Raw genomic sequence first — 72,089 nt, 5'->3', positions numbered from 1 at the left:
GGGCTTCTTTAAGGAATACTTAAAAGTCTTTAGTTCTTATTATTTCTGTGCTATGGTCACTCCCCTTAGTGCTCAGTAACACTACAACAACAGGGTCTCTGCTAAAAGTGTACTGAGACACTAGCCCTGACTTAAAGGCTCATGATCTTCTGGTGTTCCCTCCTAGCAGATTGGGAATCATCAACTTGACTCTCAATCCATGACAGCACCTCCACAAAGGTGAGAAAGGTGTTAGGTAACTTTTTGAACACATTCAACTAGTAGAAAAGAAAGCATAATAAATAAATAAATAAATATAAAATATTTAAAAAGAAAAAAAGAGGAGGATGAAGTTGTTAGAACCCCCTTAAGTATAACAGCAAAGAAGCCACCAGAGACATAAAAGGAAAAGGAAAAGTCAAATTAAAATATGAAGAACTCAAAGTCAGATGCTAAATCAGTGCAGAACCTTCATGCTACGATGGAAAGAAAGTTGATGAGAGAGTCTGGAAAACTAAAATTAGTCACAGATTAAAAATGACAACAGTGTAAAGGTGATAAACTGCTGACTGATCCTGGCTCACTGGATTCACCTAGCCCTGGTGTTGTGCTTTATAAAAAATAAAGGGAGAGCAGGAATATGTTTGTTAGAGGTACGGTATGGTGCAGAGGGAGGGGTGCCTCTAAGGGACCATGCAGAGGCATCCCTTCCCCCTGAGGTACCAGCCACACAAAGGGTACAGTATAGAGTTTATTTAGAGGAAGGGGAGAAGAGTTGAGGAGGTAGTAGAGGCAGAGACAGAGAGAAGTAGAGGCCGGCCATCCCCTTTTATAGTGAGTTGGGCATGCCTGGCTGTTGCCAGGTAACTGTGGAGCAGAGCCTAGAAGAATTGTTAACACCTGGGATAGAGAATGCCATACAATTACCACTGAGTAACTTGCAACTGCATCATTTCCTGTTGATTCCAAGAAGAATAAAGGCGATTGTTCAAATTAACAACTTTAAGTATGGAAAAGGAGATTCTAAAATTCAGAATTCTTTAGGGTGAAATGAAAATCTTAGTGTTAATGGAGGAGGCTGGAGTGAAAAGTCTGTAAAACTCAGGTGAGGGAAAGTGGAACTCTGTCCCACCTGCTTCATCTGCTTGGACTCAAGTCACCAGTGACGGCAATATAAATGGGATAAACTGGGGAAGGAATTGCATTGATCCCTCAATATTTTCTGGCATTGTGTCTACTGCTGAGCCAGTTTTTCAAACTACCACTTCTGGTTATCAGTGGGATGTTAGCTGTAATCAACCCTATATCATTGATGAATGGTCTGGGTTAAGTGGTTTGTCTTCTGCTGATCCCAGCTTGAACTGGAATGCACCAGCAGAGGAGTGGGAGAAATGAGTAGATGTAGAAAAATCTTCACTTCTGAAGTCCTGGGAACCAATTTCTAATGATCAAAAGTTTTCACATGATGATAAAGAAAAAAGAGAGGAAGCTCTACCAACTGGACAATCTAAAAAGAAAAAAAAATAGGAGAAGAAAAGGAAGAAGCAAGATAAAGACAATTCTCTCACATAGGACACACAAGAACCAAAAAAGGACATTAGAGAAGAGCTTCTAGTGAATTCCTCCAAAGCAGGAGAAGCCATCCCATAATCAGCCACCAAACACAGACACCATTGCATACGCCAGCAAGATTTTGCTGAAAGGACCCTGATATAGCTGTCATCTGTGAGGCTATGCCAGTGCCTGGCAAACACAGAAGTGGATGCTCACAGTCAGCTATTAGATGAAACACAGGGCCCCCAATGGAGAAGCTAGAGAAAGTACCCAAGGAGCTAAAGGGATCTGCAACCCTATAGGTGGAACAACATTATGAACTAACCAGTACCCTGGAGCTCGTGTCTCTAGTTGCATATGTAGCAGAAGATGCCTAGTCGGCCATCTTTGGGAAGAGAGACCCCTTGCAAACATTTTATGCCCCAGTACAGGGGAACGCCAGGGCCAAGAAGTGGGAGTGGGTGGGTAGGGGAGCAGTGGGGGGGGGGGTTATAGGGGACTTTTGGGATAGCATTTGAAATTTAAATGAAGAAAATACCTAATAAAAAACGGGAAAGAAAAAAAAAAAGACCACGAGCACTGGTGATCCAGCTGAAGTACTGATCCAAAATAGCCAGCCTCTCAAGACTCTTCCACCTGAGAACTCTGACCGGCCATTTGTTACCTTATCTAAAGATGCCTCTGATAAGAGCTCTTCCCAAGTGTCACAACTACTACAAGGAACAGACAGATGTGCCCATGTCAAATGCTAAGCAAACAAGAGTCTTGAGGACTATGCTGTTAATGCAATCATTTTAAAAGATGGACACAGCTTTATATAAATTTAAACCAATTTTAAAACAAAACTGAACACAAAACACCATAAAATGAAATCCAAAGAAAGTTAATTTATGAAATTAAGACATCAACAAAATGCATGCTATACAGGAAGACACTTCGGTTGAATGAGAATGATCTTAGTTTCATACTATGATCCTGTTTTTAACGACAGTTCTCTGTTTACAACACATTGTGCCCTGTCTCATCTGCAGGGGAAGAATAACGGATTCTGATTAGAGAGAGGACTGCCTAGAGACCAGTAGGCAAGTCCTTGGGTCTTATGCATGAACTAAGAAAATTTGGATCTGTTTTAGGCTTAAATCAAAATGCTTTGATCAAATGCATAATCTGCCATATCTTACATATCTGTTGTATCGATTTGTATTAAAAGAATCAGAAGTGCAAATAAAAAGTCATTTATCATCTGTTTAACTAAACTGCCTTGGTTTAGTTTACAGTTCTTTAAAAGCTCTTAATTAAAACATTGAAAAGTGCAATTAACAGACCCTTGTATGGCTTACAAAGTTATTTTTGATAGTCTTATATTACTTAAATTATTTAAAGTAACAGTATATTTTAAATTTTAAATGGTAAACTATATTATTTATTTGATCTATATAAGCCTGACTTGAAGACTTTTCAGGCAAAATCCAACTTAAAATTTTTCCCTTTTCCTACCAATTTTCTAGTGTCGACTCTTAGTTGCTAGTAAATTTTTTTACCTTAAGAATGAAGTAATTCACAACTTGTGAGCACCTGAGAGGGAGTGGAAACGTAGTCAGACAGTTTTAATTGATATTGTCTCAAGTCCTCCAGTTATCAGGAATACATTTTTTTTTACTGCTTTAAACTGTGGTGCTTAGAATATGCATCAATCTCTTAAACATCTCCAAACATGCTTCTTGCAGTACTGTACTTACTGGTCACACTGGAATGGAGACTCAGCACATCTTTGAAAGCATCCTGGCTGTCTCAGAAATGCTTTCAAAAAAATTGCCAGAGAAATGGCACTGTGTGAAACTCTTGTTCTTATCTTTTCCTGGTTTGTCAAGTCTCAGGACAAAAACATCATATTCCTCCATATTTGAAGAAAAATGAACTAAAAAAATAGGAAGAATGAAAAAGAAAAGTTGAAGAGGAAGAAATATTAAGGAAAAAGTCCAAGAAAGCTGCATCTCTTTTTAACTCAAGGTGGTTTAGGGTGTAAAACCAGCAGTGTTCTAGGGAAGGAAGGGCACACCTCCACAGAAGAAAAAGGCCAGTTACATAAACATACAACCAAACGTGACAGATGAGTGTAAAGGAACAGTTCCACAGCTGGTACCGATAGGAGAAACTCCAGGTGATGCAAGAAAATAGCACAAGAAAAAAAACCTCCAAAAATGAGATCTGATCCAAGTACACTTTAGGGCAAGACCTCAGGAGCCTGAGGACTTTGGGGAAGAAACAAACAAACAAATAAACAAAAATATGTACAAGAACTCAGAAATCCAGAAGAAATCTCTACTCCCAGGAAATCCACAAGGAAAGCTTCCAACACACCCAAAGACAACAAACTACAGGCAGCCCACTCGTGCTCCGATTACTATGCTGGCCTGAAGGACAGCTGAGTTAACCTAAGATCTTTTCAAGAATAATTAGCCAGGATAAAGTGGCATACCCTGTGAGATGCAAGATAGGCAGATGTGAGTGAGTTTGAGACTAGCCTAGTTGTCTACTAAGGTTGTTGGGATCACAAAACTACTTAGTGAGAGCTTGTCTCAGCAGACAGACAAATGTGGCCAGAATTGAGTGTGCATACCTTCATTTCTCATGCTCAGGAAACCAAGGTCAGAGAGTTGGGAGTTTGAGGAGAGCACCTGGAATGAAGCAAGATTTTGTATTTAAGGCCAAATTTATGTCCTGGGCTTGGTGGTAGAACACTGCCTGGGTTCAGTACCTGAAATTATCAAAAAACAAAACAAAAAGACCCCACACAAGCTGGAGAGATGGCTTAGTAGATAATAGCACTGAGTGCTCTTCCAGAGGCCCAGAGTTCAATTCCCAGAAAACACATGGTGGCTCACAACCATCTGTAATGGAATCCAATGCCCTCTTCTGGTGTTTCTGAAGAGAGGAACTGTGTACTCACATACATAAAATAAGTAAATTAAAATAACAATAACAAAAATAAATAAATAAGTAAATACACACACACACACACACACACACACACACACACACACACACAAATCCCAAAAGATACTCTGGTACATGACTACATAACAGCCCTTTTCAACAGTGAGTTCTGGACTTTTTTTTTTTTTGAAGTGTCCCTAGGTGACTCAGAATTTAATATTTCTGTTTGTAAAATTTAGGTGCTTGGGGCAAAAAAATTTTTTAATTGTTCAGAGCATTTGCTGATAAATGCTTCTGTGTGCTTGTGGCCTTTTAATTAATATATGACATCTGCTTCAAGGTAAAAATGTTGTCTCAGCATTCTACAACAGACAAAAAGATTATGCATATCTAGAAGTAAAGAGACAGCAAGGGCTCATACCACACTTAGAGGTAAACTATCTTTTACCACAGCTTGGTAAAACCAGGCTCGTACCAGAATTCATGTTGGTGATGAGAACAAAGGAGCAAAATATCAGAAAGCATATTTATAGAAATGTAAATACACTTACTCCTTGTAGCATTAGATATTTGGGGTAGGTCATAAAATATACCACTGACATACAAGAGCTCTTTGAAACAGGAAGTGCAAATATATACACTCAAGCACACACACACATAAGATAACATTTTGGAAGGACAGAACCAATGGCAGAGACATTTGCCATATCAGCTTCCTAGGAGATGAGGGGAAAGAATATAAGAGGATTTGTATGTGCTTCAGAGTCACCTTGCCTGGAAAACAAAACGCTAAACAAGAAAGACTCTGTCTCAAATAAGTTGGAAGATAAGGTGCACACGGCACTTGCACCCCACACACTGGATTCACAAACACACTGGATATACAAAGGAGAAACACAGAATCATCAACATGTATTTACGACTGGGAAATCAGATAATAGCCAATATTTAGGCGCTTGGAAAACTGCCAAGGGCCATGCAGGAGGAACTACAAATGGCTTTAGAACTCATGGAATGCTACCCATCGGTTATCACGGCCACATGGGTGAGCCTCCGCATGGCATGACCCCATGGACTTCATCCTGTTATGGAGTTTTGCTGTGCTTGCTACCTCACATCCCTCTTAATCTAAGAATTGCATGAAGTCTTTAAGGGGGCTCTCAGTCCCTCACTGATCAGTCTCTCTGGCACTCACAATTAATAATGCTTGATCTCTTTCAGGCCTTGCTGCTGGAGCAGATTAATGACTCAGTCAGCACCCCCTTAGAAAACATTTGGAAAAATAAAGTTGTTAGTAAAGCTAGGTTAAGATGTTTTTATTACTGGCTCTGATGTAAAAAAAAAATCTTAGGGAACAATCTGAAGTTGAGAAAGGCATACTTTTATTAGTTAAGCTAGGATCTTTTATAATCAGGGAGTAAGACAAATGGCAGCACTGGCTGGAGTGACTCTCTGAGGCTGGGCTAGTGATGATTGATTTCTTATACCCACTTTCACCCTTGGGTTCCTGATGTGATTTATTAAGAATTGCAAATGAGTAGATACCTATCCTGAGAATTTAAGGTAGATATGACTGATTTCTATAAGAAGGTTAGTTTTATAAATCCTTTAATATTCTTACAAGATTGCTTTTAAAGGTAATAAAATAATTGCTACTTTCTTTGTAACCATAAATTGCTGTCTGCCAGTAAGAGAAAATGGCTGAGAAAACTACTTTGCTTGCTTACACTTTGTTAGTCTATGTCAAGTTGCTTAGCTACAAATGTACATGGGTCTTTTGGGAATAGTTTGTTTTCTTTACCTGTGCTACATAATGTTATTTCTTGTAAACATATTGGATAACACACTGTTTTTTTCACAATTATTTACTAAAAGAAAAGTAAAGTGTAATCACATTGTAATTTTATACTGCTTGAAAGGTTTTGCTGGGATATATAAGTTATGGAAGAAAAAATAAAGTGTGGAGGATTAGAACATTGTTCCTTTCATCCATCAGCTATGTGCATGCTAGCATATGTGTAAGGTTTGTGTGAGTGGGCCTTGGAATAGTTCCTTCCACCCATCAAGCATGTATGTATACATGCAAAGCTTTTCTGTGTTTGTGTTGGAGCTTGCTCCATTGACCAATAGTGTGTGTGTGTGTGTGTGTGTGTGTGTGTGTATGTATGTATGTATGTATGTATGTATATGTATGTGTGAAATGCTTGAAGCCTGATTGCTGGAGCTTTGCTCTAAACATTCAGTGTGTGAATCTGTCTGTCTGTCTGTCTGTCTGTCTGTATGTATGCATGCATGTATATACTTGTGAGTATAAAGTTCTTGGATTCTGCCTTTAGTTTTATCCACTCAGTGTGTGTGTGTGTGTGTGTGTGTGTGTGTGTGTGTTTTCTCATTCTCCTTCTCTCTCTCCTGAGTCCCAAGGAGTTTAGAGAGTTCATAGTTTTCTGCTGGCCACAGGAAGTGCCAGCCCCAGTAAATTAAACTTTGTTCCCACAGAAAAACGTCTTCTGAGTAACTTCTCATTTTTTTGGTCTGTTTTTAATTGGATAGTTTCATTATTTACATTTCAAATGCTATCCCCTTTCCCAGTTTCCCCCATGAAGCCCCTCCCCATCCATTCCCTTTCCCCTGCTTCTATGAGGGTGCTCCTCAACCCATACACCCACCTCCATACCATGGCATTACCCTACACGAGGGCATTGAGCCTTCATAGGACCAAGGGCCTTTCTGCCCATTGATGCCCAAGAAGGCCATCCTCTGCTACATATGCATGGAGTCATGTGTCTCTCCATGTGTACTCTTTGGTTGGTGGTTTAGTCCCTGGGAGCTCTGGAGGATCTGGTTGGTTGATATTTTTGTTCTTTCTATGGGGTTGTAAACCCTTTCTGCTCCTTCAGTCCTTTCTCTAACTCCTCCATTGGGGACCCCGTGCTCAGTCCAATGGTTGGCTGAGAGCATCCACCTCTGTATTTGTCAGACTCTGGCAGATCGTCTTGGGAGACAGCTCTATCAGGCTGCTGACAGCATGTACTTCTTGGCATCCACAGTAGTGTCTGGAATTGGTGACTATATATAAGATGGATACCCAGGTGGGGCAATTTCTGGATAGCCTTTCCTTCCATCTCTGCCCCACACTTTGTCTCTTTATTTCCTCCCATGAGTATTTTGTTCCCCCTTCTAAGAAGGACTGAAACATCCACACTTTGGTCTTACTTCTTCTTGAGTTTCTTATGGTCTGTGAATTTTATCTTGGGTATTCTGAGGTTTTTGGCTAATATCCACTTATCAGTAAGTGCATACCATGTGTGTTCTTTTGCGACTGGGTTACCTTCCTCAGGGTGATATTTTCTAGTTCCATCCATTTACCTAAGAATTTCATGAAGTCATTCTTTTTAATAGCTGAGTAGTACTCCATTGTGTAAATGTACCACATTTTCTGTATCCATTCCTCTGTTGAAGGATGTCTGGGTTCTTTCCAGCTCCTGGCTATTATAAATAAGGCTGTTATGAACATGGTGGAGCATGTGTCATTATTACATGTTGGAGCATCTTCTGGGCATATGTCCAGGAGTGGTATATCTGGGTCCTTAGGTAGTACGATGCACAATTTTCTGAGAAACCACCAGACTGATTTCCAGAGTGGTTGGACCAGCTTGCAATCCCACCAGCAATGGAGGAGTGTTCCTCTTTCTCTACATCCTTGCCAGCATCTGCTGTCACGTGAGATTTTGATCTTCGCCATTCTGACTGGTGTGAGATTAGTAACTTCTCTAATCACTGGCTGTCATAGGCAGCAGCCCCATAGGTATCTTGTTTCATCTCCATCAGTGACTCTAAGCACTGACCTCTAATGGCTGCCTGCCCCAGTTTACCTGCCACATGAATGCTAAAGTTGGTAACTGGCAGAAAGAAAACTTTAGTGAACAAACTGACAAAAACCTCTTTTTACCCTCACATACCAATGGCATGGGGCAGCACATGGAAGGAAACAATCTGAATGTTAAGTGAAACAACTTCACTGGCTAACTCCTATTGAGAAGCTACACGCTTCTTCATGTGCAGATGAGACACTGAGGCTGAATCAAGCCCTGCTTTTCTCTGGGGAGGAGATTGTTCAGTCAGAGTTGTGGTCATTCTTCAGATGATGGTGGTATGTGGATGATTGACAGAAGCTACTGTTGCACAGGGAGGAGGTGCTGGGCTTCTGTCCTGTGTGAAGTCTCTCATAAGTCTGCAGGTCAATCTTGTATCTGCAGGGATTTCCACATGTACTGCATGGGAAAGGCTTCTTTGACTTGTGTACTCACAAGTTCAAAAACCATGGGAATACAATTTTTCAATTTCCCGGGAAGCATAATGACCCCCTCAGGAGGAGCTATTGACAAGGGGCCTTTTATTAATAATGGTCCTGGCTTAGGGAGGATAAGTCTGGACCTGACTCAGCTCCTGGTACAGGAGACTGGAGGAGATAACAAAGTCAGAACAGAGCTGGTCACTGAAACCCTTCAAGGTCTCACCAAATATAGTGAAACTAACATAGTAGCCAATCAAAATTGTACTAATGTCACTCATTTGCCCCTATAAACTTTATGAGATGTTACCCAGTTCTTCTGTAAAATTCCCAAAGCCCTGCGTAAAATGAGGCAAATGAGCCCCTCAAACTGTCACCTTTTTGACAAATGAATGACCTACTGCATGCTGCTCGTTTCTGCAGGATACGTGCACTTGATAATAAGAGAGATTATAATTTACACCTGAGTTCTTGGCCAGCCAGGGCTACACTATGAAACCATACCTCAAATGGGAAAACAAAACAAAAACAAACAAACAAAACAAGGACCCACAAACAAACTGAAATCAAAAACCAAAATATATAAAACAGGAGGAACTGATTTTTATAACAATGACCTCTTACAATGTGAGTAAGGGTGTTTGAGCAATGTCTCCAGTTTGGTGATTTCTGCCAATGACTGAGAAATATAGAAATCTAAACCCAAAAAGAAGATCCGACGTATTTACATTTACATTAAGTCTTTCAAGGTTTGAAAATTTGCACTGAAGCATCAATATTCATCAAGGCATCTCATTTGAGTGTGTAACTATTGCATATGCAAACAAACAAAATATTGGAAAGATACAAAATATTGGAAAGAGTTTTGGATCCCAGATGCTTCAGTGAACAGGGTCAAGCCTTTGGCAGTGGAATGGGACAAAGGGCCAGAGACCCTCCCGAATGTGTCAGAATCACAACAGGAAAAAAATAAAATAATAAATAAAATAAAAGACACTGTTGCTGAACAGGGCTCATCTCTGTAAGCAGAGAGGGGTTTACAGATTATTTGTAGAAAATATGTAATGTTTGGTAAACATTGTGTGAAAACTGTGGTCTGGATGGAATTAAAGTGCTGTGACCAAAAAACCAACTACTTGTTTTCTCTTTTTTTTCTTTCCTTTTCCATTTATGTGTGTGTGTGTGTGTGTGTGTGTGTGTGTGTTTGCTTGTTTTCTCAAAAGTATGTCTTTTAGTCTTTCTGCTCACAAGCTCACTAAGCAGTTGAAAATGACCTTGTACTCCAATCTTATGCCTTTTACCTCTCTAGTTCTGGGATTCCCTCACAAGAATCATTTTCTTATAGTTTTTGTTTTTCTGAGCAAGTATCTCACTAGAACTGGCTGTCCTGGAACACCCCATGTAGATTAGGATGGTGTGGGACTCACAGACATCTGCCTGTTTCTATCTCCTCTATGCTGGAATCTAAGGCCTGGGCCAATCTCTCCAAGCATTGTAATTGTTAGGTTGAAATGTGTGTCCTGAAATTCAGGAGTTGAGGGATTAACCTCAGAGACCTTAGACTGTGGCTTTATTTCAAATGAGTTCTGAACCTCTTCACAAAAGTCAGAACCCGAAATGTCATCAGCCCAAAGAAGGCTGGAAGTTCAGGATGAAAAAGAAAAAAGAAAAGAGAAAAAAAAAAAAAGTCACCTGATAGAATTAAGAAATCCAATTTCTGGGAGTCAGCCACAAGATATACCAACATTTGAGTTCAGTGGAAGAAATTTTCGTCATTTGGGTGCATTGACATCCTTTCCTGTTGATGAAATACTGGATTTTAATAAGTCATAGAAACATTGATCAGAAGCATCCTATAAAAATAGTTGTTTTCATGAGATTAAAAAACACTTAAGCTGAGAGCCAGGAAATGTTGACTTTAGTCAGTGAATGGATGTGGTATTGTGGATTTTGTGTATGCGCTCTTGTGCGCGCGCGCGCACGTGTGTGTGTGTGTGTGTGTGTGTGTGTGTGTGTGTATACACGCACACATGCGCAGGCATGCCTTTTTGGATGTGCCAGCATGTGTTACACGTAGGGGTCAGGGGGCGGAGCACGTCTTGTGGTGAGGGAGCACGCATTTATTGTGCACATGCCTGTGTGTGAGTGTGTGTATGTGTGAGTGTATGTGTGTGAGAGAGAGTGTGAGTTCGCTTGTATATGTGTGTGGTGTGTGTGTGTACACGCACGCATGCGCGGGTGTGCCTGTTGTGTTACACGTCGGGGGCAGGGGACAGCGCACGTCTTGTGGGGAGCACGCATTTATTGTGCACATGCCGGTGTGTGTGTGTGTGTGTGTGTGTGTGTGTGTGTGTGTGTGTTGGACAGTTTAGTGTGTTACCCACAACAGAAAACACTCGTACACTAAAATGGAAACAAAAGATCAAAACATGGCTCAGAAGCGTGGGTGTAGTGGTCCTAAAATTAGCCAGCTGCACAAGAGTGACCATTTCATCTGCCTGTCTAGAAACCAGACCATCAGGACCCCTCGTATGGAGCAAAAGGAGGCAAGGAGGGATGCCATATTCAGACCAGTCAGGAAAAGCAACAGGCAGCTACAATCCTTATACGTCACGTAGCCGTAGCCCAACAAGACCCCGAAGTTTCTGGAAAACGCCTCCCTCGTAAGGCTTTTTCACACGTACCTGCAACTCTCCTCCGTAAGACTCCGAAGTTTCTGGAAAACGCCCAGAAAAGTTTCTTCATATGCATCTCCAGCAGCGTCTCACGCTAAGACCCCAAAGTTTCTGGAAAACATCCTACACGGCTTCTTCAGGTACAGGTACGGAACAGGGACCGGTTTCTCTAGACGGTATGTAACAGCCCCAAATGGACAAAGGGCTGAGGGTGCTCCAAAGCACTTCCAGTGAGGTACTTCGTCTTGATGTCACCCCGTGAATTTCCCCAGAACCCACCCTAAGTTCAGGTGTGGGCAAGAGTAGAAGTCCAGAGTTAAGTAAAAGTGAGCTTATGCTGCTCTGGGATGAACATCCGCCACCCCCGTGGGGTTTTTATACGAACTTCCTTGGTCTTCGGGTTCTGGGTATTTGCTTGTGCGTACAGGGCATCTGCCAACAGCTTCAGTGTTCGCCACAGTGTTTGGTCAGAGTTCTTAGACGTGAGACATTGTGTGGCAAGTGCCAGATGCAGGCTGAACTCAGCCCACCGTCAATGCTGGGTACGGCCATGGTGGTTTAGATTCTTTTGCTCCAGTTCCTTTGGTTTATATTCTTTTCTCCGGCTTAATGTTCATTTCTAATTGTGTAAGAGAAGTAGAGATTCTTGGAATCCCTCTGGGCCTGTACTGTGTGTCCGTTTTAGCAACTGATTCTGTAGCGCTCCTGCCCTCCAACACCACCCCAATCTCCCGTGCTAAGTGTGTTGTGTCCTTATCCATAAATATTTCACCAGTAAACATCAGTCAGAGAGAAAAAGCTGGATTCCCAAGTGAGCAGTTTTCAGCTTGGGAAAACGGTGCATTAATCTGTGGATGGTGTTTTTGTTTGTTGGTTTGTTTGTTTTTATTCACGTGAGAACTTTAAAAATGAAATACCCTTTCTGTTAAATTGATCAAACAAAAATATGACCGTAAGAGTTTAAGGAAAATGCAAGAAAAAATAATAGAAAATCTCCCATTCAAACAGATAGCACAGACATAGGTAGCCAATATGGCTTCATAATCCTTTCCAATATGTTTTGGGATTAACTGGCTTTGTACACCTCCCTACCGGATGGGTCAGCATTTTTACCTTAGAGTATGGCTCTGCTGAGCTAATTAATTCACACTGTTTTTTTTTTTTTTTTTTTTTTTTTTTACATCATTCTGCTCTTTAAAAAATTCTGACAAAGCAGAGACTGTAGGTCCTTTGTAAGGTGTTTGCCTAATATTCTAGAATCCCTGGGTTTCATCACATACCATATCATCCCTGGGTGGATACCCAAGTATCAGAAGTTAGAGGTCATTTTTAACTGCATATCAAGTTCTTATGTCCCAAGGGAGCTTGGGATATAAGAGATGTGACTAAAAGACTCCTTTTCTCAAGGGTTAGAAGTCTGTATACACAAATGTTAATTTTTTTCAATTCCTATCTTACTAGTGTCATGATTTTATGTTGCTTCCAGTAGGTGAAAATCAGTTCTAAGCACTAATGTAAACAAAACATCAGTTAGCGGGAACTAAATGGTTACAGTCAGTGGCATATGGTGCTTTCCCCTATCTGTCTGTCTGTCTGTCTGTCTGTCTGTCTATTTATTTATTTTACATCCTGATGGATGCTCCCCACTTTCCCCTCTCCTTCCCCCAGTCCCCCCTCCCATCTGCGTCTCTTCTCTGAGAGGGTAGCGGTTCTCCCTTGAGCATGTTTTTTTTTTTTTTTTTTTAAATCCTCGTGAAAACAACTATTTTCATATGGATGCTTCTTCTGATCAAGGTTGCTTTAACATATTAAAATCCAGAATTTCATCAGCAGGAACTATCAGTTCAGCCAAATGATGAATTTTTACATTGAATTCAAACATTGGTATTCTGCTCTTTAAAAAATTCTGACAGAGCAGAGACTGTAGGTCCTTTGTAAGGTGTTTGCCTAATATTCTAGAATCCCTGGGTTTCATCACATACCATATCATCCCTGGGTGGATACCCAAGTATCAGAAGTTAGAGGTCATTTTTAACTGCATATCAAGTTCTTATGTCCCAAGGGAGCTTGGGATATAAGAGATGTGACTAAAAGACTCCTTTTCTCAAGGGTTAGAAGTCTGTATACACAAATGTTAATTTTTTTCAATTCCTATCTTACTAGTGTCATGATTTTATGTTGCTTCCAGTAGGTGAAAATCAGTTCTAAGCACTAATGTAAACAAAACATCAGTTAGCGGGAACTAAATGGTTACAGTCAGTGGCATATGGTGCTTTCCCCTATCTGTCTGTCTGTCTGTCTGTCTGTCTGTCTATTTATTTATTTTACATCCTGATGGATGCTCCCCACTTTCCCCTCTCCTTCCCCCAGTCCCCCCTCCCATCTGCGTCTCTTCTCTGAGAGGGTAGCGGTTCTCCCTTGAGCATGTTTTTTTTTTTTTTTTTTAAATCCTCGTGAAAACAACTATTTTCATATGGATGCTTCTTCTGATCAAGGTTGCTTTAACATATTAAAATCCAGAATTTCATCAGCAGGAACTATCAGTTCAGCCAAATGATGAATTTTTACATTGAATTCAAACATTGGTATTCTGCTCTTTAAAAAATTCTGACAAAGCAGAGACTGTAGGTCCTTTGTAAGGTGTTTGCCTAATATTCTAGAATCCCTGGGTTTCATCACATACCATATCATCCCTGGGTGGATACCCAAGTATCAGAAGTTAGAGGTCATTTTTAACTGCATATCAAGTTCTTATGTCCCAAGGGAGCTTGGGATATAAGAGATGTGACTAAAAGACTCCTTTTCTCAAGGGTTAGAAGTCTGTATACACAAATGTTAATTTTTTTCAATTCCTATCTTACTAGTGTCATGATTTTATGTTGCTTCCAGTAGGTGAAAATCAGTTCTAAGCACTAATGTAAACAAAACATCAGTTAGCGGGAACTAAATGGTTACAGTCAGTGGCATATGGTGCTTTCCCCTATCTGTCTGTCTGTCTGTCTGTCTATTTATTTATTTTACATCCTGATGGATGCTCCCCACTTTCCCCTCTCCTTCCCCCAGTCCCCCCTCCCATCTGCGTCTCTTCTCTGAGAGGGTAGCGGTTCTCCCTTGAGCATGTTTTTTTTTTTTTTTTTAAATCCTCGTGAAAACAACTATTTTCATATGGATGCTTCTTCTGATCAAGGTTGCTTTAACATATTAAGATCCAGAATTTCATCAGCAGGAACTATCAGTTCAGCCAAATGATGAATTTTTACATTGAATTCAAACATTGGTATACCTTGTGGCTAACTGATTCCCAGAATTTGTCTTTCTAACCCAAACAGGTGACTTTTTATTTTCTTCTCTCGTGAAAACTGTAGCTTGTGGTTTCAACATTCGGATTTTTTTCACTGTTGTAATCTAAGGGACTTTAGACTTCAGAATTTTTCATCCCTGAGCTACTATTTTTCTTTGGGCTGATGGTATTTAGAATTCTAACTTTGTACAGAGGTTTAGCACTCTTTGAAATAAGGCTACAGTGTGGAGTATTAAGGGTTAGTCCCTCAACTCTTGAATTTCAGGGCACACAATTCAGCCTAACTATTAGAATGCTTGGAGAAAGCCAGTAGTGATTGTATACCCCTTTAGTCCCAGCATACAGGAGACAGAAGCAGGCAGATCTCTGTGAGTTCCAGTCCACCCTGGTCTACATGGGGAGTTCCAGGATAGCCAGCACTAGAGGAACAGTTTCTCAGAAAACCAAAACCAAAACCAAAACCAAAAACCAAAAGAAAATGATTCTTGTGAGAGAACTCCAGCACTGGGGAGGAAAAGCCATAAAATTGGAGTATAAGGCCATTTCCAACTGCTTAGTAAGTTTATGAGCAGACACCCTTTTGCAAAAACAAGCAAACACACATACATACAGAACAAACAAACAAACAGAAAAGGAAAGAACAAAGAGTCATTTTGGGGCCACAACATTTTAATTCCTCTCAGACTATAGTAGTCACATGATGTCTGACAACCATCATATATTCCCAACAAATAAACTACAAGTCTATCGCTACTTACAGAGATGAGCCCAGTTTAGCCTCCATCTTTCCTTTGTTGTTGTTGAGAGACATTCAGGAGGGCTTCTTGCGTTTGTCTCATTCCACTTCCACGTGTTTGGCCTTGTTCACTGAAGCATCTGGGATCCAAAACTCTCCAGAAATGATAAAAAGTTAACAATTTTAGAATGAGCACAGGATTGGAAGTCGTGGGAGATAAATGCCAATCTCGATATTCCCTTCCAGTGTGGTACTGTCCCCTTTGACCACAGTGACATGCTTGCTTGCTTATAATGAGTTCTCCTCACAGGGAAGCATCAAGCATTGTATTAGAGATACAGACCTGAGACTGAGTTAGGATTCCAGTTGTGATTCAATGAGCAGGGAAAGTGTCTTTTGATTTTTTTTTTCTGATATAGTATTGGAACTGGCAGGTAACTAGTTAACCAACTGTCAGAAATCTCAGCTAAGTTTTTACTTTACTTATGTGTCTCTTTTTACTTTATAGTTTTACACATTCACCAATTGTTGAAGTAGGGCCTCAAGTAAGAAGACAAATATCAAATTGCCATAGTTGAATTTTTCTGAGAATTCTCATCACAATGGCATCACAGTTCAGAGAAACCTTTATGCCCAAGTCATCATCAAATGACTTTGAATTAGATGATGCACAGTTTATTCCAACCCGGGCTTCTGCTCTGCAGTGGGGAGAAGACATCTTTCACTCACCAAGTGTTCAGTTCAATGTTTTCCCAAATAACAATGGCTCCCTGGCAAAGCAGGAGCTGCAAACACTCTGGGAGATGTTTACCTCCTGGTTGCAGCCAGAAAAGCAGACTAAGGAGCAGATGATTTCTCAACTGGTCTTGGAGCAGTTTCTCATCACTGGGCACTGCAAGGACAAGTATGCTTTGACAGAGAAGTGGAAAGCCAGTGGCAGAAACATGGAGAGATTCATGGAGAGTCTGACTGATGAGTGCTTGAAGCCTCCTGTCATGGTGAGTTCCTGGGGTAAGAAATGACTATGTGGGGAGGAAAGACAGACGTTTGTAATGGGAGAAAGTACTAAGAAGTTGTAGTTTTTATTATTAGGGAGACTGTTTTCTCCCCCAAAACCATTACATGCTAGAATTTGCAGTACTCTAAATTAGCATGAATAAATCAGAAAGGATCCCACCAAATGATTGATGGTTGTAATTAAATATAATATATTTACATGGTTTCAGAGAGACTGGGGAGTTGACATATGGACAAGAATTTAAGGGTTTTAGAGGAAATGCCCTTTGTCTGGAGGATGGCTCAATCATATTGTAATTATGAGAACTGTGTTGGAACTTCAGCTCACATCTAAAATTTTGACTCTCAGCACTAGTCTCCGATCCTCTTGTGCCATGAGAAGTTTGTGAACCCCAAAAGAACACAAGAGAGCTGAATCCAATGCAGTTGCATTTTAGTCTCTTTATTCAAGCTTGATCTTGGGATACAGCAGGAAGATAGGGCCCTGAGCCTAGTTTTAGGCAAGCATTTATAGAGGCAAGAAAGGGGTATCTAGCCTGGAATACATCTGACTAGGGAGTTATTATGGCCTTTAATATAGTTCGCTGGTGCTGAGAACTAAACCATAAACTTAACTTCTGTTTTCCTCCTGATTAATAGATATTAGGAAGTGAAGTGTCAGGGCTTGTAACCTGGGGTTGCAGATTTGTTGGGTAATAACTTGGAAACTGGTGCTAGATGCAGTTTTTCTTGCGGGGTAGCCTGGAAACCGGTGCTAGGTACCAGCCTGTTTGTTAAGTTGAGTACAAATTTAGGTTAGCTTCTCTAAGATGGAGTCTGAATCCAGAAGATTTGGTCTCTCAATCCTTGTACATAAAAGGCAGAATCTGGGGATTGAAGTGACTACCTGGCTTTCCAAATTGGCTAATACATGCCAATAAGATACTCTGTCCAGAAAACCAAGGTTGCACAATAGTAGAGTAAGGATTTTGGTGTTGAAATTTTGCTGTCACATCCATACACAACAGTGACGGTTTCGTAAGAAATGCCTTGATGAATACTTCAATGCAGATTTTCAGATCCTGAAAGACTTCATGCAGTTTGTTTGTAGGTTTTTGTTTCTGCTTTTCCCATTTGAAATATTCTTGGCCAAGAACTCAGTTCTAAAACATAATCCCTCTTATAGGTGTGGGAACCATCCCCTCCCCACTGTTTGTTTGAGTTCTCATTCCACACTTGGGCTTTATTTTAAATTACGAATTTCATGATGGAAACTAAATTCCAAGCAAACTGCTGCCATAATATCCAGTCATGTTCCTAAGAGCAGAGGCAGTGAGCATCCTATTCAGAAAATGTAGGTATTGGACTTGATTCAGACAGGTGCGAGTTTAGTTAAGGGTTTAATAATAATAATAATAATAATAATAATAATAATAATAATAAACCTCCCCTTTCCCCAAATTACAGGTTTCTTATTAAGGACATCTTTGGTCAAGGATCATTGTATAGGGCAATGGTGTCATGGGAGGGACAAAAAATTTTAAGTATTAGAAATTAAGCCCACTCTCACAGAAAAGTGAGGGGCCACCTCTAATGGCTAGAAGTGGGAGATGGGAAAGCCTCAGCTACTTTAGAATGAATATGGAGCATCACAAAGTTCCAGGACAGAAACTAACAGTTTCCTGTCTGAGGCCAAGACCTTAAAGGGGGCATCCACTGCACAGTTAATGGGGAGATCCTGAGGATTCTAGACAGAAAATAATAATCACCTATAGTTAAACCCACTGAATGAATGATAGTAAAGACCATCACCCAAATTGCTATTTTCTCTCACACATGACCAGTTCCTCTTAAGTGGGCTTTTATATATAGCTGTGAAGAAAGAGGCATGAGGTTTCTATAGCTTAAAATGCTGAAAGACCAGAGGGTTTCCAAAATTTGGGTGCTTTGTGTTTATGTAGAAATTCGATTGAACCTTTCAAAATTTATCTTATCAGGGTGGAAGTTAGAATAGACTTGAGAGTGAAAGTGGAAGGCCATGGAATTCAAAGACAGAAAGTAACAATTATCTGTCTGAGGCCAAGACACCAAAGTGGTATCTTCTACAGAGTATATATAGAGAGCCTGAGGATTCCAGACTGAAAATTACAATGACCTATTTCTAAGTTCATGATAGTATGAGAGTAAAGACAATCATACATTTTTTTTTTGCTCAAATTAAGCAAGCCCTGTTTTATTTCAGACAAGGATATTTCTCAAAAGTTGGCTTTGAGAAAATAGCAGTGAACCCACAGTGGGGTTTATATAGCTTTAAAAACTGCAGGACTAGGGGGAATCCAAGATTTGGGGGCTTTTTTGTTTATATAGGAATTTGGCTGAACATTTCAAAACTTATCAGGGTGGAGATGAGGATGTAGTCAGAGTATAGGCTTCAGAACATGTCAGATTTCAGAAAATGGGGTCAAGACATGGTCCAATACAAGCTTTACAAAAAAAAAAAAAAAAAAAAAAAAAGCAGTGATTTCATTTTGACCTTGTAATAAGGTTTCTAACCTTAAGATGGAGTCAAACTGGTCCATCACTGACCAGAGGCTAGATGTTAAAGTAGAGGCTTACAGTGGTCACCTGGCTTTGTTTACAGATCCATGTTGCCATGCATGGGCAGGAAGCCCTTTTTTCTGAGAACATGCCCTTAAAAGAAGTCATCACACTTTTGGAACAACAGAAAGTAGCAACAACTCCAACTCAAGAGAATGCAAGGGCACTCTTGGAGATCCCCAAAGATAGGTTCTTGACAACAGGTGAGTCAGAAGGCTGGACATAAGAGGGATGTTGTGTGGATCCCTACTTGTGCACAGTTTCACCAATTGTCTTATTTTCACAGGGCATGAAAATACAGACGATGGCTGCCAAAGTCCCTGGAAGGCTAGCGTTGGAAATGGCAGTGTTAATAGTATTGGAAGTATGAGGGATTCCCTTCTAACTTTCCAGAGAGTACAGTATCCGGAGCTTGAAGAGGGGGATGTTTTTTACACAGTTCCACAGGTTGTCAGAAGAGCAAGTCAAGGTACTTCCAGGCCCCAGGAAATATCCCTGAGGGCACCTTCTTCTGAAGGTATCCTTAAGGAGGTACAACCAGTGCTTCTCTCCCTAACAGAGCAGCCTGAGGATACTGGGAATAGCCACAACAATATTGATATAAGTGGTGGTGGTGTTAGTCTCACACATGAGGGAGATTCTGTTTTCATTATCCAGAGAGAGCAGTATTCTGAACCTGATGTGGAAAGTGTTTCTTATGGAGTGCCTCGGGATTTAAGAGTAGCAATGTGTGGTCCCTCCAGGTCCCTGGAGGAGTCCCTGTGGGCAGTTTCTTCTGATGTTGTCCCTGTGGAGGTACCAGGTTTCCTCTCTAGGCCAGAGCAGCCTACCCCGAAGCCTGTCCCTCTTTTCCAGAATCATGAGGCAAATTCCACCTTTGAGGGTTACCAAGAGAGACTCCAGAGAGATCCCAAACCGTACAAATGTGAGGAATGTCCCAGAACCTTCAAATATCCCTGCAACCTCTCCATCCACCAGAAAACACACAGGAAGGAGAGGCCATTTTTCTGTAAGGAGTGCCAGATAGGCTTTTACCAAAAGTCAGAACTTCACGATCATGAGGTCATACACAAGGCAGAGAAGCCTTTCGCATGCAGTACGTGTGGAAGGGCCTTCAGATACAAGACCAACCTGCAGGCTCATGAGAGAATTCACACAGGAGAGAAGCCTTATTCTTGCTCCCTGTGTAATAGTAGCTTCCGCCAGTCATCCACATTCCACCGTCACTTGAGGAAGTTCCACAAATCAGAATGAACTGTGGACCTTCCTCACCAGAGGCAAGCGTGCTTTCAGCCTCAGCATGTCATCTGCACATGAAGCAGCATGTAGCTATTCAGTAAGAGTTAGCCGGGGAAGTTGTTTCATTTAACATTCAGATTGCTTCTTTCCATGTGTTGTCACATGCCATTGGCATGTGAGGGTAAAAAATGAGGCTTTTGTCAGTTTGTTCACCAAAGTTTTTCAAGTGCCTAAATGCTGACTGTTATCTGATATCCCAGCAGTAAATAAATGTTGATGGTTCAGTTTCTCCTGTGTGTTATGTTTCTTGTGTGTTTGTGTATCTTGTGTGTTAATGGGTGCCAGTGGGTGGGGCTATTGGGTCTTACCGTCTACCTTATTTGAGATGGTCTTTCTTGTTTAACAAGTTGTTCTCCAGGAAAGGTGACCCCGAAGAGCATACAAATCCTTTTGTCTTCATTGTCCACAGTTCTTAGGAAGCTGAGATCTGACAAATGTCTTGCCACTGGATTTGCCTTTCAAAATTTTTTATTTTATGAATGTGTGCTTGTGTGCTTGAGTGTGTATATTTGCTCTTCCTGTTTTATGTGTTTGTGGGTCCATCAGATCTCCTGCTTTTGCTTATGTTAATTTGTTTTGACTAGAACCTGATCTACACCGAATGTGATCTCACCTTGCAGTTTGACTTGCGTCCTTCATTGTATTTCCTTAATTTTGGAGGATGTGTTTCATTTTGCATAAAGTTTGGACATTTCTGAATTGTTTATAGGAAATTTATCCAAGTGTTAATCCATTCCTCATTTGTTTTATATTTTCGTTTTTTTTTTCAAATTTAGTTTTAAATATTTTCTATATCATACAGACATGTCAGAGGATAGGGTTTATTTTCAAATTTAGCTTTATATATTTTCTTTTTGGTAGAGTCATGTCAGAGGGTAAGAGTACATACTGCTCTGATGTTGGATCTGAGTTTATTACCGAGCTCCTGCCAGTGACTCACAAATGTCTATAAATTCAGCTGTAGACAGTCTCATGCCTGTGGCCTCTGTTGACCCTCACACTTACATGCAGCCTCCTCCAGCAAAAATAATCAAAACCAAAATAAGTCTTAGATGAAATTAATCATTATAAAATGTGAATGTTTAGCCACTCATCTTAAATATGATTGTCAAATATTTTCTGTTGTTTCTTTTGATGGATTTTGAATTTCATTTATGTTAATTTATGAAATAATGGCATTTTTTGTTTGTTTGTTTCTTTGGTTTTTTGTTTGTTTGTTTGTTTTTGTTTTTCGAGACAGAGTTTCTCTGTGTAGCTCTGGCTGTCCTGGAACTCACTCTGTAGACTAGGCTGGCCTCGAACTCAGATATCTGCCTGCCTCTGCCTCCCAAGTGCTGGGATTAAAGGCGTGCACCACCATGCCCGGCTTTAATGACATGTTTTAAAAGTCTGTCTTTGGAAAAATGATTAGTATTTATTCAAAAATAATGAAATCAATATCCCACCCCCTTTTTTTAGACAGGGTTTCTCTGCATGAAGCCTGACTTTTAGCCTCAAATTTATTGGTCTGTCTGTCTTTCTGACTCAGCCTCTTGGGTGCTAGGATTAAGGTTTATGCCATCACATCTAGTGAAAATATTAATCTTTAGGAAACATATCTATTACTTTCCATTTAAATAATAGAGAACATCTACTTCTGTAAAGGACATTTCTTCACTGAGAGAGCTATGTAAATAAAATGGAGTAATGACTTTTATTTGAACTAACTTCATGAAATAATGCACACTCAGAATGCATTTCTATGGTCTGTTGACCCCATTAAATTTATTTCTTAATAGGAATAGAAATGACTACTACAAACTTGGCTATGGGAATTCCCCCACCCCAACCCCCAGATTTCGGTGGGAATGCTTGGCAAGTCCTCAGTATTATTGTGTGTCTTTTTCATACTTACTGCGAAGCATTTAACTCCCCAAGACCTGATTATAAAGCAAGTTACTTTTGCCAATTGCTTGTCTATCATCTCAAATAGCATTTCACAGACAAGATTAGGTTTTGTATTTAAGGATGATATTGGATATAAATTGATGCTGAATAACAAGGGGGATGTCTGTGCATGCCATATGTATACTGAGTAGCTTCCAAGAAATCACAGCCCCAGCAACTCCAGGTGAATGAAGCTTAAGCACAGAGCCACCAAGTACATTGGTGCCTGTTAGTCACAGAGGTAGCTTGTGCATTGCTTCTAAACATCTTGACTCCAGCAAGAGTGTCAGACCCCAGGTATAACAAAACTGTGACTTAACAGGATGCATTATGGGTACTGCTCATTGTTTGCTTCTGGTAGTATAGCAACTGCATCCATTATGTTCTTACTGTCTCTTTCTTATGGACTGTGTCTGGGACTCATGTCTTGCTCAAGTATCTCTATGGTGCATATCTGCTACAGATGCAAGAGACAAGTAATGTATATCCACAGTACTCAGTACTTTCTGAAATTCTCCTTTGAGGACAGAGCCACTCAAGTTACCCTCATCCTGCTGTGCAAATGTGTTATCTCTTACTCATTCTCTTCTACTGTGGTCATCTTTACAACCTACTCCAAATATCCAGTGCTAAGGAAGGTTAAGTGTATTTATATTTCTAGAAATATGTTTTCACACATGTTCTCCCTTTGGTGTCATTAGTAATAGGAAGTTGAGTTCCAGCGTGTTTTACCCTGCTGTGGTAAAAGATAGCTACGTTCAAGTGTGGTATGAACTCTGATTCTCCTTTTACCTCTAAATTTGCATAATCTTTTTGTCAGTCTAAGGATGCTAAGACAATAGTATGGAAACACTCAGTCTTCTAGTAACTGACTTTTTCAGTGTGGAGCTCACGAGTCATTTGATCATAGCATTTTTCTTACAGAGTTTACTATCCAATAATGTAGAATTTTTCAAATAAATTTATCTATAGAAATAATATATATTTATACAAATTTATGCAACTTTTTATATGAAATTGAACAATATGTAAATGAAGATGATAAATTATAAGGAGAAGACGTGTATCAGGAAAATGTGTGTGTGTAAACCTTTATTTTTATTTTATATGTATGGGTATTTTTTTCCTGCATGTATGTCTATACCACATGCATAAAATACCTGAAAATGTCAGAAGAGGGCATTGGACCCCTTAGGAGTGAAGTTACTCCCCTAAGGAGTGAGGTTTGAGCTGAAAATAAACACTGGATCACGACATGCTTTTAACCTCTGAGCCAGCTTTCCAGCTCCAACCTGTTGTTCTCATATGTAGATACTACAGTCCTCCAAATGTCACCCATTTGTCTGAAAATGTTCTAAAAGTTATGGCAATGTAGGTCATCTTAAGAAAATTATCCTCAGAAAAGCAAATGTAACCTTTTCTATTATATGAATCAGAGTAAAATATGAACTTCTGAGATGAGGAAAAGATCCAGAGAGCAGGAAATGGGAGCATAGATGAGACACTGAAGGATGAATATGACACAGGTACATAATACACACGTATGAAAATACACATTGTAATCCATTAGTATGTATAATTAGTATACTCTTTAAATTAAAAAGTAACAAAAACCTGCCACGTGGTGCACTCCGTTCATGGTACTCCCTATGTCATTCTTCATGAGTCCAGTAACATCCACTTTCTAGGAGGTGCATCAGAATACTTTAATTGTGTAAAATTATGCTTCTTGTATGTATTTATATCTTAAGAAAATATATCACTGACTTCTTTTCTCAGGAGGAGTTGCATGGCTAACATACTTAATTTATAATAACCTTTTCTAGGAAAAAAAAAAACTTTGTGCAAAGAAAGAAATCAATTTTGCACATGGTCATCTGGTCCCCTGGAGTGTGCACGTCCTGATAACCCAAGTCCTTTCCATTGAGCAGCTAAGAGCTGGGTCACCTCCTTGGTGAGAGGAGACATGATAACAGAAGAAACCATCTGAAGAAACACTCCAGTTCTAGCTTTAATGCTGTTCTTTAGAGGCATTGACATACTGTTCTCTAAACTGTGACCCTCTAAGGCAGGAGCACCAGGCTCAAGTGTGCATACATGGCCTGTACCCACACTTTTAAAATTGTTTTATTCAGATATTTCATTTTTAGTTTTACTTTCATTTTCCCATTCCACAAAAGAGACAGTTTTTATTATTTTTCTTTGTATAAGCCTGAACATTGTTTTAAATCTTCTCTGATTTAATTCTCAGCCTCTTCTCTACTGAATTATCTGTGAGCTTTCTCTGCACATTACAGAAATTATTATTTGATGACCAGCTTCAAAACATCGGGGGATTTTGTTCTTATTTTGTGTATCTTCTGAGCAGTAGTTTGTCTTATGGAATCTGTTTTCCAGCGAATAAAATTTGGATGTAAACATACTCTAAAGAAAGAAGGTTGCTAAAAGCTACATTTAATCCTGGTTTAGAATTTCACCAGGATGCTTTATTTTCTTTTGCCACAAAAGGTATAATTATTTGGAAAATGTGAAAGTAGCTAAGAGATGAGATAATGTTCCTACATGAATATAATAATCTGGATTTCTGGATTTGACAATTCAACTGGGCTTATATGGTGTAATGCTGGTTTGGGGAGGAAATTATATTGTAAGCTCTTTTTTTTTTTTTTTTTTTTTTTTTTTTTTGTAGCATATAGTGTAAACCATGCTAGGTATGGGTCCTTGTTTACTGCATTAGAAAGGCAAGCATTCTGCCTTCAGAATATCCTCTTCACAGCCAGAACAGAGTCTCATCTGGTCTGAATAAAGTTGAATGAGAAAAATTTTTTATTCAATTTTTGAAATTTTTTGACCATCTTGAAGTAGTCCCATACATTTAAAAAAATTCAACAATTAGCAAAAATAGCAACATGTCTCATTTTAATATATAGAAAATACTGAAGTATTATAAATTTAGCAGAAGCATTTTAAATCTATGAAATTTGAAAACCAAAGTTACTTTTAATTAAAGTTAGCCAAAGTTAACTTTAATTTCAGCACTCAGGATACAGAGGCAGATGAATCTCTGTGACTATGAAGCCAGTCCAGTCTACTTAGCAAGTCCAATAAAGCTAGGGCTAGAGAGAGAGAGAGAGAGAGAGAGAGAGAGAGAGAGAGAGAGAGAGAGAGAGAGAGAGAGACTGCATCTAAAGGACATAACAACACAGACAAGCATACAGAAAGAATAAAGAGTGCTTGAGGACGTAGAACAGTCCTGGATCCCCAGCACTGGGGAGGTAAAGCTATAGGGCAATGTCAGGCTCACATACTTAATTTGTAAACTTACTAGGATACCAGGAGTTACCCACAAACCACAAAAACAGCAGTTTGTGTGTCCAACAGGGATGGTGTATTGAATGCTCACCCTAATACTGATTCATGAGGACAGTTGCTCAGACTACAGACAAAAATACAATATTTAGTGGGTAGATCAGTACCCGTAGTTATAGCTTTTAAACAGTGTCATTCCTCATGCCACCAGAAAACAAGTTGCTATTTATAGTTCACATGGTAAAACATACACTATTTACAGTTACAGAGAGGCCTGCCAGTTTCCTAGGGATCACATAGTGCCTGAACATAGTGACAGATCACACATCACTTAAATCAACAGTTCCAAGCAGAAAATTCTCCTTCCTTGACCACAATTGCAATAGTTACATGAAAATTTTTGTAAAAACATGAAACCCCTTCAAGAAATTGATGCATATTTAATGCAGTACAGGCAAGGCTGTAAAAAAATAGTCCTGATAACAAGGTCTTAAGACAATGTCAATTAAGGCTGTCTAACTATGTTTCCACTCTCATATGCTCAAAAGTTGTGAATAACGTCATTCTTAAGGTTAAACAAAAAAAAAAAAAAATCTAGCAACTAAGAGTGGACACTGGGAAATTGGTAGGAAAAGGGAAAAATTAAGTTGAACTTTGCCTGAAAAGTCTTCAAATCATAAACAAGAGCACTCTCAGTCTTAAGTATGTCAAACAAATAATTTAGTTTACCTTTTTAAATTCACAATCCGCTGCTACTTGGAATAATTTAACTGATGTAAGACTATCAAAAATAACTTTGTAAGCTATACAAGTGTCTGACAATTGCATTTTTCAATGTTTTAATTAAGAACTTTTAAAGAACTGTAAACTAAACCAAGACAGTTTAGTTAAACAGATGATAAATGACTTTTTATTTGCACTTCTGATTCTTTTAATACAAATCACTACAACAAATGTGAAAGATATGGCAGATTATGCATTTGATCAAAGCACTTTGATTTAAGCCTAAAACATCCAGATGGTCTAAGGTCATGCCTAAGTCCCAAGGACTTGCCCACTGGCCTCTAGGCAGTCTTCTCTCTAATCAGAATCTATTATTCAACAGCTGCAGATGAGACAGGGCACAATCTGTTGTAAACAGAGAACTGTCATAAAAACAGGATCATAGTCTTAAATTAAAATCGTTTTTGTTCACTTTAAAAGACTCTCCCAAGTGTCTTCCAAGTGTCTAGAGGATGTATCTTGTTGACCTCTTAATTTCATATATTAACTTCACCTTGATTCCATTTTATGGTGTATGTGTTCAGTTTTGTTTTTAAAACTTGGTTTAAATTTATATACAGCTCTGTACATGTTAACAAATTATTGCATAAAGAACATAATTTTCAAGATAGTGTTTGTAAACTCATGTCCAACTTAAGAAAAAAAGTAAAATCACATTTCCCATCAGGATTTTTTCTTTTTTATTTGTTTTGGAGAATTGTAGTTTGTTTCAGACCTGATCTGAGACAGAGGTGGGGGAGGCACACTGTTTTGCTTAGCATTTGACTTGTGCTTGTCTGTGAACCTTGTAACATTTGTGGCACTTGAGAAGAGCTCAGCAGAGATAGCAGGCAGAGGAGTCTGGATAGGATGCCAGTTTTTGATCTGTACTTTAGCTGGATCATTGTACTCATGGTCTTCAGGGAACAAGCCTTTTCCTGTTTTTGAACTGCTTTGAAGGTATTCACTAGAAGTTCTCTAATGTCCTTTTCTAGTTCTTCAGTGTTCTGTATGAAATAGATGTCTCCACCTTGCTCCTTCTTCTTCTTTCCTTTTCTTTTTTATTCATTTTAGATAGTCCAGATTAGGTAGTACTCCCTCTCCTTTTCCTTTATCATCATCTGAAAACTTTTGATCATTAGAAATCAGCTCCTGGGATTTCAGAAGTGAACCTCTTTCTTCATCTACCCAGTTCCCCTCTCTTCTGCAGGTGCATTCCAGTCTCAGCTGGGATCAGCAGAAGACAAGCCATTTAATGCCGCAGTCTCCTACCCGCAGAGACAAGAACAACACTGACACCAAGTCGGGTTCACACAACAGCTTCTTCTTTTACTTGCAGCTTTCTCTCTTATAGCTCTCCACCCAGGGCAAGGGCAACAACACCAACAACCCTCCTATTCTCGCACAGACTGACCTCATCTAGCTCCACACCACCTCATCCAATCAGAAATCACACACGCTCCAGGAAAGAGCTCAGGTCTGTCACCTAGGCTGACAGATCCGGATCACCAGGAATACGCATGCTTTTTCACTGCGCATGCTCAGGGAAGGCAGTAAACGTGGGGTTCACGGGGCCTGGCAATGGGCCAGAATGCCGGCTTGGCCCATTTGGCCGCACCTGCTTCCCGCAATTTACCTCAGACCATTCATCATCGATACAGGGTTGATTATGGCTAACATCCCATTGATAATCAGAAGTGGTAGTCTGAAAAACTGGCTCAACAGACTCAAATGCCAGAAAATACTGAGTAATCACTCCAGTTCTTTCCCCAGTTTTTATCATTTGCATTTCCATCACTGGTGTCTTGAGTCCAAGCAGATGGCTCTGCTTTTCTTGTCTGCAGAGGCAGGTGGGACAGAGTTCCACTTCCCCTTACATGTACTCAACAGTGAAGCGAGTTTTACAGAGTTTTCACTCCAGACTCCTCCATTAACAGTAAGATTGCCCAGCTTCCCTGAAGAATCCTGAATTGTAGTATCTCCTTTCCAGACTAAAATGCTAATTTGAACATTTAGACGAGAAACACCTTTATTCTTCTTGGAATCAACAGGAAATGATGCAGTTGTAAGTTGCGAGGTGGTAACTGTGATGGTATTTTCTAACCCAGGATTAGTTGAATCCCAGTGAACCAGAGTCAGTCAATACTTTATCCCATTTATCACTGTGACTAATATTAGTTTCCCAGGCCCCTTCATGGACTTCCTTACTAGTATGGCACAGGCTGTTTGGCACTGCTTTAGCATCTGACTTTGATGATTTCTTATTTTTCTTTGACTTTTTGTTTTCCGTGTCTCTCTTCGGTGGCTGCTTTGCTGGTATACTACGGGAAACAACTTCATCCTCGGGTAATTCCACCAACAGTCTATTTTGTTTGGGCTTTTCAGGTAGCCTCTTTGGTTGTTCTTTTGCTCTTGGCTTCTGATACTCTCCTATGTGCCTGAGTCCTTGGACCACAGCTGCTCCTTTGCCTCTGGCCTGTGCGGGCACAATCAGCAGCCCAGCCCTAGCCTAGAAGGAAGAGCAGCCACAGTGAGAGCAGCATCAACCAGCACCCCCTGCACCACTTCTGCTCTAGCACCAGATACAGGACTAACTAGGTGCGCACGCGCAGAAAACCTACGTTGCTGGAGAACAACTGCTGACCGAACAGAGAACCTTTTTCTACGATATGGGCCAGCTTTTTTGGCCCTCTCTTTCCTCTCTTAAGACAGACTCAAGGGGTGAAACCCTGGAGCACAGAAGAGTCTTGGGAGATAAGGAGGGCCATGACACTTCAGGGGGAGCATATCGCAGCAGCTTCTAACTCCCGGAGCGGGGAAGGCCAACCCTGCAGCCTGGCCTCTTGCTGCTGCTACTTCTAAGAGGACACAGGGAGGCGTGACCTGAGTGTCTCCAGAAGTGGCCGCTAAGTGGCATCAGCATTAGGCCCCGTTGTTGTCCCCTGCTGGAACAACAGTTGCTGTAGCCAAGATCCAAGCGCACATGCAGAGTCCTGCCGAGTCATATCTGTAATAATTTTCTTAAATCTTCTTATGGTATATTTAGAAAAGTGAATCTCAACATTTAATGTACTTAGTGAAAGTTATTCTTTATGCATGCCTATGTATACCTGGACTTAATTACAGCAAAGTTCGCAGCAGCGTCATTCACCATAGTTCAGAATAAGACAGTCTTCTATACGCATACAATGGAGGGTGGAAGATGGGAGGAGGAAGGGGAGAAGGGAGGGAAGAGAGGGTAGGAGGTACAGGGGAGGAGGGAAGAGAGAGAGGGGAGAGGGAAGAAGGAAGTAGAGAAAGAGAGAAGAGAAGGCCAAGGAATCCAAGAGAACAAAGTGGGAAGAAGAGAACCAAGAGAGGAGAACCAAAGAAAGTACCAAGATCACCTGAATACATGGTTAAAATTTACTAAATCAGGGTTCTTTTAGTTTTTTAAAACTAAAAACTACAAAGAGATGTGCAAGACTAGAAGAAGACCTCCTTGAAGAAGCCACGCTCGTTATCTAGATAAATCTTATTTTCTTCCCAAGGGGATTACTGTTACTAAGTGAAACAAAACAAAAACAACAAATATCTACCATATTATATACCTGACTAATATCCTTTTATATTTTTCTTATAGACAAAACTATAAGTTTGTCATTATGACCCTAAATCCAATATCTCTAAATTATAAATCAAAGTCAGTTTTGACTTTCATTGACCACCATCAGTGCAGCTGCACCATACAACATGACCAGAACTTCTCATGTATTAAACATAATCCTTTTGTATTTAAGATGAGAACTGATTTCAAACTACAAATATTTATCATGTTAACCATTATGATTATACAGTTGATTCATGTGAATAATGATCCTGATGTTTTACAGATGATCTCCAGAACATTTTTGTCACAAACACACAACTCTGTGTTCTTGAACAAACATCTGTCCCTTTCACATTGTATTCCTGTCTATCATCATTCTAATATCTTTAAATTTTTCATTACATAATTTGTTCTTGGGGTGAACATGTGTGCATAAGAGCGCATATATGTGCAGAGATTAGAAGATATGTTTTGGGACTGTGTCTGTTCTTCCATGATTGGGAGCCTGGATTGAACTTTAGTCATTGGGCTTCTTGGAAAACACATTTACCTGCTGAGCAGTCTTGCTGGCCTCATCATTTTAGTTGCTGTGTATTTGTAGTTGATCACTGTAATTACAACAGCTAGATGGACTCATAAATCAGCATCAGTGGTCACTTAACACAGAGTCTCTTGTGGTTATCTATGTTTTAGAAGGTGTCAGCTTTCATCTTTGACCATAAATGCTTCATCATTGTGCACACTGTCTTATCTTCATGCATGTCTTCGTTGGTGAACATGTGGAATGATTCTGCTATGGAAGTGATTATGAAGGTACCTCTTCTAGACCCTGATTTTATTTATTTATTTTTTTTTTACTAGTAGTTTAATGGCACATTGCCCTGTTATCCTCCCCTTGATTCTTCAACATCTTCTTTTCCCCTGACCTTTGATCTCTTTTCTGAGATATAGCCTATAGCCATATTCTCTTAACACTTATAAACATATGGACATTGTGACCTGTGTACTTGTTTCAGAAAGAACATGTGTTCTTCCCTGTGTCTGTGTCCCCTTGCTGAATTCTTTGCAAGTTCATCTAGTTCTTGAAAATTTCATGGTTTCTTTTTTCTTTACAGATGAATGAAATTTCACTGTGTCTAGATATCACACTTTCATTATCTGTTGACAAACCTCTAGGATGAGCATAGCTTCTTTGCCATTGTGAATAAAGCAGCAGTTTACTTGGATGTGCAGTATCTTTGTGGTAGAACATAGAGTCCTTGGAGGATATGTCCTAAATTATATATCTGTGTTATATTGTAATCCTGTCTATATTTTATTGAGAAACCTTTGTACTTATCTCTGTAAATGAATATAGTGTTTCCCCTACAAGCCAGTACAAATTGAAGATTTCTTTCCTGTATCATCATCATCATTTGTTGGTATCTATTCTCTTGATGCTCATTCTAAGGGGTGTAATGGGGTCTCAACATATTTGTAATTTTCATTCCCCTTGTAGCTAAATATGTTGAATGTTTTTAAAAGGAATTTATTAGTTATTTGTGCTTCATCCATAATAAAGAAAAATCCCTCTTATTTCATTAACACATTTGTTGACTTGAAAGTTGTTGAAAAGACTGCTTAATCTTTACTTTTCTTTATACAATCTGGGTTTTTAGCTCCTTGTTAAAGTATAGGAGTGAATGATTTTTCTCCCATTCTGTAAGTTACATGTCCACTTGGATGGCATTTTCTTCTAATGTGCAGAAATCTTTTAATGCAGTTCTACTCCTTAACTCTTGGTGCCTTTCCTGTGCTATTTGCATTATTACCTTTATCTACATCTGGTATGGTTAGCATTTTCCTCTGAGAGTTTTAGCTTTTCAGCTTTTGAATAAGTTAACATTAATTTTTGTGCAAGGTATAGGATTATAAACACAACCTTTACTCTTCAATTGGATACCCATTTTACACAAATATATTCAGAATCAGAAGGTCTGAGAACCTATTCACTCCAGACATTCAAAAAAGGAATGATTTCATCTTCGCAAATTCTTTCTGAGAATTGCTGAAACTCAGAAGAGCAATGGCAGGGAAAACCAGACATCCTGGTTATCTTTACTCAATACTTATCATTCCATGTGTGTCTTAGTATCTTCTCATATCCCCAGATTCTTGCCCAGCATTTGCCATTATTAATAACAAGATCTGATGACTCAATTTGTGGGAAATGCAGTAAAACTACATTGGAACTTGGTAATTATTTTTCAATTTTGTTAAAGCAAAAACAATTATAAATTGTATAGTGTCTACAACATTTTACTTTCAATAAAGTCTGCATTAGGATTCTTATTTATTTATATGTTCAGCACCTTACACTCTTGTTTTTATTTAAGTAACAGGTAATTTTAAATACCTGTTTATAAGGTATGCAATGATCTCTCTTTGCTATTCTGATTAACATCTCATTACTGTATTTCGATAATTATTGGTGACATTGAGTCTCTTTTGCACATATTTTGGACATTTCTGAATAGTTTAAAATTTTTCCAGTCATGAACCCATTTCTCATTTATTTTATATTTTTGTTTCCTTCAAATTAAGTTTTAATTCTTCTTTTTATGGTAGAGAGGGGAATCAGTGGTTAAGAGTGCATATTGCTAATACTTTGGATCTGTGGTCAGTCCCTAGCTCCAGTGGGTGGCTCACAAACATCTACAAATCCAGGTGTAGAAGATCGTAAGCCTCTGTTCTCTGCCAGCACTCACACCCACATGCAACAGCCATTAAAAAAAGATAAGTCCTCGCTTCGGCAGCACATATACTAAAATTGGAACGATACAGAGAAGATTAGCATGGCCCCTGCGCAAGGATGACACGCAAATTCGTGAAGCGTTCCATATTTTTATGAAATTCCTAGGCAAATGGATGGACCTGGAGGGTATCATCCTAAGTGAAGTAACCCAATCACAAAGGAACTCGCACAATATGTACTCACTGATAAGTGGATAATAGCTCAGAAACTTAGGATACCCAAGATATAAGATACAACTTGCCAAACGCATGAAATACAAGAAGAACGAAGACCAAAGTGTGGACACTTTACCCTTTCTTAGAAATGGGAACAAAACACCCATAGAAGGAGTTACAGAGACAAAATTTGGAGCTGTGACGAAAGGGTGGACCATCTAGTGATTGCCATATGCAGGGATCCATCCCATAATCAGCTTCCAAATGCTGACACCATTGCATACACTAGCAAGAATTTGCTGAAAGGACCCAGATATAGCTCTCTCTTGTGAGACTATGCCGGGGCCTAGCAAACACAGAAGTGGATGATCACAGTCAGCTATTGGATGGGTCACATGGCCCTCAATGGAGGAGCTAGAGAAACTACCCAAGGAGCTAAAGGGAACTGCAACCCTATAGGTGGAACAACAATATGAACTAACCAGTACCCAGGAGCTCTTGTCTTTAGCTGCATATGTATCAAAAGATGGCCTAGTCGGCCATCACTGCAAAGAGAGGCCCATTGGACTTGCAAACTTTATATGCCCCAGTACAGGGGAATGCCAGGGCCAAAAAGGGGGAGTGGGTGGGTTGGGGATTGGGGGGGTGGGTATGGGGGACCTTTGGGATAGCATTGAAAATGTAAACGAGGAAAATACCTAATTAAAAAAAAACATGTCTTAAAATGAATTATTTTTTTTAAATTCTGAATATTTAGTCACTCATTGTGGATACTATTTTCAAATATTTTATATTTTTCATGATGAATTTTAATGGTTTCATTTGAACTTCAGAGATAATGGCATATTTTTTAAAAATTGATCCCAAATTAATATGTATAGACAAAAGTAATGAATACATTAATCTTCTTTGTTTTCTTTTATGCTTTTTGAGAACATTATTCTCTGTATGTACCAATGACTGTTCTGGAACTGTCTGTGCAGATAAAATTAGCTTCAAATTCATACCTCTCTCTTCCTGTCTCTTGAATTGTAGAATGAAAGGGATCCAACACCACATTCATGGAAAGCATTACATTTTCGTAAACATATATACTGTTTTTGATTGAAATAATAGAGAATCCCTACTTATATAAAGAAAAAAAACTTCTAAATATTCTCATGTGAAAGAGCTATATAAATTCGATAAAGTGATGATCATTTTATTTAAGCTAACTATATGAATTAATGGATACTCAATGTATTTCCAATGTCTCTAGACCACAATGAATATAAGGTAACTTTTACTTGGAAGGTGAATAATTCCTGCAAACTTTGCAATGGGAATTTTCCTTTTCTCCCAGATAACAGTGGGAATGCTTGGCAATTCCTCAATACTATTTTATTATGTCATTTTGATATACACTGGAAAGCCTTTAATACTCAAAGACCTAATTATACAGCGCTTGACTTTTGTCAACTTCATGTCTACCATCTCAAAAGGCATTCCACAGATACTGTCAGATTTGGAATTTAAAGATTTCCTTGCTACTGTGTGGTGTCTTAATTCTTAAGACAATTGGAAAAATGTATTGATAATATAGATGATAATTATCTATTTATATCCAATATCATCCAGGAAATCTTTAGATGCTGAGAAAGCATTTGACAAAATTCAACACCCCTTCATGGTAAAAGTCTTGGAAAGATCAGGAATTCAAGGCCCATACCTAAACCTAGCAAAAGCAATATACAGCAAACCAATAGCCAGCATCAAACTAAATGGAGAGAGACTTGAAGTAATTCCACTAAAATCAGGGATTAGGCAAGGCTGCCCACTCTCTCCCTACCTTTTCAATATAGTACTTGAAGTCCTAGCCAGAGCAATTAGACAACAAAAGGAGGTCAAAGGGATACAAATTGGAAAGGAAGAAGTCAATATATCACTATTTGCAGATGATATGATAGTATACTTAAGTAACCCCAAAATTCCACCAGAGAACTCCTAAACCTGATAAACAACTTCAGCAAAGTGGCTGGATATAAAATTAACTCAAGTAAATCAGTAGCCTTCTTCTCCTCAAAGGATAAACAGACTGAGAAAGAAATTCGGGAAATGACACCCTTAACAATTGTCACAAACAAAATAAAATATTTTGGTATGATTCTAACCAACCAAGTAAAACATCTGTATGACACCAACTTCAAGTCTCTGAAGAAAGAAGTCAAAGAAGACCTCAGAAGATGGAAAGATCTCCCATGTCTGTGGATTGCCAGGATCAACATTGTAAAAATGGCTGTCTTGCCAAAAGCAATCTACAGATTCAATGCAATCCCCATCAAAATTCCAACTCAATTTTTCTTAGAGTAAGTAAGAGAAATTTGAAAATTCATTTGGAATAACAAAAAACCCAGGATAGTAAAATTCTCTACTATAGAAGAATTTCTGAGCAAATCACCATCCCTGACTTCAAGCTGGACTACAGAGTTATTGTGATAAAAACTGCATGGTATTGGTACTGAAACAGGCACGTAGATCCATGTTATAGAATTGAAGACCCAGAAATGAACCCACACACCTATGGTCACTTGATCTTTGACAAAGGAGCTAAAACCATCCAGTGGAAAAAAGACAGCATTTTCAACAAATGTTACTGGTTCAACTGGTGTTCAGCATGAAGATCAATGCACATGGATCTATTCTTATCTCTTTGTACAAAGCTCAAGTCCAAGTGGATCATGGATGTCCATATAAAACCAGACACACTGAAACTAATAGAAGAGAAAGGTTGGAAGAGCACAGGGGAAAATTTCCTGAACAGAACACCTATGGCTTATGCTCTAGGATCAAGAATTGACAAGTAGGTCCTCATAAAATTGCAAAGCTTCTGCAAGGCGAAAAACACTGTCAATAGGATGGAATGCAAAACAATCTTGAGATTCCACATCACACCAGTCAGAATGGCTAAGATCAAAACCAGCAGATGTTGGCTAGGATGTGGAAAAAGGGTAACACTCCTCCATTGTTGTTTGGATTCCAAGCTGGTACAACCACTCTGGAAATCAGTCTGGCAGTTCCTCAGAAAATTGTACATAGTACTACCTGAGGACCCAGCTATACCACTCCTAGACATATACCCAATAGATGCTCCAACATATAACAATGGCACATGTTCCATTATGTTCATAGCAGCCTTATTTATAATAGCCAGAATCTGGGAAGAACCCAGATGTCCTTCAACAAAGGAATGGATAAAAAAAAAATTGTGGTACATTTATACAATGGAGTACTACTCAGCTATTAAAAACAATAACTTCACAAAATTCACAGGTGAATGGATGGAACTAGAAAATATCATTCTAAGTGAGGTTACCCAATCACAAAAGAACGCATATGGTATGCACTCACTGACAAGTGGATATTAGCCCAAAAGCTCAGAATACCCAAGATACAATTCCCACACCACATGAAGTCAAGAAGAAGGAAGACCAAAGTGTTGGTACTTAAGTCCTTCTTAGAAGGGGGAACAAAATACTCACGGGAGCAAATATGGAGACAAAGTGTGGAGCATAGACTGAAGGAAAGTCCATCCAGAGACTGCCCCACCTGAGGGTCAAACCCATATACAGTCACCAAACCGAGACATTATTTTGGATGCCATGATGTGCATGCTGATAGGATCCTGATATAGCTTTCTCCTAAGAGGCTCTGCCAGAGCCTGACATATACAGAGGAGGATGCTCTCAGCCAACCATTGAACTGATCATGGGGTCCTCGGTGTTGAAGGGGTTTGCAACCCCATAGGAAGAACAACAGTATCTACCAACCAGAGCTCCCAGGGTCTATACCACCAACGAAGGAGGACACATGGAGAGACCAATTGCTCCAGCTGTATATGTAGTGGAGGATGGCCTTGTCGGGCATCAATGGGAGAAGAAGTCCTTGGTCCTGTGAAGGTTCGATGCCCCAGAGTGGGGGAATTTGAGGACTCAGAGGTGGAATTGTGTAGGTTGGTGGGGGCACACCCTCATAGAAGCAGGAGGAGGGGGCATAGGGGGTTCCTCGCGGGGGAGGGGGGTCGGGAAAGGGGATAACATTTGAAATGTAAATAAATAAAATATCCTATTAAAAAATAATTAAAAAAGAAGTTGCAATTTATTTTGCACCTCAATCCTCTGGCTTCTTATGTCATTCCAGGCCTGCCTCACTATCTTGCACATCCTTTCGGTTTGTCTGTTTGATTTGGGTTTTTTCTTTGACAAAGTGTCTCCTTATGTCACTGGAACTGTCCTGGAAATAATGTAGTCCAGACTGGCTTCACAGTTACAGAAATGCAACAGGTTCTTCCATGCATGTGTAGTGGGATTAAAAGCCAGAGGCTTTCTTCAACCATTCTCATTGTTAAGATCAAATTGTGTCTTCTGAAATTTACATTCAGAAAGAAAACAGTGACACACCTTCAGATAAGTGGGGTTTTTTCCATGAAAATAAATATTTTCATGTGAATGCTTCTTCTTCTGACCAATATTGCCTAAATCATTAAAACGCAGAATATTATCAGCAGGAATGAAAAGCAATGCAAAAATATGATGCAATTTTTGTACCCTGAAGATTCAATGGTTCACATACCTTGTAGCTAATCCATTTCAAGAATGTGTCTTTCTAACCCTATCATGGCATTTTTTATTATTTCAGGAGAACTGCAACTTGTTGTCAACACTAAAAAACATCAGTGTTGTAGTCATAGAGAAAATTCAGTTTTGTTTTGTTTTGTTTTTTGTTTTTGTTTTTGTTTTTTTTTTTCCCCAAGACAGGGTTTCTCTGTATAGCCCTGGCTGTCCTGGAACTCACTTTGTAGACCAGGCTGGCCTCGAACTCAGAAATCAGCCTGCCTCTACCTCCCGAGTGCTGGGATTAAAGGTGTTTGCCACCATGCCCTGCTCAAAATTTCAGATTTTTAATCACTGAGCTTCCAACCTTCTTTGGGATTGTGGCATTTAGGGGTTTGTTTTTTCTGTTGAGGTCCTGAATTTTTCTGAAATACGACCAAGACCATTGGGATTTAAACCTCAGAGATGTTTCACTGGAATCCCTAAATTAGTCTCTTGCCTCCATACAGTCTACAATAGGCTCCCAAGCCTTAGTCTGCCTGCAACTTCTTCTGGTTTTGTTCCCTGAGACTGGTGAATTGACCCTGGAGTCTGTCTCCAAAGAAACCTGCCTTTTTACTTAAATTTGCCTGAATTAATTTATTCCTTCGGTGGAGAAAAAAAAAAAAAAAAAAAAAAAAAAAAACAAAAAACAAAAACAAAAAAAACCCCTATCATCTTGGTGCGGAAATCCAGGAAAAGTTGAGTCCCCAGCAGGTGGCCTGGATCCTTCCTGGTCATGTGAGGATCACTTTCTCTCCCGTCATTTTTCTCTGGTGGAAACAGTAACTTTTGTACTGGGTAAGTAACCTGTTCCCAGCTACTGCCTAATTCTGGGTCCAGGACCCCATTGGCTCTCTCTGCTGAGTCACGGCCATGTCAGAGTTAGCCCCCATTGGAACAAAGACTAAGTCTTTGTTTTGGAGAACACCTTATAAGACGTCTCTATATATCGAGGTTACCACCCCTGCATAAACAGTTCTTTCTATCCCAGACTATCAACTGGGACGCCAATACCATAGTCTTGAGATCTGCAGCAAACTCTGGGAAGATGGGTACTACTGGGTCCAATATTGATTCCCCAGACACCTCTTGGATGTCTGCTGTGAAATTTAACCAAATTGGGGTCCTCTCAGAACTTGCCCTCCTAAACTTCTGATCCTATTTTCCTCATTAGCTTGGACCCAATACACTCTAGATAATCGATCTATGTGACCACCAGAGGACACCCTAGATTTTTATGCTCAGGTTTCTTTCTTCCTTCCTTCCTTCCTTCCTTCCTTCCTTCCTTCCTTCCTTCCTTCCTTTCTTTCTTTTTCTTTTTTTTCTTACTTTTTCTTTTTAGGAACTGCACTCCTGCCACTTCCTCTGTAGTCCATGCTTAATGGCTCAATTCTTATTTGCCAGGGTACAACACCCATGAATCCTCTTTTTTTTTTTTTTTTTCTGGGAACCCGGAGTCATCTGCCATGACTGAGCTACCACAATCATTGCCTCTTCCCCTTCTTGGACCTCAATCTACTACTCCCCTCTTTTCTGAGACACAGGCCAAGGTCCAGCCTCTTTCGACTTACCCACCTCCCTCCTCCTCTGTCTCTCTTCCCACTGCCCCTCCCTCTTCCGCACCACCACAGGCTTCATCTGATAATCAACTGTCTCCCATTTACCCATCTTCTTCCTATCCTCTTCCCTCTTCAATATCTATTCTGCCCTCTTCCTCTTCTACAACTCCACAACATACACCCTGATCTCACTTGCCAGCCCCACAAGAATTCTTTCCTGTGGTGTCTCACATGCAGTTGAAGCAGGCCTCTGATTTCCTCTGCCCACCATCCCCCAGGTTGCAAAAGTTGAGGGGCTTGTTAGAGTCCACATTCTTTTCTCTGTGTATTACCTTTTCCATATTGAAAAATGGCTAGGTTCTTAATCTGCCAAATCGTCCACCTATATTAAAAGAGTTCTGTTAACTTTGCCAGTCCTATGACTAAACTTGGCACTACCTTTATGTCACACAAGCTTCCACCCTTATTCCTGAAGATTATGGATGCGTTCAGGCAGCCTCCAGGCAATATATAGTTAATAGAGTCCTCGTGGGTAAGGTGGCAGTGCCAGCTAGAGAACCCAAAAGAAATTACCAGCCAGGCCAAAATGCCCACCAGAGGAGGAACCTCTAGGTCTGCTGCCTCCTTCGGGGTATTGAATCGGTCTCAAATAATGTCAACTTTAATATAAGTTTCGCAAAATCACACAACAGATGAAAATCCCGTCATTTTTCTAAAACAGGAGACCATGATCTGATATACCCACTCGGACTCCACCTCCTCAGTGGAAGCCATGGCTTTTCCTACTCACTTTATTTCTCAGTCATAGCCAGATATTCAAAAAAATCTAAAATAGGCGGAGGATGGTCTCCAGCCACTCACGCAGGAGATGGTGAAATGACTTTTGATGTCTTTAACACCCGGCTGAGTCTTCCCAACAGGCTCTGCTACAACAGAAAGCTACGCTCCAGCCAAAGGCTTAGCAGCTGCCCTGAGGCCAACGACATCCCCACAGAGGGATCTAAGGAGGTCTGCCATGCCCCCATCCTCCTGGGGTCAAGCCTAAGTCAACGCTGCCAAGGATATGTTTCAAGTGCGGCAGAGAAGGACATTGGTATCTCAGCTGCTCAACCGAAAGCAGACCATCAAGCCATGCCCTGTCTGCGGGCAGCCTGGCCACTGTAAGTTGGAATGCCCCAAAACAGGCTTGCCCTCTTTGCTCAGCCATGGTGGCCCAGCCCCGTCAGCACAGGTACCACAGACCATTCCAGCCTTTGTGCTCCATGACTTGGTGGAGGACTGACAGCTCCTAGACTCAGCGACCTCCAACACCCTTGCTGAGTCCAGGGTAAAGTTACAGGTAACTGGTAAGTCCATCTCATTTCTGGTGGACACGGGGGAACTACCTTCTACCTTCTCTGTTTTAACTTTCCACTCAGTTCCCACGGTCCCATCACCAACTCTGTAACAGGGGTAGGGATGTAGACAGGAACCCCTCATTTCCACCTAAGACCCTGACGTTCCCCTGTCTTCTTGCAGGATGGATTTTGTTTTTTTTAAATGTCTTTTCTGGTCTTGCCTGTCTGCCAGGCTCCTTTACTCGTCTGTGATACCCTCAGCTGCTTTAGAGCACCCTTTCTCTGGACCCTATAATGCACTTCATAACCTATCCTGACTCCCAACTTCTTTCTCTAGTTGCCTCACAGATTCCCCACCCCAGACTACCTTACCAGATCCGGTTGACTCACAAGTGTGGGATATCTCCACAGTGGCGATTACACCACCAGTCGGTCATCAACCTCTTGAAGGACCCCTCTTCCTCCCTCCTCCAGACCTCAGTTTCCCATCTCTGAAACCCACTGCTGTACCCATCTCCACCTCCTAATTCCTTGTAATTCCTACTGACTCATCGTGTAATGTTACTAGGTGCCTACTGTTAAGTTAAGAATTTCTTCTTCATTATTGAGGCAATTATCCCAGTCACTCTGTGGCTACCAACCCTTACATCCTCCTCTCTAATATTCCTCCTAAAACCTCCCACTTTACTGTTCTGGAACTAAAGGATACCTTTTTTTTACTGTCCCCCCCACAGCCTGACTGGTATTTTCACTTTCTTTTCACCAAGGAGGATCCTGATATGTGGGTTGCAACACAGGTCACATGGACAGAAGTTTTCCCTAAAGGCTTCCAGGACAGTTCACATTATTTTTTTCTTTTTTGCCAAGATTTGAGTTGATATCTCTCCTCCTTTGACCTCATATTTTTGTTTTGTTTTGTTTTGTTTTTCTAGACAGGGCTTCACTGTATAGCTGTGGCGGTCCTGGAACTCACTCTGTAGACCAGAACTCTGGCCTTGAACTCAGAAATCTGCCTGCTTCTGCCTACCAAGTGCTAGGATGAAAGGCATGTGTCACCACTGCCCAGCTTCCTCTTTAAACCTTAATCCTAACACACTTTATTATATAGATGACATTTTATTCTGCAATTCTTTGTCTTTGACCCAAAACCCACTGCTTTACTCCTAAACTACCTCAGTTCACTGGGTGACCATGTCTCTGTCTAAAGCTCAGCCGTGCTCTCCAACTGTTGTGTACTTGGGCATCATACTAAACCCAGTGTCTTCACCTTCACCTGTGACAGAGTCCAGACTTGCAGCCCATGGCTGACGAGATTCTATCATTCTTGGGCCTAATGAGGTTCTTCAGACAATGGATGACCAATTTTGCCAATACGGCTAAGCCACTATACCAGGCAGCCAGAGAGACTCCCTCACCCACCCAGAAACAGTCTGCTGTCACTTCTCTTTACTTTGGGATACCCTCTTACTGGACCCTGTCCTGGCACTGCCAGACTCTCTACTTGCCCCTATCAGCTCTTTACAGATAAGAGGATGAGGGTAGCCACAGGTGTTTTACCTCAATTGTTGGATCCTCCCATCAAGTCATAGTTTTTTTTTTTTTTTTACCCAAACAGTCCACCATTTGTAGATGGCAGTCATGCTTGAGAGCCCTAGCATTGCAGCAGAACTCACCTAAGAGGCCCTCAAAATCACCCTGTTCTAGCTCATCACGGTATCTCCATTGGTTGCCTCTCTGACCTGGTCATTCCTCTCTTTCCGTCTTTGGGAAAGTCCACGCTTTTCATCTACATCTACTGTTCCTAGAAAACCCCCAAGTTATCTTGGCCTCCAAACCTGTCCTCGGTGTCCTCAGCCAGTTAACCTTCCTCCATGTTCCATCACCCTCTGATACCCCTTCTTATCCCTGCCTAGAGGCAGTAGAGATCCTGAGCTTACACCAGCCCAGTCTTCTAGAACAACCTCTCACAGACCCTCAACTCACCCACTTTGTACATGGGAACTATCTCATAGACAAATTGGAAAACCATCAGGCAGCTCATTCTGTAGTTATTAACACTGAAACAGTTGAGGCAAACCACCTCCCTGTGGGGACCTCTTCACAAAAGACTGAGTTAATTGCCTTAACCAGAGCACTCCAAACAGCCACAGATTCAGCTGGCTAACATGTATACTGACTCTAAGTATGCCTTCTCGATAGTTCACATCCACTACTCCCTTTGGAAGGAAAGGGTTTTTCTCACCACCGAGGGCATACCCATTGTCAAGGACCTCCTTATAACAAAACTTTTGGAGGCTCTCCAACCCCCAACAGAGGTGGCCATAATTGACTGCCAAGGGCACCACACCTCCTCGGACACAGTGGCTCTGGGTTATGGCAGAACTGACTCAGTGGCCCAAGGTTTGGCTTCCAGCTCCTCTTGACCCATATGCACATTCTCTTTCTGACATCTGCCTACGAATCTCAATACAAACCAGCCATGGGGGAGAGAGGGACAAATTACATAAGCAAAAGATGGATAGCTTTATCTAAATAACCACCTCATTCATGCCCCAAAGCAGGTGCCTTTGATCATCTCTGACATCCACCAGAGTCTGCACATTGGTCCCAAGACCCTATTCCAAATCCTAGAGGCCCTTTTGATCCTACGAACCTTCAAGCCCACATTGTACAACTCCACGATTCCTGCCAGACATGTGCCATGACCAACCCACAGTGGGCTCTCCAGATAGGATAGCTTCTGCACCAGCTGGTCAAGGACTGGCAGATTGACTACACACACATGCCCACCCACAAAAAGCTCTACTATCTCCTAATACTTGTTGAGACTTTCACAGGTTAGATCAAGGGAAACTGCAGATGTAGCAGCTCAGGTGTTCCCCAAACATATAACTCCTCAGTTACGTGTGCCACACACCATCCAAACAGACAATGATCTAGCCTTCACCTGGAAGATCATTGAGCTAGTGTCTGAAGCGCTCAGAATCTTCTGGAAACTGCATACCCCTACTGCCCACAATCCCTGGGGAAGGTTGGAAGAGCCAGAAGACTTATCAAACAACAGTTCACTAAGCTCACTCTTGAGCTCAGTTTTCTTGGCCCTCACTCCTCCCCATTGCCCTTACTGGCCTATGGGCTACCTCTTGTTATCCTACAGTTTTAAGTCCTTTTGGCTCCTATACAGAAGGCCATTTCTCCTCAGCCATCACTTCTTGTCTCAGACTTCCCCACTGGTGGCTGGGTACCTATCCTACTGCCACCCTATGCATTGCCACCACCTCCCCCCACCCTCAGTCTATCAGATGCTCCCAAGCTATACTCTGCCTTTGACTTCCAGTTTTGTTCTAAGATAGGAGACTAGAGAACTCACCAGGGAGCTCGTTTCCAAATAAACCTGCCTTTTTTATTTTTAATTCTGCCTAATTGGTTTATTTCCTTAGCAGAGAAAACCTATCATTGACAATATAATCAGCAAGACTGGGTTGTTGGAACCTCAGCACACACAATTACACAATGTTCTAAACATTGGTATGTTTTCCCAGTGCATGAGAGGCAAAAACTGTAGATGTTAGTGGCTACATGGCTTTCCAAATTGGATTTGACAAGTCTGTAAGATATTCTGTCCAGAAAACTGGGGTGGCAGAATTGGCAGAGTAAGGTTTCTGAAGTTGAAATATGACTCTCAAACATGCATACACAACAGTAGCACAGGCATAGAAAATAACTTGAATACTAGTGCTTCAGGGCAAATTTTCAAATCTGGAAAGACATAATATTGGTTCCTCTTTTAGTGTCTAAATTTTTATAGTTCTCACAATGAATGAGTTGGTGAAATTTTTCAAACACCCTATACACATATGTCTAGATGACATTGTTCAAATCATTTCTTAGACTTCTTTTTTTCATTTTTGGTCATTTGGGACATGGTTTTAATGTGCAGCCCTGGATGACCAGGAACTCACAGGGAAATTATATTCCCTTTGTTTCTCTAGTGTTGAGATTAAAGGTATCAACCACCATATCCTACTGTTCATTTGAGATTTGTCCTATATAAACAAGTTCTTGCCTTGATGTGTTTATGAAAAGATAAAGAAAGAATATGTTCTATGGGGGTGTGGTGAGCTATGGGGGAAGGGATGTCTCAGTAGGCCCATGCCAAGGCTTCTCTTCCCCCTGAGGGAAATGCCACATGATGGTATGGTATAGAATAGAGTTTATTTATGGCATGGGGAAGAAAGTTTAGATAGTAGTAGAGGAAGAGAAATGCAGGGAGAGAGAGAAAGTAGAGAAGTTGAGGCTGGCCATGAGCACATGGAAAGAGAGGGGTAAATGGAATGGAAAGGGAGGGAGAAAGGGAGCAAGAGCCCAAGAGGGCAAGAAAGGAACAAGAAATCAAGAGAGAGAGGAGGGGGCAAGCAGCCCCTTTTTTAGTGGGTCAGGCCTACCTGGCTCTTGCCAGGTAACTATGGGGTGGAGTTTAGACAGAATGCTAACACCTCTCAGTTTCTTTTATACCACATTTTAACTCCTTTGAGCCTTTTAAATTGAGAATTTCAGGACTGATACCACATCTTAGTAGACTGCTTTTATTACATCCAGCCATGTTTCTAAGAACAGAGGCAGTGTGCATCTGTGGAGATGAATATAGGTGTTGGAATAGTTTCAGTCATGTGTGAACTCTGCAGAAGACTCAGTAATAAATAAACAAAGCCCTTATCACCAAGTTAAAGCAATAATGTTAAGGGCACTTTGCTCGTGTGGTTTTGTAAGGCTAGTAATCAAGCAGTGGACAAAGAAGTATATATGTTAGAAGTAAAGCCCACTCACCCAGCACAGGGAAGTGACAGTTAGGGATTAGAATTGATGACTAATGGCTGGAAGTGGGACATGAAAAACCTCAGCTAACTGAGAGTGCAGTCATAAGGTTCCAAGATAGAAAGTTCAATTGAAAATCTGAATCCAGGACAGAAAATGGCAACTACTAAATAGCTGTAAAGATCTCGAGGATTCCAGACAGAAAAATAACAATTATGAATCAAGGAATGGATGCTTACAGGGGAGCATTCTCTAGAATAGCAGCAACCACCTGGGACAAAAATTTAGACAGGCCAGGGCATCTGCTCACAAAGTAACAGCTGTAGGTATAAGGACAGTTCAAGGAGTGAAAATAAGAAACTAGGTATTGATAAAGAACTAGGGATTGGTTACAAAGTGAGAACTGAAAAATATCATTCACAGAGAGCCCTTTTTGAAAAATCATAAACTTTATTAGAACAAAAATCAGCTCACATCAAGGGGATATAAAGGTCACCAGGGATAGGAGGCCCCTAGAACATTCTGGGTTAGACAGTTTTTAGTCTCCATTGGGAAGTCCCTATCTCCATATTCCCTCTCTTCCTTCTTGGTTCTGCTCAATCTTGGTATCTTTCCCCCAAGATAGCCATTTGTTAATAGTTGCAATGTCTAGGCAGAGAAGGTCTGAGGATGTACCTGGAACAATGAGCAGACTTTCTTAAACAGGACAGTCCCTGTTTTCCTTATGGGCCTAACTTCACCTGATTCTCATACAATGCATCAACTAGTTGAAAACAACATTATGGCCAAAGTTCATGGGAACCTGAATTTGTCTTTCCCTTAGGGACAGTGATTCAACAGTTGATAATATAGTGTGACTCGAGACACCAGAATGTGCGAATACCAGGATGACATAATTAGGAATGAGGGATAGTCAGATGAGCTAATCCTATGCAAACAGATTGAGGGCAGGCTTTCTGTCATCCATAGATTCCTTGACAATGCTTATCTAGCCTATTTTCAGGTCCTCATCTCCATGCACAGGAAGGAAGACCAGTTTTCTGAGAATGTGCCCTTAGAAGAAATCAAGTTTTTGAAACAGCAGTTGCCAATAACATCAACACAAGAGAATGCAAAGACACACTTGCAGATACACCATGACATGTTACTGGCAACAGATCACTAGGAAACCTGGAGAGAATAGGGGTGTTTGTATATTCTTGGACCAGGATCTCTTATGGGGTACATTTTAGTAGAGTGTCTAAATTCCACAGACATGAAACAGACAACAGGACCAAAATATTCCCTGAATCTCTGAGGAAGTAAATGGCAAAGTTAGTATTCTCAAAACTGTTGGACTTCCTTCTCATTTTCCTGAAAGAAGAGTATCCTGAGTCTGAAGAGGGAGGTTTTTCTTATGGAGTTTCTCAGAATTTCAGAATAAGTCAAGTTACATCTAGGTCCCAGGAATTGAGTCTAAGGGCTACTGTTTCTGAAAATGTTCCTATGGATGATACAGGGTTGTTTTCCAGGCCAGAGAAGCCTAACTCTCTCTTGTCTATCAGAATCATGGGGCAATCTCCACATGTTAGAGTCATCAGGAGAGTTTCCACTAAGTTCCCAAATCACACAAATGAGAAGAATGTCTCAGAGTCTTCAAATATTTCTGTGACATTTCCATGTTCCACTGAACACACAGGAAGGGGAGACCATTTTTTTTTCTGTCTTGAGTGTCATGATCACTTCTATGGAGTCTCAGACTCCAAGTTCATGATGTCATACACAAGGCAGGAAAGCCTTTCACATGGGGCACATGTTAAAGGTCCTTCATCCACAAGACCATCTATGATGGTTTGTATATTCTTAGACCAGGGAATGGCACCATCTGGAGGTGTGGCCTTGATGGAATAGGTGTGACCTGGTTGGAATAGGTGTGTCACTGTGGGTGTAGGCTTAAGACTCTCACCACAGTTGCCTGGAAGTCAGTCTTCCAGTAGCAGCCTTTGGAAGAAGATGTAGAACTCTCAGTTCTGCCTGCGCCATGCCTGCCTGGATGCTGCCATGCTCCCACCTTGATGATAATGGGCTGAACCTCTGAAACTGTAATCTAGCCCCAATTAAATGTTGTTTTTTATAAGATTTGCCTTGGTCATGGTGTCTGTTCACAGCAGTAAAACCCTAACTAAGACACCATCCTTAAGGTTCATGAGAGGATTCGCACAGGTGAGAAGCCCTACACCTGCTCCCTATGTAACATTACCTTCTGCAATCATCCACGTACTACTATCATCTGAGGAATTACCACAAATCTGACTGAACTATTTACCTTCCTCACCAAAGGCTAGCAGGATTTCAGCCTCATTCTCTCATCTGCATACGAAGAAACATGTAGCTTCTAAATTGTACTTATCTTGTGAAGATGTTTGAATTAACTTCTGGATTGCTCCATCCATCAGTTGTCACATAACAGTGACATATGAGAGTCAAGCAGGTGAGTAGTTTGTCAGTTTTCCACTAAAGTTTTCCAAATGCCTAAATATTGACTGATATTTTCCTTCTTACTAGTAAATAAAGGTCGAGGCCTTTATGTTTCTTCTTTGTGTTCTGTTTCCTGTGTGTCTATGTGTCCCATGTGTTAGTCCGTGCCTCTGTGCAAGGTTGGTTGGCTTTAAGTTTGGAGTTATTTGAGACAAAGTATCTCCTATTCATCAATATGTACTTCAGGTAAAGAGTCTCCAAAGCTCTTACAGACCATTTTGTCTTCATTCTCCACACCTCTTAGGAAACCAACATGACATAAGTCTCCTTCTGGACCTAACGATTCCAAATTTCATTTAATATGTTTGTTACTGAGTATAATTTATTTGTACCATATGTGTGTAGGAGACCCTGTATATCAGACCCTGTAACCACATCTTCTAGAAGAGGCATTATAGCATTTCTAAGCTGCCATGTAGGTGCTAGAAACTGAATCTGGTTCATAGGAACAAGCAACAAGTAACAGACTCTTAACCACTGAGCTCTTGGTTCTCAGTTTTGTTGGGTTCTTCAATTCCAAACTCAGGTCGTTGAAATTTCTTTCTTTTTTCTTTCTTATTTTATTTTTTTATTAGATATTTTCTTTATATACATTTCAAATGCTATCCTGAAAGTTCCCTATACCCTCCTTCAGCCCTCCTACCCTATCCACCCACTCCTGATTCTTGGCCCTGGCATTCCCCTGTTCTGGGGCATATAAAGTTTGCAATACCAAGGGGCCTCTCTTTCCAATGATGGGCCGACTAGGCCATCTTCTGCTACATATGAAGCTAGAGATACGAGCTCTGTGGGTACTGGTTAGTTCATATTGTTGTTCTACTTATAGGGTTGCAGACCCCTTCAGCTCCTTGGGTGCTTTCTCTAGCTTCTCCCTTGGGGGCCCTGTGTCCCATCTTATAGATCACTGTGAGCATCCACTACTGTATTTGCCAGGCACTGGCATAGCCTCATAAAAGACAGCTATATCAGGGTCCCTTCATTGAAATCTTGCTGGCATATGCAATAGTGTCTGGGTTTGGTGGCTGATTATGGGATGGATCCCCAGGAGGGGTAGTCTCTGGATAGTCCATCCTTTCGTCTTAGCTCCAAACTTTCTCTCTGTAACTCCTTTCATGGGTATTTTGTTCCCTGTTCTAAGGAGGAATGAAGTATCCATACATTGATGTTGCCTCTTCTTGATTTTCTTATGTTTTGCAAATTGTATCTTGGGTGTTCTATGTTTCTGGACTAATATCCACTTATCAGTGAGTGCATATCTAATAACTTCCTTTGTGATTGGGTTACCTCACTAAGGATGATATCCTCCAGATATATCCATTTGTCCAAGAATTTCATAAATCCATTGTTTTTAATTGGTGAGTAGTACTCCATTGTGTAACTGTACCACATTTTCTGTATTCATTCTCCTGTTGAGGGACATCTTGGTTCTTTCCAGCTTCTGGCTATTATAAATAAGGCTGCTATGAACATAGTGGAGCATGTGTTCTTATTACCAGTTGGAACTTCTGGGTATATGACCAGGAGAGGTATTGTTGGATCTTCCGGTAGTATTATGGCCAATTTTCTGAGGAACCTCCAGACTGACTTCCAGAGTGGTTGCACAAGCTTGCAATCCCACCAGCAGTGCAGGAGTGTTCCTCTTTCTCCACATCCACGCCAGCATCTGCTGTCACCTGAATTTTTTAACTTAGCCATTCTGACTGGTGTGATGCGGAATCTCAGGGTTGTTTTGATTTGCATTTCCCTGATGATTAAGGATGTTGAAATTTTTCAGGTGCTTCTCAGCCATTCGGTATTCCTCAGTTAAGAATTCTTTGTTTAGCTCTGAACCCCATTTTTAATGCGGTTATTTGAATTTCTGAAGGCAGCTTCTTGAGCTCTTTGTATATATTGGATATTAGTCCCCTATCAGATTTAGGATTGGTAAAAATCCTTTCCCAATCTATTGGTGGCCTTTTTGTCTCAATGACAGTGTCTTTCACCTTACAGAAGCTTTGCAATTTTATGAGGTCCCATTTTTCAATTCTTGATCTTACAGCACAAGGCATTGCTGTTCTGTTTAGGAATTTTCCCCTGTGCCCATATCTTCGAGGGTTTTCCCTACTTTCTCCTCTATTAATTTCAGTGTCCCTGGTCTTACATGGAGGTCTTTGGGTCACTGAAATTTCTAAGTCAAGCACTGTTATTCACTGAAATATCTTTTCATCTCATGTGTACTGGTTTGAATATGTTGGGCCCCATTAGGTGGTGTGACCTTATTAGTATAGGTGTGACCTGGATGGAGGTATGTCCCTGTGTGATAAGGAGTCTCGACAGCGAGGACACACATACAGGACACACTCGGATCCTTCTGCAGCAAAGCTTTAATGCATCTCGAGAGAAAGATGATCAGCTTCTGGGGAGGAGACCCAGAACACAGGAAACTCAGTCCTTAAATAGACCATGAAGAGCAGTTGGAGCCGTTCACCGCCCTGATTGGTTGCTCACCATCAGCCCAAATGATGCCATGGGACAGGCAGGGCACAAGGAATGGAAAATTACCCCAGCACATGCACAGAGTCCTTGTTTACCAGTTAGAACACCGGATGTCAGCGCCATCTTGTAATGGCGATTGCAAGGGCGGCTCCTCACAGAGGTATCACTGTGGGAGTGGTCTTTGAGACCTTCCCCCAACTGCCTGGAAGTCTGTCTTTTCTTAGGAGCCTTCAGTTCAAGATGTAGAACCCTCAGCTCTTCCAAGGCCATCCCTGGCTAGATGCTGCCATATTCCTGCCTTGATGATAATGGACTGAACTTCTGAAACTGTAATCCAGACTCAATTAAATGATTTCCTTTATAAGAGTTGCCTTGGTCATGGTATCTAGTCACAGCTGTAAAACTATGTATGGTGAGTTCCATAATGGAAGAAACAAAAGACCAGAGCTCACAGTGTTCTAGAGAGGCTTCCATTACCTACTCTGCTGTGAGAGAATTGGTTTTTCCCTTTCACCTTTTGGGTCTCTCAGATGGAATTCAGATCCTCACATTGTGGGGCAAGGGCTGTTTGACCAATTCATTTCTCTGGCCTCATTCAGATTTTGAAATGTACTTTAAGCACTAGCAGTTAAATAGAAAATGATAGTTTCAGGTGACAGAAGCTGTGAAAAACAACATTACCCATAGAGAGACACCAAAAGGGCAAATGTTTTCTAATTGACTCTACAGTAACAAATAGTAGGGAAAGAAGATAACTTGTGGGATCAGGTAAAGCCGGTTAGAGAAAACTAATTCTGTACAGATGGAAGTAATAAGTTTAGGCTGGTTAATGGATTCATTGTCAGTTCACTTCTACTTGTAAACGTTTACTAAACAGACAAGGAGGAGGTGTCCATGTTTGGAAAGTTTAAATATTGGCAGGGAGATATCTAACATTTGTCTAAATGGCACTTCCGCATTAAAATTAGTAAGTATGTACATATGTAATGTGTAGTCCTTGCAACAGCAGAAGCTTGCCTATTCTATACAACCTCTGCTGAGAGCCTCCTGGCCTGGAGAGGGTAGTAACAGGGGCACAGAGTATGATTGTGGTGTGGCTTTAAAATCTGAGCGTCTCTGGACATTCTAGCTCTCTAACTGTACTGAAATGCTGATATTAACTTCTAAAAAGTCCTACAATTTTTTGTGCCCTTTCTGAGGGTAAAAAGATTTCTGGCTTAGGGGATTGATACCTGTAGCAGGGGGCAGGGGATGGGGTAGGGGGCGATTAAGAAATGTAGTTCTTTTTCTATCTCAGCAGGAACTGTGTGGCTGCCCTTTGCCACACAAACAGGGTACTCCTGAAAGGCAGGCTGGGGCTGAAAAAGATTAGACAGTGAGAAAAGAAAGGGGCCAAGACAAAATTTTCTCTGATCAAGGCCCCCAAGTTTATTAAGAGTCTGTGCTTATAACGGTGGGAGGCCCATTCCCTGCCAATCCATTCTTGGTGCCTGGAGCCAGCCTGTAAGCAACTTGCAGGATAGGATGTGTCTCTGGAATGTCTCAAGCGTCTCTCAGCAGGGAGCAGATTCTCAGAGAAAAGCAGCAGTAGTTGACATAACAATAGAGCCATATAAGTTGGAAAGCTACACCCCGAGTGATCTCATATTCAGTGGCAGCAAAGTCTGAATCAGCCTGCTTCAAGGCTGATGGAGCTTACAATTCCTCCCCAAATATAAAATAAAAATTAGCTGGACTGGGGCATAACATTTATGCTCCATAGTCCTGCCTGGGCATTATGGTGGCTGGTGGCCGCGCCTGGCTTGGGGACTCAGATTTTCACAAACTATTCCTATCCATCAAGGAGAATATATGCAGCTTGTTTGTGTTTATTTTGCATAAGCATGGCTCTGTGGTGTATTATTAATAAAACACAGCCTCTTGGCATATACCTCTGTCTTAGATTGATATAGTTCCAAAATCTGGTTGCCCTTCATTGACTGATCAGCCCTCATAGCACATCATATTCCCAAATCAGACCAAAGCTACAATATATACTCAATATGCTTCTTCATATCGATGAATTTCTGCCACCTGCGCTTGCTATAGGCAGAGACGCATGCTTGTTGAAAACAGGCTGTAAGGAGTTGACTGGCCTGCTTGAAAACAAAGTAGAGAAAGTTGAAAAACAACAGGATAAAAGCTTCTTTGGGGAAGTCCAGGTACTCTATTCAGTTGCAAATTAGCAAAAATCAAGCTCAAACTCTGGACTCCTGGTGTGGGGGAGGTGACTTTGAGAATTAACAGAAAGGCTGTAAAATCTCTGGAAGTGGAGGCTGTACTCCAAATTAACTCTTCTGGCTAAAGAAGGATTTTTAGACATCATCAAGGTTGGAATCATACTTACTAGAAGATTCAGGGTCTGTGTCTTTCAGGCAGCCATCATGCTCCATCTTCTTTTTGTGAAAAAAAAAAAAAAACACAGACAGAACCTCTTCCCCAGATTAAAACAGGGTCTGGACCATTCCACATGTTAGTTAATGAGTCCCACCATTTAACCATGGCCTAAGAACTGGAAGTAACTGGATGCCAGTGGCGATCTGCTACAGACTGACCTTTAATATCAGTTTGCGAAAAATTTAAAACAAATAAGACAAAAGAAAGATGTGCTTTTGGTGACCTTGTGGGGTATAATTATAAGGATACCTTCTCAGGAGCTATTTGCAGTCCTTTATCTGCTAAGGACTGTTGTAAATCTCTATAACAGAAAAGCAAGTCCTAAGGGTCTTTTCCCACCATCAAGACATCATCTGTGACACAAGCCATTCAGCCTGTGAGATGGCTTAATGGCCTATGATTTACATCATTCATTACACAAACTTTTGACGTAAGGTAGGACTATTAGCCATACCCTGTGGAAGAACTGTCCATTGATATCTCCTCATAGGTTCCTTAAAATTAATAGAAAGAACACTGAAAGCATATCTTTCACAATCCTCAGGGTACAAAGGAATAGTAAAGAAACAATCCTTCAGATCTACCACAATTTTATAATATCCTTTAGGAATGACTACTGGAGATGGAAGCCCAGGTTGTAAAGGCCCCATAGGTTTCATTAACCTTTCTTAGATCTTATAACAATCTCCACTTACCAGATTTTTTTCTTGATAACAAATATTGGAGTATTCCAAGGAGACTGAGATTCTACTAAATGTCCTGCCTCTAATTGCTCCTGCACTAGCGAAGAGGCGGCTTCTATTTTCTCTTTAGGTAAAGACCACTGATCAACCCACACTGGAGTATCATTAAGCCACTGAATTTTATCAGCATGGGATGCAGGCAAGATAGTGGCCACTACTGAAAATACCCAAGCCTCTTGTGTTAGAGTGAGGTTTAGGACTTTCAAAAGTCTTAATACCTTGTCCTTCCTTTCCTAGCCCATGACCAGGCAAAAATCCTTGTCTTAGCATCTGCTTAGTCAGTGCCTCATTAGGACTGCACATTATAATGCCCATCTGTGACAAGAGATCTCTTCCCCATAGGGTAACAGGCAAATTTGACATAACATATTGCTTAATTTGTCCTGAATTGCCCTCCTCATCTCTCCAGGTTAGCAATTTAGAGCTTTGTTTTGGGTTATTGGCATAACCAATTCCTCGAAGGTGGGTAAGTGTATCAGACAAAGGCCAAGTTGAAGGCCAATCTTGTCCTCTAATAACTGTTACATCAGCTCCGGTATCTATTAATCCTTCAAAGCTTTTTCCTTCAATTATCAATTTAGGGTTAGGTCTCTGATTAGTAATAGACCGAACCCAATACACATCAGAGGAACCAAAGCCACTTTGTTCTCTCTCATTCTTAACAATTCTGGATAGTAGCAGATGCAAAGGAACTAAGATAAGTTGAGTAATTCTTTGATTAGCAGGTACAGTTATAATACTACGAGGGGAAGCAGCCATGATTTTAATTTCTCCCTCATAATCATTATCTATAACACCTGGATAAATCTGCAGACCTTTTACAATAGAACTGCTTCGTCCTAAAAGAAATCCCCAAGTTTCTGCAGCTAGAGGTCCAAAAACTCCTGTAGGCAGTGTTTGAACTTCCATTTCTGGGGTTAATACCGTGTGGGTGGTGGAACAGAGGTCCAATCCTGCACTTCCTGGGGTTGCCCTGACAAGTTCAAAAATGGATTTCTTTGGCTGGGCAGCAGCTTCATGGCCCCATAAGCTGCTTGCTGTGAGTATCTCGGGGCCTGTGGCTGCCCCCTCTTCTCGTTTCCCAGCAATGGATTGCCCTGAATGTCTGTCTTGGATTTACATTCCCTAGCCCAATGGTTGCCCTTCCTGCATGGAGGACAAACTCCTGGAGCATGGCTTGCTTGCCCACTCTCCTCTGCACCTCTATTCTTAGGACAATCATTTTTAAAATGACCCAAACTTCCACACTTAAAACAAGCATTATTCCTTTGTTTCTGTGCAAGCATTGCTTGAACGGTGGTTCCTTGCAAAGCAGCGGCCAAGGCCAAACCCTGATTATATGACAGCCCAGTCTCTGCGCAAAGACGGATATATCCTGCTACGTCTGTCTGTCCTTTGTGCGGCAGAGTAGCAGCGCAAAACGCTGTGTTAGCGTTCTCATAAGCCAATTGTGTAATGAAAGGAATTCCCATTTGAGAATCTCCAAGAATTTTACTAGCTGCTTTCAATAGCCTATCCACAAAGTCCTGGTAAAGCTCATCAGGACCCTGCCGAATGCTGGCTAAACTTCCACCAAGATCCCCTTTAGTTGGTAACTGATTCCAAGAATGGTGGGCAGCCATAGAAACCTGCACATAAACTCCAACAGGAAACCCAGTCTGATTAGCATTGCTTACATATTGACCTTCTAAAAGCATGTTAATATCCCAGTCTGGATTACCTGTCTGAGCTTCGAAGTGGCAGTTTTCTTCCTGGCTTCTCACCATTCAGAACTCCAAAGTAAGAAATCCCTTCCTGACAGAGTCTTCCAATCTTGGCAGGGGTAGGGGGTGAGTGGGGGGGTTAAGTGTGACTCCATGACAGTATCCAATAATGCTTGTGTAAAAGGAGCTGTAGGGCTATATTGTGCAACAGCTATTTTTAACTCCTTTATCACCTTGAACTCCAAAGTCTGGTATTGTCTGATTCTATTATTTTGCTGGTCAATTATCTCAACTACAGGAAAGGCTAGCACATCAGACATATCCTGTCCTTTCCCACAAGCCTGACTCACAGCTCTTTCTAGCGACAATTGGTACATTTCAGAATAGCTGTTCTTCCCTGTATTTGACACCTTTTTTAGCTCCCGAAACTCATTAGTCAATTTCTGCAACTTAATTTCAAACTCTAATTTACTTAGTTGCATGTCCATTTGAGTAGCATCTCCTATAGTGGAGGCCATAGGTAGAGCAGGAGGCACGCAAGACCAATACTCATCAAAATATTTGGCGGCTCCTTTTTCTGAATGATCTTCTTTGTCTAATGTTAGCTCATCATTAGAATCTCTATAACTTTCTAATTTAGGGTTGAGAGGGCCATTTTCTGAGAAAGTCCTCTCTGACAGGCGCTCTCCCTGAGATTCTTTAAGCTCTGCCTGGGTACTATCTGATGCCTGAAAGGTCTCTTCATCAATAGCATCTTTTACGAGCGCCCAGAGGCAGAGGCCTGGGTGTTTCTCAGAGCTTCTCCAATTCTCTCCCAGGTTCTCTTATCTAAGGTTTTTTCTTTTCTGAACTATGGGCAGCAAGAATCTATCTGATCTGAAAAATCTTCTAACAATTGTTCTTCAAACCCTACTCCTCTCCCCTGAAGTAGCTTTTGAAGACTGCGGACAAATGCCTGTTTAGAATTTTCTAATCCCATTTTCAGCTGTCAACCCTTAAGTGGAATCAGCCCCAGGTCAACACTGTCCCAACTTAGCCGGTATCCTATCGCACCTACAGCAACAATTTTAAAAAGATGAAGTTTAAAGCCGGCACTAGCATGAATACCTGTTGCTCACTGTGCCCTATAAGATCTTGTTCTTCCCGTCTCGTGGAGCTCCACATAAGACAGCGTTCCCTTAGTCTGTCCCGCCGTGTTCAAGTCCCACGTTCTGGGTGCCAAACTGTGGCTGCCCGTGGCCATGCAAACCGGGTACTCCAGAAAGGCAGGCTGGGGATGAAAGAGACTAGACGGCAAGAAAAGAAAGAGGCCAAGACAAAGTTTTCTCTGATCAAGGTCCCCGAGTTTACTAAGAGTCTGTGCTTATAAAGGGGGGAGGTACATCCTCCGATTGTAGCCTCCACCAGCCTTGAAACAGGCTAATTCAGACTTTGCTGCCACTGAATATGAGATCACTCGGGGTGTAGACTTCCAATTTAGATGGCTATATTGTTATGTCAACTACCGCTGCTCTTCTCTGAGTCTCTGCTACCTGCTGAGAGACCCTTGAGACATTCCAGAGACACATCCTATCCTGTAAGTCACCTACAGGCTGGCTCCAGGCACCAAGAATGGATTGGCAGGGAATGGGCCTCCCCCCTTTATAAGCACAGACTCTTAGTAAACTCGGGGGCCTTGATCAGAGAAAAATTTGTCTTGGCCTCTTTCTTTTCTTACCGTCTAGTCTCTTTCAGCCCCTCCTGTGTTTCAGGAGTACCCGGTTCGTGCGACTGCAGCTGGCCACAAAACTGCACCATTCTAACTTTTGGAATGCTAGTCAGACGTTAAAGTAAGAAAAAGGGACACTTTGAAAAGTGATTATAGCATTTATTACTAAGTTGTAAAACGTTTTCTATGAACGCTATCTAAGTGAAAAAGAAGAAAGATCCTAAGCAGGGAAAGGGAAAAATTCTTCTCTAATTAAGGAAAGGGAAAAATTTCTTCTCTCTTTTCTCATCTCTTTTCTCATCTCTTTTCAGTACTTATATATCTTTTAGAATACTTGATCACATGTTAAAAAGTTCATTACAAGTTCACACACACACAAAAATCAAATCATAAATTGAAATATAAGTTTACAAGAGAGAATGTTTACATGCATATCCATTAAGAGTAATTAATTACCTGGCTAAACATTTGTCACCTGTCACAGCTCCACAAGTTCACAGAAAATTAGTTTGTAAGATAAACCTAGTCAATATTTTATCTTCTGTTCTAGCACCTATAATGAATCATTAGTTCTCTGTTTATGACCTTTGGTTAATTGGTTTACAACCTCTTGGAATGTGCTCTGAGTAGGAGAAAGTCTGGTTACTATCTAAGAGCAATTAACTGGTGACACATGGGAGACTTAACAGAGCTCTCATTGCAGTTTTGACTATCTGAAAAGGACCTATTATCAGTTTCACTACAAAAGAGCTTAATAAATACTGATATAATTTTAGGAATTCTCATAGGATCATCATTAACAATTAAGAAATCATCTATTTGTCTATATAGCATTACTACAAAACAGTGCATCTTCATAGATTAGCAGAGATCCGCTCAAAAGGGTTGGCTTCTACCCAGCAATTATTATTTATGTTTAATAATAGCAGGAAAAGTATATTAATTGCAGGATTTTTTTCCTAAAATGATTTTCTCCTGGGCCTTGCCTACTGGAATTCTGTCATAGATGTTAATCTAAGGTGGTCACCTCAGGAAGGTCATCTGCTAGTTATTAGCTTGTCCTATGATTGCTCCTGACATTCAAGTAGATGGTATTATGGAAATAGAGTTATTATGAAAATATAAATTGATCTGTTTGAAAAGAGGCTAGGAAAATGTAAGTTTATTTTCATGGAATATACAGTGAAGATGGCTACCACACTTCCTGGAATGCTACTAAAGTAAATAGTGATGTGTATAGTCCTGGAAATGAGATGGGTTCCCTTCTCATTATCTGGAGATTGAAGTACCCTTAGCCTGAAGAGAAAAGTGACTTTTATGGAATTTCTCAGGATACCAGAAGAGCAAATCAAGACATATCCAGGTGCCATAAAGCTCCTGAGGGGAACTGTTTCTGAAGAATTCTCTATGGATGAACCAGGTTTCTGGTCCAGGATAGAGCACCCTAACTCTGACTCTTTCTATGCCTAGCAGAGTCATGAGCCAATCTCCACATGTCAGTGTCACTAAGAGAGAATCCACTGAGTTCTTAAATCACATAAATATGAAGGATGTCTCAGAACCTTCCAATATACTTGTAACCTCTTTCCTACAGAGAATATAAAAGAAGAAATCATTTCTCTGTCCTTAGTGTCATAGAGGCTTCTATGAAGTCTCAGACTTCTGAACTTAGAGTGGTCATCAGATCCCCTGAATCTCAAATTACAAGTCTTGCAAGCTACTATGTGGAAATTTTTAACTGAACCTAGGTCCCCTACAAAAGTAATAAGTGCTCTTAACCACTGAGCCATCTCTCCAGCTTTTAAATCTGAGTTTTACCTCTGTTCTGTACATCTATACTCAGGTCATCAGATTTCTACTTGAAGCAATTTTATTCAGTGAAATATATTCGCATGCTTGAAGGCTTCTTAAAATTCAAGATGGAGCTCATGTGAGAGGACAGGTGAGTTCCAACTTGGAGGAAACAAAGCCCAGAGTCTCACAGTGTTCTAGAGAGGATTAACCTTACCTCCACTACCCTGTGGGATTTGGTTTTGGTTTTTGTTTTCTTTCTTACCTTGTGGGTCCTCCACATGGAATTCAGATTCTCACATTGGGTACAATGGCTGGCTGTTATGCTCTCAGCCACTTAACTGGCCCCTTTTAAACTTTAGAAACGTACACTAAGTAATAGCAAGTAAATAGAAGGTGAAAATGGTTGATGATAGAAGCTGTGCAACGCAAAGCTATCCACAGAGAGAGACCAAAAGAGCAAATACTTTCCTATAATTGATTCTACAATGACAATATTAAGGGAAGGAGGCCAACTTATAGACTCAAATAAACAGATTAGAGAAAAGGAATTCTGTGCAAATGTAGGTACTGGGTTTGGGATGGTTGATGTTTTCACTATCAGTTCACGTCTACTGTTTAACTTCTACTAAACGGGCAGGGAGGAGGTGTCCATGTTGAAAAGCTTAAATAAGAGCAGAGTGGAAATCCTGATGTCTGCCTGATGTTCCCCCCCCCCCTCAAACCTCAATTCTGCTAATTATGTAGCTATGTATTATGATGTCCTAGCTGCCAGCAGAAGTTTGTTTCTTCTAGACTAATCGTTTTCAATCTGTGCATCATCACCCCAATGTGGGTCCAGTATCAGATATCCTGCATATTTGATTCTTAACAGTAGCAAAATTACAGTTATAGAGTAGCAACTAAAATAATTTGACAGTTCGGTCACAACATGAGGAACTGTATTAAATGGTCACAGCATTAGGAAGGTTGGAAAGCACTGATCTAGATGATTGTCTGGTGCTGTACAGCTTTTCACATTGTTATACAAACATCTTTGCAAACAGGAGGGATGGTTTTTCCTTTTGTCATCTGTGTTGTTTTTGTTTTTTTAGATATGTTTTGCCTGTATATGTATGTTGTTTTAAATAAGTTATTTGTGTGGATTTACTCACTACAGCACTATTGTGGGAAATATTAAAAAATGAACCTGCCAACTCTCAGCAGGCCCAGGCCACACTCCTGCGCTCCTGCCACCCATGGCCAACAACTCTAGAGCTAGCCCCTGGGCCAGGTGATCTCATTCGCTCAGTCTCTTGGCCCGCCAATTCACCAGCCCTGCAAGGCCCCATGGCTCCCACCAGGCTGTCTCTCAGACAGGTCCCCGGAGTTCCTCTTGCTTTCACGCAATGCCCTACACACCCCATGATCAGCCATCTCAACACCTAGTTACCTGGTAGAAACAAGACACTTAAACTTATAGTTAACCAATTAAATTTATGCATCCATTTAATCACAATTTACAAGATGCCAATACAATAATTTCAGAGCCAAGTGATAATGATAAAGCTTTAACCCACTTATTCTAACTTTTTGATAACACCACACCGGCCTCCATTCTGTTTCTCTCTCTCCTCTTCAGACCTCTCTCCCTGTCTCCCCAACTCCTCACTTCACCTCCCTTCTCCTGTTCAATCACAAGCCTTCCACTGCCCTAATGTGATTAGACAGGGGAAATCTTGCAACACAGCACCACTGACAACAAAGTCTTGAATGTTCATGCCATGTCAAGCACTGGTTATTGCTTAACAATGAACCTTTGTGCCATCGTATGCATCCTCTAACATACAAGAAACTCTAGGGACTCATGGAAAAAGTTTCTCTTAAGTATTCCTAATTGTTCTTTTGGATTTATTTGTCTAATTTGTTCTTATTTTTACTCCAAGCAAATGTTAACACAAAGTGACTTGAAAGTAAGTTTCAATCCTTCAGGTAGGGATGTTATAGACAGAATTTTTAGTCTGTTTGAAAAGATGCCATGGAATAACAAATTTATGAATTAGAGACTCTGTGTCTGGTCACAAGTGCAGATAGCCTGAGGCATGTGCCACAGGATACACAACTGTGTTCATGGTACACAGCAGCTAAGTGTTTTTCTTTTCATATCAAGACTGTAAAAACAGATGTATTAGGGGCAGGTTGGTTCTGTTTATAGATTTTGATGTAAGATCCTAAAGGGATGCTTATATGTAATAGGCAATAATTCCTTCTATGAGAGACAGTTTTCTCTATATGGAGACTAGTTCTTGCTCTAGGGTCTGCTTCTTGATATATGGAAGTTGCTTGCTACTCAGTGTGTGTGGAAGATTATTCATGGTAGGAAGTGTCCAAATTCTCTATACCCTGTGCAAATATGATTCCTTATGTAACCAGAGCATCTCTGTTTTTGTATACCTTTGAAAGTTGTAATATCTCTCTGTTACCTACTTCTTCCCCTTATGTTCAATAAATAGCCCTCTGCTACAAGTTATAAGTACAGAACTAGACATTTACACAATTATTAAGATAATTTGACTAATTAAATAATACAAATTCTATCTAAGGTAAAATTTACAGTGTATATAAAAAGCATTTTATGTCAATATGTGAGAAATGGACATGTAGATCTATTGTTTTTAATTCTTCAAGAGAATTCATGTGACATGTTCTTTTTTATTTTAAGCAAATTTTTATTAGATATTTTCTTCATTTACATTTCAAATGCTATCCAAAAAGTCCCCTATATCCTCCTCCTGCCCTGCTCCCAAACCCACCCATTCCCACTTCTTGGACCTGGCATTCCCCTGTAATGGGGCATATAACTTTGCAAGACCAAGGGCCTCTCCTCCCAATGATGGCCAACTAGGCCATCTTCTGCTACATGTGTAGCTAGAGACATGAGTACTAGAGCTAGAGTACTAGTAATAGAGTAGCTAGAGCTCTGGGAGTACTAGATAGTTCATATTATTGTTCTACCTATAGGGTTACAGACACTTTTAGCTCATTGGGTACTTTCTCTAGCTCCTCCATTGGGGACCCTGTGTTCCATCCAATAGATGACTGTGAGCATCCACTTCTGTGTTTGCCAGGCACTGTCATAGCCTCACAGAGACAGCAATATCAGGGTCCATGTGGCATGTTCTTAATGGAGTACTTCCCTCAATGCTTAGCACAGTAAGTATTCAGATACATTCAACTTCCTTCTCTTTGAACAGATGTCACAAGAAGGAGAAATTTCTTTGATTTAAATACCTCACACTTGTCAGGATGCTGAATGTAATGGCAGAAGGAACTCAAGAGAAGAAAACTCTTCAGTGACTTGTTAGTTTTTTTTTTTTTAAGTTTACTTATATGTATGTTGATATTTTGCCCCTATGTATGTTTGTGTACCACTTGTACTCCTGGTGCCCATAGAGATCAGAAGATAGTGTAGGGTCATTTGAGATGCCTGTTGTCCACTGACTCAACCCTGGAAACTCAACCTCATCCTTTGTAAAAGTAGTAAGTGCTATTGACTACTGAGATAATTTTCTATTCCCAGATTGTGAAATTCACAACAGCAAGGAAGCCAACAAAAGTAAAACACACAGCATAGATTAATAATTTTTAAATTTTGATCAGAAGAACATGTTTCACACAAAACTATGACCTCTCCCTTCTCTAGTACCTGTACTAGACATTTCAACAAAAATATCTAGTACTTGGACATTTTTATTGAAAATGTACACATGACCAATCCAAGAAAGCATTGAGGAGGTTGCTATTGTATATATGAGGGATAAAACATCCAGATGCATTAGGAAGAATCCAGAGAGGTAAATAAGGTAGTAGAGAAATGTACAGTTGACTGAATGTGCCATGACAGGGTAGAGAAGAGGTTAGTGTGAGAGAAGAAGAAAAGAGAGAAGAGGTGGGACACCAAGGAAAGCAAGAAGACAAAGTGGCAGGAGAAAAAACAAAAGAAGGACCAAGAGACCAAGAGCACATGGTGAAAATGTCTGACTTTATAAGAAAGACATGCTGGGGGAAAGAAATGAGGCACAAGACTTACAGAGGTTTAGAATATGGGGATGGAATGAGAGGTGCTGAGAGGAGTCAGGACTCTGTTAGAGGTACTTGCAATACTGTGAGACTCTGACATACAGCATTTGCTCTTGTGAAAGGCACCTTATTTATCTCTTTGTCTCAAGTGTCTTTGAAAGAAAAGGACACTGGGATGCTGAAATTGTCTAAGATGCTTGGGTGATAAGGAAACTCCCTCCTGGGGCATGCCCTGCAACTTGCTTGTATTTTAATAGCTTTGAAGTTCCTTCTGCATGTGTCAGTGCCACAACCTTAGTGCTCCAAGGACTGGCAGAAAAGTTTCCTGTCCAGATTCCTAATTGCTTCCTTGGAGTAGCTCATTTACTTTGAACTTCTTGTTTTGTTTCATTTTGTATTGTTTCTGACAGGAATGCATTTAAAAGTTTCTTTGGACCTTTGTGGAGATGCTGTCATCATGGGTCTAGAGCTGAGTTGAAAATCACAATTCTTTTGGGAAAGAATACAAGGAGATCATGAATCTTTAAGTAGGGGAGAATGTCTGTCTCACCAGATTTTCAGCATACACTTCTCATGGAGACCATCTTCTTCATGATGTCATCCAGTGCTGAGGTAAGTGACCAGAGCATAGGACTAATACAAACTAAAACATTTGAAAGCAATCCTTGGGGAATCCATGCTCTTGTTTTTCATGCATTTTGCTCTCTTCCTGAGTGTTGCTCTTAATCTTAGTTGTACTTAAAACCTTAATTAACAATGTATTTCAACAGCTCTGTTGAAAAGAAGGAAAGACTGAGAAGAGGAAAGAAAGAAGAAAAGAAGAAAGAAAGAAAAGAAGGAAGAAAGAAGGAAAGAAGGAAAGAAAGAAAGAAAGAAAGAGAGAAAGAAAGAGAAGGAAGGAAGGAAGAAAGAAAGAAAGAAAGAAAGAAAGAAAGAAAGAAAGAAAGAAAGAAAGAAAGAGAAGGAAGGAAGGAAGGAAGAAAGAAAGAAAGAAAAAGAAAGAAAGAAAGAAAGAAAGAAAGAAAGAAAGAAAGAAAGAAAGAAAGGAAGGAAGGAAGGAAGGAAGAAAGGAAGAAAGAAAGAAAGAAAGAAAGAAAGAAAGAAAGAAAGAAAGAAAGAAAGAAAGAAAGAAAGAAAGAAAGAAAGAAAGAAAGAAAGAAAGAAGGGGTGAGGGAGTCAGGGAGGGATGGAGGGAGGGAATAAAGGAAAATAATCCAAGGCACAGATAAGGTTGGGAAAGAGGACTCAGGTATTGTTTAGGAAGTGGGGACTAGAATAGATTTTTGGGTGAAATAGTAGCTATTTTCAACTCAGGGCAGAGCAGATTGTCTCAAGTTCTCGCTAAGCTGTGTAAACCATGTTCCTCCAGTGAGCTGCTGCTGAGTCTTATCACTGAAATCACCTCATTTTCTGCTTTCCTTCTTTCACTTAGCTTCTGTCTTCTCCTCTCTGTCTCTGTCTCTATATTTCTCATACTATGTAGACCACATTTTGTATGTCTTTTCCCACTGTTTAGTTTTTTTTTTTAAAAAAGGATTAATTTGGATTCTTCCTTTTATTTTTTTTTTAAACTAAGGGCACAGGGTTTCTCACCTAGGGCCTTGCATCAGATGGACAAGCCATGAGATATATCATGCCCATCTAAATAGTTTGAAGTATTTTTATTTTTTTAATTTCCCATTCTCAAGGATTTATATGCTTCTGGAAAATTCATTTCCTTTCTTGGTGTGTGTGTTTGAACATTTGGGATATAGTAATGGGGGTTATATAATATCAAAAATATTAATTGTAATTGTTTTATCAATGAGGATTATAGGGTCATTTTCCATAAAGAAACATTAATTTTGTAGAAGATTATAGATAGAATTAAAATTTGTATGACTTACAAGAAAATAAAAGAGAAAATAAATGTTTTCTAGAAGTATGTTTAATTTCTTGGTTGTTCAGCTATTCTGAAATATGATGGATAGTTTCCAGATTCTATTTCTAAGTTATACTCAATAAATCCCTAGAATGATTTGTATCAGATCCCAGATTACTTGTTATTAGAAAGAACATGCAGATACAATGTTCTTGTCATGTAAATGACAAGTCAGGCCACTTCTGAAAAATACACACAGGTGTTGGGCTTTCTCTGTCCCTCTTGTCATGGTCACTGTTTCAGAAGAGAGTTTCAGAAGGTATCATAATCTTCCTGATGTCAGGGATTGCTGTTACTAAGTGAAATCCAAAACAACAGCAAAAATTCTACCATATTATACTTATATGTAATACAGTTCTAAATCTTCCTTAGACACAAAAATGAGCACTTATCATTATGACCCAAAGTTTTATTTCACATACCTGTGAGCCAAAGTTCGTGTCCTTTTTAGTTGACTGTTACAAATGTAGCTCCATTCATACAACATAGCAAGAACTTCTCATTTATTACCAACAATTTTATTATTGTTAAGTCTTTTTAAAAAAGTCAAACTACAAACATTATTCATGTTAACCATTGTGAGCATACCGTTCATGCATGAGAAAGAGAATCCTATTGTTCGGCAGCCAAGCTCCAGACCATTTTCATCAGAAACTCAAAACTCTGTATCCATGAAACAAATATCCATTAACTTCTCCTTGCCTCTCATCAACCATTACTCTAATGTCTTTCAATTTTTATTATATGATCCATATTATTGTTGGGAAGGGTGTATGAACCTAAGACAGCATGTATGTGTTGAGGTTAGAAGATATAACTTTTTTGGAGGTAGTTGTTCTTTTCACCTTGTGGGTCCCCGCATTGTACTCTAGTAACTGGGCATTTGGGAAAGCACATGTCCTTAATGAGCAGTCCTGGTGGGACTCATCCTTTTAGCCTCTGTGTGTTTGTAGTTGATCACTGTAGTACAACCACTAGATGGAATCAAACAGCAGTATAACTGGGCATAGCAGTTAACACAGGGACTCTTGTGGTTATTTATCTTGTAGCATGTATCAACTTTCTTTTCAAAGGATAAATGTTATACCTTTGTATGGATACATCGTGCTGTGTTTCATGTGATTATTTGTTGATGGGCATGAGGAATGATTGCACCATTCAGCTGTTTTGGAAAGTGCTGCTGTGGAAGTGACTAAGGAGGTACCACTTCAAGACCCTTATTTCAATTATTTTCTTAATCATAATAGTAGTAGAATGATATTTCAAATAGCAATTGCTCTTACATATAAAAACGTATTTTATGTACATAGGATAAATATACACTATTAGAACTTCTTCTAGATACGTATTTATAATAGCAACAAAATAAAGCATAAGAAATATCTTAGGAAATGTATTACTTTTAGAAATAAAATGATTAAAATTGGAAATATAATCTATAAAACAAAGAGGAATGTCCAAATTTTGCCATATAGGACAAATAACACAAAAATTGTCATGGCAATATAAATATTGCATGTAAGTTTTTAAGATTTCATTGACTATAAGAACTATCATTATTCAATGGCAATATTTACCATAAAACAATACTAGTTTTTTGTTTGGTTTTTAAAGTTTTTAATTATTGTACATAATACTAAATATCATTATGAAATTTTCAAACAAATTTATTATTGATTCTCCTCTTTCACATTTCTTCTCCAGTCTACCCACAATACCTCCTTGCACTTGTATATGTCCTTTATAATCTCTTTTATTTTAATACCATATTTGCTCTCTTACAATCCTCTGGATTCATAAACAAGAGTTTGTATTGTTTTGTCTCTTTTCTGCTTTGATAGCCCGTAATCATTTTCTCACCACTTACATTCACATGGTCATGTCCAAGTTTGATAAATGACATGTGACTTTGGTATTCTGAAGTCTGTCCTGAATATTTTGCAATTTCATCTAGTACCTTAATATTTTTCATAATTTTATTTCCGTTTACAGATGAAAATAATTCCACTGTGTAGATACACCATACTTATTTCATCTGCTGATGAACATCTCTCTTTGCTATTGTGAGTAAAGCAGCAACTTATATGGATGTGCAAATAGCTCTATGGTAGGACATAGAGTCCTTTGGTTATAGCCCAGAAATTATATAGCTATGCTATGTGGTAATTCTATTTTAATTTCTTGAGAAATCTTTATATTTATTTCTATAATGAATATAGTAATTTTCCCTCCCACAAGATATAATGATGATAATTTTCTTTTCATCATTGGCAAGATTTATAATTGTTTATTATCCTGATATATTCTTTCTAAGGTGTGCAAAGTAGTCTCAAATTATTTATATTTTAATTTCCCAAAAGTAAAAAAGCATTTTTCTGCACATTTGTAATTGTTTTTTGAAGGAAAATATATCCATTTCATTACTTTGTTTGTTGACTGGTTGTTTGTAACAGAGTGTCTAATCTTTATTTTCCTGTATAAATTATAGGTACTAAGTTTCTAAATGATGTGCAAAAGTCAATATTTTTCTCCCACTCTGTAGGTAATATTTTCATTCCACAGTTACTCCCTTAACATCCACAAAACTTTTAATTTCACATAGTTTCAACTCAATTTTTGGTGGATTACCAGTGCTATTGAGTACTGTTGCTTCTACTTTTTTCTTATATTATTAATACTTTTCTCTGAGAGTTTTAAGATTTTGGCTATTGAATAATAATTTAACATTAATTTTTGCGCATGGTGAGGGAACATAGATATAATCCTGTTTTCTACAAGTAAATGTCTATTTTACAAAAAGTTATCAGGATCAGAAGTTCTAACCACCAAGACCTACTAAACATTTGAAAAAATAATAATTTTTTTTCTTTTTAAAATTCTTCCTAAGAACTTTTGAGCTCAGCAAGGCAGTGACAGGAAAACTCAGACCCCTTATTTATCCATTTTAGTCAAAACTGGTCATTCCCTGTGTGGCTTTAGGTCCTTTTATGTCCTATTACCTTTGTAACATTATAGTTGGAACTAGGTTATAAATTATCAATTATTTGAGGGAAAACTCTACTAATTTGAATGTTGCTACAACATTTTACTTTTCTTTACATCTGTACAGAGTTTGTATTTCATCATATTCTCAGCAACTTTAACCTCTGCTTTTATTTATGTTAATTTGTTTTGATTAATGTCTATTTATATTGTATGTGTTGGTCTCTCATTGTAACTTTGATTTGCATCACCTCATTGTATTCCTTTAATTATTGGTGATGTTGAACTTGATAATGAACACATTTTGGAAATCCCAGTTGTCTATAGGAAATTTATGAAGTGTTGATCCCATCTGTTTTATGTTTTAGTTTCCTCCAAGTATAGTTTCAAGCATTATTATGAAGAAGGATAAACAAATGTTTAAGTGTGCGTAATCCTCTAATTTGGATCTGAGTTCAGTTCCTAGCTCCTATCAGTGGCTCAAAGCCAACTTCAAATCCATCTATATCAAATCTCAACATTCGGCTCCTGCTGGCTCTCACACTCACATGCAATCAAGCCCAGCACACACACATAATTAAAAATAAAATAAATATTAAATTAAATGTTCTCTATACATTCTCAACATTTAATCCATCTTTCTAAATATGATTTTCAAATATTTTGTGTTGTTTCTTTTAATGAATTTTGAATTCTGCTTCTTGTCTATTTCAGAAATAAATGACATGTCCTAAAAATTGTATCTTTGAAACTTGACTCCCAAATTATTGTGGTTATTTAAGAGCAATAAAAGCATTAATCATTTTGGGGAAGCTATTAGAGATAAGGTTTTGCATTATATAGCATTGACTGTCATGAAACTAACAATGTAGACCAGATTAGCCTCAAATTCATAACGCTGTCTGCCTCTGTCTCTTGATTGTTATGTTAAAGATCATGTGTCATCTTGTCCAGCAAAAACGTTACTCTAAAGTAGATATATCTAAACTTTCCATTTAATAATAGAGAATATTTAATAAAGAACAAAAGTTTATATATTCTATTTCAACATGAAAGCTGTATAAATACAATAAAGTGATCAATATATTATCTCAGTTAGCATCATGAAACAATGAAAACTTACAATGTGTTTCTCTGGTCTCATACCAATAATAAATTTATTTTATTTTTCAATAGGAATAAAAGTGGCTTTTGAAAGTATTGCACTGGGAATTTTCCTTTTCTCCCAGATGACAGTGGGAATGTTTGGCAATTCCTTAATACTATTTTACTATGTCATATTGAAACTCACTGGAAAACATTTAATGCCCAAAGACCTGATCATAGAGCACTTGACTTTTGCCAATTGCCTGTGTATCATCTCAAAAGGCATTCCACAGACACTGTCAGATTACGGATTAAAAGATTTCCTGGATGATTTTGGATGTAAATTGATATTGTATGTTTATAGAATAACAAGGGGGGTGTCATTTTATGCTATGTGCCTTTTGAGTTGTTTCCAAGCAATCACAATCAGCCCCAGCAACTCCAGATGGATGATGTTTAAATACAGAGCCACCAAGTACTTTGGTTCCTCCTGCTCAATCAGTTGGCTTGTGCACTTGTTTCTAAATATCCTGACACCAGCAAGAGTGTCAGGCCCTAGTTACAACAAAAATATAACTAAAAGGATGATTTATGGTTCTTGTTCATGGTTCTCCTTAAGCAATTTTGCAACTGCACTGTACTTGTTCTTATTGTGCTTTTCTGATGGACTGTGTCTGGGTCTCATGGCTGGCTCAAGTGTCTCCATGGTGAGTATTCTCTACAGACATAAGAAACGAGTCAAGCATATCCACAGTGCTCAGCACTTTTTAAAAGTCTCTCCTGAAGAGAGAGCCACACAAACTATCCTCATCCTGGTGTGCACATTTGTCCTCTCATACTCATTCTCCTCCATTGTGGCCATCTTTACAACCTACTCCAAATATCCATTGCTATGGAGCATAAGTGTATTTACATTAATAGAAATATGCTTTCCCATATGTTGTCCCTTTGTTCTTATCAGCAACATGAAGTCTAGGGCCAGTGTGTTTTTACCCTGCTTTTGTAAGAGATAACTTTCTCAAAGGATTTGAGACCTTATTTCTGACCTTTTTAAAATAAATTGGTATATGCTGTTGTGCAATGCTAATGCAGCAGTTTGAAAATATAAAGCTTACTGTAACTGAATCCTATAATTATGTGGAGTCATCAGTAGTTATTTTATCATTGCATTTTGTTTCTGTACAGAATTTACTATTAAAATATAAGCACAGTTTCAAATATGTATTGAATTATAATATTTTGATGAATGTTATGTGATTTTAGCCAAAGTATAGGTGAACATTAGAAAATACACTGGAGATACCAAACATTATCTGATGGCTCATGAAAAGGTATATTTTTCTTTGTTCATCTTGTGTGTGTATTTCTTTGTGTTTGTGAGATATAATTTTTAATTTTTTATAAGTGGTTATTTTTCTTGTATGTGTATTTGTGTAGGATATGTATAAAATGCTTTCACAGTTTAGAATAAGGCATTACCTATTAGGACTTCATTACTGATAGTTCTGAGCCATTATTGAGTGATGGAAAGAAAACCTGGTACCTCTGGAAGAACAGTTAGTGCTGTTAAGTACAAAGAATTCTCTTCCTTCCCAAAACATTCTGATAATATTTTAAAATTTTACTGTTGTGTATGTTTGTGTGCATAATATATGTGTGTACAAAACATGCATGTCTAGTACCCACATTGGCGAGAAGAACATGTTGGATGCTCTGAAATTTACTTATAGGTGGTGGATAACCACTGTGTGTCTGCTGGGAACTAAACTCGGATCCTTTTCTTTCTTTTTTTTTATTTAAACAATTATTTATTAGATATTTTCTTAATTTACAATTAAAATGCTATCCCAAAAACTCCCCTATGCCCCCCTCCCCCCACTGAACTGCTCCCCAACCCACCCACTCCTGCTTCCTGGCCCTGGCATTCCCCTGTACTGGGGCATAGAATCTTTGCAAGACCAAGGGCATCTCCTCCCAGTGATGGCCAATTAGGCCATCTTCTGCTACATATGCAGCTAGAGACACAAGCTCACGGGGTACTGGTTAGTTTATATTGCTGCTCCTCCTATAGGGTTACAGACATCTTGGAGTCCTTGGGTACTCTCTCTAGCTCCTCCATTGGGGGCCCTGTGTTCCATACAATGGATGACTGTGAGCATTGACTTCTGTATTTGCCAGGCACTGGCATAGCCTACCAAGAGACAGCTATATAAGGGTCCTGTCAGCAAAATCTTGCTGGCATATGCAATAGTATCTGTATTTGGTGGCTGATTATGGTATGTCTCTGCATGGTCCTTCCTTCAATCTCAGCTCCAAATGTTGTCTCTGTAATTCCTTACATGGGTATTTTGTTCCCCATTCTAAGGAGGGATGAAGTATCCACACTTTGGTCTTCCTTCTTCTTGAGTTTCATGTATTTTGCAAATTGTATCTTGGGTATTCTAAGTTTCTGGGCTAATATCCACTTATTGGTGAGTACATATCATGTGAGTTCTTTAGTGATTGGGTTACCTCACTCAGGATGAGGCCCTCCAGGTCCATCCATTTGCCTAGGAATTTTATAAATTCATTCTTTTTAATAGCTGAGTAGTACTCCATTGTGTAAATGTACCACATTTTCTGTATCCATTCCTCTGTTGAGGGACATCTGGGTTCTTTCCAGCTTCTGGCTATTATAAATAAGGCTGCTATGAACATAGTGGAGCATGTGTCCTTCTTACCAGTTGGAACATCTTCTGGATATATTTCCAGGAGAGGTATTGCTGGATCCTCCAGTAGTACTATGTCCAATTTTTTGAGGAACTGCCAGACTGATTTCCAGATGGTGGTACAAGCTTGCAATCTCACCAGCAATGGAGGAGTGTTCCTCTTTCTCCACATCCTCACTAGCATCTGCTGTCACCTGATTTTTTGACCTTAGCCATTCTGACTGGTGTGAGGTAGAATCTCAGGGTTGTTTTGGTTTGCATTTCCCTGATGATTAGGATGTTGAACATTTTTTTCAGGTGCTTCTATGGCCTTTTGGTATTCCTTAGTTGAGAATTCTTTGCTTAGCTCTGAGCCCCATTTTTTTTTGTTTTGTTTTGTTTATCTGTTTTGTTTGTTTTTTCTTTTTTTATTGGATATTTTCTTCATTTACATTTCAAATGCTTTCACAAAAGTCCTCTATACCCTCCCCCACCCCCGGCCTGCTCCCATACCCACTCACTTTCACTTCCTGGCACTGGCTTTCCCCTGTACTGAGGCATATAATGTTTCCTAGACCAAGGGTCCTCTCTTCCCAAAGATGGCCAACTAGGCCATCTTCTACTACATATGCAGCTAGAGACATGAGTTCTTGGGGTACTGATTAGTTCGTATTGTTGTTCCACCTATAGGGTTCCAGACCCCTTCAGCTCTTGGGTACTCTCTCTAGCTCCTACATT

General features: G+C 39.8%; 1 protein-coding gene, 1 non-coding gene and 7 pseudogenes across 2 annotated transcripts; 7 read left to right on the top strand and 2 right to left on the bottom strand.

Moving 5' to 3' along the window:
* On the top strand, window positions 879–1,610 carry Gm17850 (predicted gene, 17850; annotated as a pseudogene).
* On the top strand, window positions 3,220–3,926 carry Gm18597 (predicted gene, 18597; annotated as a pseudogene).
* Vmn1r-ps59 (vomeronasal 1 receptor, pseudogene 59) lies at window positions 4,908–5,072 on the bottom strand (annotated as a pseudogene).
* On the top strand, window positions 16,017–20,397 carry Gm17737 (predicted gene, 17737; annotated as a pseudogene).
* Window positions 22,108–23,044, top strand: Vmn1r-ps58 (vomeronasal 1 receptor, pseudogene 58; annotated as a pseudogene).
* Gm3836 (predicted gene 3836) lies at window positions 27,054–29,044 on the bottom strand (annotated as a pseudogene).
* Window positions 32,732–32,838, top strand: Gm24414. The gene has a single exon (XR_003947186.1). It is a non-coding gene; the product is annotated as a U6 spliceosomal RNA (small nuclear RNA).
* Vmn1r-ps57 (vomeronasal 1 receptor, pseudogene 57) lies at window positions 34,220–34,522 on the top strand (annotated as a pseudogene).
* On the top strand, window positions 68,703–69,677 carry Vmn1r76 (vomeronasal 1 receptor 76). The gene has a single exon (NM_134205.2). The coding sequence runs from the start codon at window positions 68,703–68,705 to the stop codon at window positions 69,675–69,677; it is 975 nt and encodes a 324-aa protein (NP_598966.2).
* Window positions 69,678–72,089: the final 2,412 nt, after the last annotated feature.

Source organism: Mus musculus, chromosome 7 (assembly GCF_000001635.26).
Source record: "Mus musculus strain C57BL/6J chromosome 7, GRCm38.p6 C57BL/6J".
Lineage (NCBI taxonomy): Eukaryota > Metazoa > Chordata > Mammalia > Rodentia > Muridae > Mus > Mus musculus.
The sequence above is the reverse complement of the archived record's forward strand: the minus strand, read 5'-3'. Positions and strand labels throughout refer to the sequence as shown.

Excerpts from the sequence above, each read along its gene's own strand:
- Vmn1r76 (NM_134205.2), top strand. The coding sequence starts at position 68,703 with ATGTGTTTCTCTGGTCTCATACCAATAATAAATTTATTTTATTTTTCA.